The sequence below is a fragment of the Heterodontus francisci genome, chromosome 4, assembly GCF_036365525.1.
Source record: "Heterodontus francisci isolate sHetFra1 chromosome 4, sHetFra1.hap1, whole genome shotgun sequence".
Classification (NCBI taxonomy): domain Eukaryota; kingdom Metazoa; phylum Chordata; class Chondrichthyes; order Heterodontiformes; family Heterodontidae; genus Heterodontus; species Heterodontus francisci.
The window spans coordinates 12,359,329-12,431,417 of record NC_090374.1 but is presented as its reverse complement, the minus strand read 5'-3'; the positions used below and the strand labels follow the sequence as shown (position 1 = coordinate 12,431,417).

Sequence of the window (72,089 nt, the reverse complement as noted above, 5' to 3'; positions counted from 1 at the left end):
ACATTTACATATTAACAGACGGTGCTTGGAAGGACAAAGGACCATTCCCTGACACATTCAACCCACAATGGACCTTGGTCACAGGTATTGTGTGTAAGAGGAGCATTCCAGAGACTACTAAAGTGATACAATCCAAGACATGGTCAGACCAGTTAATCGCATGACTAACCTGCTTGGCAACCTGAGTTTTTCTGAATTGTACAAACAGTTTTAACTGAGAGTGTCTGTTTGCTCCTGGACTGAGAAGATCTCTCCTGTCTGCTCCCATCTCTTTCTCACAAGCCTTTGAATCCACTGAAGACACATGAACCCCAAGAGAGAAAGGTCTCCTACAGCGAACAAGGTTTAGAAGAATAAAAGCAAAATACTGCAGATGTTGGAAATCTGAAATAAAAACAAGAAATACTGGAAGGTCTGGCAGCATCTGTGGAAAGAGAAGCAGAGTTAACGTTTCGGGTCAGTGACTCTTCTTCAGATTAGAAGAATACTGGGCCCCAATGAAAAGCAAGATTTACCTACAATCAAGGACTCTACAGTGAGCATGATGAACCGTAACAACAACTCTTCAGATATTGCCTCAAATTTTTCCACTTTATTTTTCTGCTGCTCTTTTCTGTCTCTATTTGCATGTGTGTATCGAGTATGCATGCGAGCATGGGCGCATCATGTATCTGTAGGCGTCAACTGAATTAGAATTTAAGTTCAAGTTTAATAAATTTCAACTTTTCTTCTTTAAACCTAAGAAAGCCTGTTTGTGCTGGTTTATTTGCCTATAATTGGAAAGCAGTGAACAAGGATTCACCAAGGGGGAGCTAAAAACACGGTGTGTTTAAAATTAAACCCTGTTATGGTAAGACCAGGTGAGGCTGAGAGGGACCCCGAGACACCTTTCTCACCAGGTCGTAACACTAAGTTAGGGCAATGGAGAGAGGGAAACAGAAGGCCAGTGAGGAAGAAATAGAAGGCCGGAGAGGGGAAAAGAGGTCACGAAGGGGAGTAGAGTTCAGGAGGGCTTATTTACATTTACAAAGCGTCTAAAATCCAGTTCAGGTGTGGACCTTGTAAAGAATTTTTTTTTCTTCCCACTGAAAATGTACACACCCGTTCTGCCCACCGTACTGGGGGCTCAGTTAGCCAGTTGGCACCCAATCCACAAAACGACGTGGGTTGAAGTCTTCCTGTCGACCCCTCACTTCGTGTCTGAATGTGGTGCTCCCTTTGCCCCAAGTGTTCTCCCGCAGGACCGGTAAATCAGTCGTGATATGAGGTCCCATTGGTCATGGCAAATTGTAAAGTTTTCGCCAGAAATTAAAGCAACCCCTGTGTGTATATACATGCAATGAGGTTAAATGAACAATATGGTGATTGTATATTGAATTGTTACACAATGTGTGTGGTTTTGACTGTTTTGTTACTCAACTAATTCCTTGGCATACAAACCTAATAGTATAAACAGTGAAAGGGACTTTCCTAGAGGGAGGTGGTGGTGTAATGGTAATGTCACTAAGCTAATAACCAAGTTAACCGAGTTCCAAGCTAATGGTATGGAAACATGGGCTCAAATCCCACTGTTGTTGCAGCTGATGGAATTTAATTTAATTAATAAAATGTGACTCCAGACCCACAGAAATTTGGTTAACTCTGAACTGCCCTCTGAAATGGCCCAGCTAGCTACTCAGTTATCAAGGGCAATTAGGGATGGACAACAAATGCTGGCCTTGCCAGTAGCATCCACATGCAAGAATTAAATAAAAACTACAACGCCAAACAAATACAGTGCCTCAGCCATTGACCACTCTGCCCAGTATCTACACGGACCAGAAGATCCCAGGTTTGGTTTGCGGTGAGGTCGGGCAATGCTCCCGTTGACCTCAGTGCATCTCTGTCAGCCAGCTCTCGATTGCGACACATCCAGAACCCTGGTGGAAAATTACAGGTGAGGTAGGGATTGGGCTCTGCTGTGCTGCCTTCTGTGGCCGAGCAGCCTGCTGAGTGTCACAGTCCATGCTGGCAGCTAAAGAATGGCCATGTGGTGACAGTCCAGGGAAGGCTTCGTGATACCTTACGTGACGGTTAGCTATATCTGTGGGGAGAGGGAGGTCATGGGGGAAGAGATATTTAAAAGCATGAACCTCCATACAGAACACCATTAAAAATTCTTGGATTCCAGGGCACCAAGAACATTGGGAGCAGGAGGTCACTCGCACACAATCCATCCAGACCACCAACACCACCCCCCACCCCACACAAGTCACACCGATCCATTGAAACACAAACATGTAGTAAACTGCATGAAGAGACAGGCATGTGAAATGTTTGCATACTGCATGAGTAAGGGAAATCATATTGCAATGTAACAAGTATAAACTAAGGACATTCAGCCATTGCACACTGTTTTTTCTGCAGTACGGTGAGTTTTATCAAGGAGGGGGCCCCCAATACTAGCCCATGGCCTCTCAGCCCAGTGCATTAATGCCACCCTTTATCTGTCACATAGCAGATGAAATTGATTATCTGGTCATTATCACAGTGCTGTTTGTGGGAACTTGCTGCGTGCAACTCAGCTGCTCCGTTTCCTACACTGTAACAGTGCATAAGCACTTCATTGCTTGGGAGGGGCTTTGGGACAGCCTGAGGTTGTGAAAGATGCTATATAAATGCAAGTCCTTTATTCCCGTAGTTGATAAGCCAGGGGAATGATCCTGCTTCATTGAGATCACAGGGAGCTGAGGATAAAACTTCAGCCCACACCGACACAGTGACCATGAGAAAATGTGCAGATACTCTTGCCAGTTCTACCCCTGTATAGTCCCGCTAAGACCTTCATTCCTTCTTCCCTCTCGGGTAGATATAAAAGATCCCATTGCACTATATCGAAGATGAACAATGCAGGTCTCCCTGGTGACCTGGCCAATATTTATCCCTCAACCACTCAACTAAAACAGTTTATCAAGACATTATCACATGTGTTCAAAAGTAAAATGCTTTGGGGCATCTTGAGGTCAAGTATGTTGCTACAGAAATGCAAATTCATTCTTTCCATGCAGCTTTACTGAGAAAATTCGACTTGCTCCCAAGCACAGATTCTCATTGGCCAATTGCCATTACCTGAACATTCCAGTGAGTGACTGTGCCTCAAATATCAGCACTTGGTCGATTTGACCGAATTGGATGAATAACACTGAAAATAACCGAGTGCCAAGGGGCGGGCAAAGCCAGCTGTGCAAAGATTTCGAAGTAATCAAGGAGCTCGCTTCAGAATCAGCTCCTCAGTCAAATCGATCAAACTTCCCTGGAACCTTTCTGTTGAATGTGCTGTAATCTGTCCCGGTGTTAATAAATCTCTTTTCACTCTACTGTGTAACGTGAGGAAAGGGATGGAACACCTGCGAAGCGTTTGGAATGAGTCAGACAAAGGAAAGAATTCCATTAGCACAGAGAGAGAAGGTTAAGCTGTACTAAAGGCCATTGTTTACAGAGTGAGGTCAGCACGTTGTCACTCAAAATCCAAATGATTAACCAACTCCAACTCCCGACGACATACGAACATGACTGGAGCTGTCCATTCCACCTCAATCGTGACACAGCTGAAAACTAAAGTTCCTCTCCAACCTTTGCTGCTCTTCTCTGACACAGTTAACAACCTCCCACTAATCATAATCGCTGTGATTGTCTTTGAAAGAAAGAAAGGGCTCGATATTGGGCCATGTTGGGAAGCGTGTTTACGCGGGCGCGCTGTGCAAGTGCTGGAAACTTCCCAATTGGCAGATTGTGACAGAAAACAGCAGTTCCAGCTGATTTGACGCACAATTTACAAAATTGGACCACACAGGTCCACTCAACATGTTTGCTTATCACTCACCAAATAACATTCTGTACAGCTGCAAGAGGGACCCATATTTAAAGGGCCATACACCCAAGTTGCAGGTCAGGTGATGTGCGCTAACATCTTCCATTGCGCATTCTCTGGAAGGTTTTTGGAAGCGTTGTGGTGAGTTGCTAGATTTGGCAGGGAGTGTTGCTGCATCCGCACTAAGGCTGCTCACTGGTATGGGGGCTGCAGCTGCAATGTATCTGGATCTGCAGCATATCAGAGAGATGGAGCATAGGCTGCAGGGAGGGCAAGCTCGGCACAATACCCTCTGCCAACTTGGAGCCAGACTCCTCCATGCTGCTTGACAGTGAGAAGAGGATGTCTGGCAGGCCAGCCAATGCACCCAGCTTCTCGGTCTGCATATCCATCAGCGCTTTCCTGTATGCTGCCCTTTCGAGCTTCTCATAGAATCATAGAATGCTTACAGCACAGAAGGAGGTCATTCGGCCCCTCATGTCTATACTGGCTCCCTGAAGGAGCAATTCACCGAGTGCCGCTCCTCCGCCTTCTCCCCGTAACCCTGCAGATGCTTCCTTTTCAGATGATAATCCCATTTTCTCTTGAATGCATTGATTGAATCCGCCCCCACCACACTCTCAGGCAGCGCATTCCAGATTCCAACAACCCGCTGTGTGAAAAAGTTTTTCCTCATGTCACTTTTGCCAATTACCTTAAATCTGTTCCCTCTTGTTCTCGATCCTTCCACCAATTTGAACAGTTTCTCTCTATCGACTCTGTCCAGACCCCTCATGATTTTGAGTACCTCTATCAAATCTCCTCTCAGCCTTCTTTTCTCCAAAGACAGCAGTCCCAACTTCTCCAAACTCCACGAAACTGAAGTTCCTCATCCCTGGAACCATTCTCATGAATCTTTTTTGCACCCTCTGTAACGTATTCACATCCTTCCTAATATCCTAAATACGAGCCCTTATAACAGAACTCATCTGCGATCGTACCCTCCTGAGCCTGGCTGCTACCCACTGGTGCCCGTTGACTCGCCATGTGCTGAGTCTTATCTATGCTAGTTTCTAAGGTATGTGCAGTGCCAGTATCTGAGCTGGTGGCTGCGAGTGCCAGATCAAATAGCAGAGCCTCTTCATCAGTGCTGTGGAATTGCTGTCTCTCTCTCCCCCTGAGGCTGCTGTGACTGGGCATGCAGGCGTTATTGGGTGTCTGAAAGCAGAAACCAGAAGGGATAGTTTGTGGTGAAGGTCAAGGGGGTTGGGGTGGAAAGCAAGAGGTCCATGGCCACACCATCGGCAGCTTGCACATCAGGTCAGATAGCAGGATGAGGGTAAGCTGGGAATTGTGACAGGGCATAAGGCAGAGTCATGCCATCATCCTCAATGTTCTCAGTGATGCCGGAGGCCACAGGCTCTCTCACAGAGCCCGCATGGTGAAATGAGCCATCTCCTCTGTGGGGCTCAGAAGATTCAGGTGTCCTTGTCCCATACTGGCTCCGCTCTGTTCCTAGTAGTTATGTACCACCTTACCCTGCAAGACAGAGGGCAGAATGTCCGTGACTGTTGTTACACTGTGTTTGGGTGATATGACTGCCATAGTTGAATAGCTGGAGGCATGTGGAAGTAGCGGGAGCTGGGTGTGAGACTAGCATTATTGCAATGTGTGTGAGGGTGATAGCTGTGAGTCCTGAGTGCCAGGGAGTGCTGCTGAGTAAGTGATGGGGGTGTGGTGCATTGAGCACATGAGATGTTGGTGGTGCGGTGGATATGAGGTCCTTTGAAGATGGATTCACTGACGTCGGCCACTTGTGAGAGGTCATTAAACTTCTTACGGCACTGCTGTCAGGTTCTCGGGACCAGACTCTGAGTATTGACCTCCCTGGCCACCTGCTCCCATTCCTTTCTTAATGGCCTCCCGGCCCCCAGGGAATGATGCCCTCTCTCCTCCTGTCTACCTGCATGCATAAGGCCTCCAGAACCCCATCCATGAGCCTCGGAACTCTCTTTCTTCCCTGGTGCTCCATTTATGCAACTCCTACTTACAGCCAGTATCAGTATAGGCAGCTAGCAGCAGCTCCTTTCCAATGAGTGCAGCTCCCCTTTAAGAGGGGCAGCGTGTGTATCAGCACACACTGCTCAGCCCCCTGCTGAGCACTGAGGCAGCCAGCAGCATGGCCCCAGTTCAGACACTATAATTTGGTAAATGAGGAGGTAGCACCAGGTTTGCATTCCGCCTACCTCAATGACTGTGGCTCTGAGCGAGACCCGAACCACAACCAAAAAAGGGCCTTAGCAAGCTCTTAGCCCAAAAGTGTTTGTCGTTTGGTAGAGCAACAAAAGTGTAAGAAAACAGGCAAAAGGAAAGACCATTTTAGATATGAAAACTGAAGTGTACCTGGCACCTGAAGGGTGCCTGGCAGCTGCAGTGTACCTGGCAGCTGCATTGCACCTGGCACCTGAAGTGTACCTGGCACCTGCAGTGTACCTGGCAGCTGCAGTGCACCTGGCACCTGAAGTGTACCTGGCACCTGCAGTGTACCTGGCAGCTGCAGTGCACCTGGCACCTGAAGTGTACCTGGCACCTGCAGTGCACCTGGCACCTGAAGTGTACCTGGCACCTGCAGTGTACCTGGCAGCTGCAGTGCACCTGGCACCTGAAGTGTACCTGGCACCTGAAGGGTGCCTGGCAGCTGCAGTGTACCTGGCAGCTGCAGTGCACCTGGCACCTGACGTGTACCTGGCACCTGAAGTGTACCTGGCACCTGCACTGTACCTGGCAGCTGCAGTGCACCTGGCACCTGAAGTGTACCTGGCACCTGCAGTGTACCTGGCAGCTGCAGTGCACCTGGCACCTGAAGTGTACCTGGCACCTGAAGTGTACCTGGCAGCTGCAGTGTATCTGGCACCTGCAGTGTACCTGGCAGCTGCAGTGTACCTGGCACCTGATGTGTACCTGGCACCTGCAGTGTACCTGGCAGCTGCAGTGCACCTGGCACCTGAAGTGTACCTGGCACCTGAAGTGTACCTGGCACCTGCAGTGTACCTGGCAGCTGCAGTGCACCTGGCACCTGAAGTGTACCTGGCACCTGAAGTGTACCTGGCAGCTGCAGTGTACCTGGCAGCTGAAGTGTACCTGGCACCTGCAGTGTACCTGGCAGCTGCAGTGCACCTGGCACCTGGAGTGTACCTGGCACCTGAAGTGTACCTGGTACCTGCAGTGCACCTGGAACCTGAAGTGTACCTGGCACCTGAAGTGTACCTGGCACCTGCAGTGTACCTGGCAGCTGCAGTGCACCTGGAACCTGAAGTGTACCTGGCACCTGAAGTGTACCTGGCAGCTGCAGTGTACCTGGCACCTGAAGTGTACCTGGCACCTGCAGTGTACCTGGCAGCTGCAGTGTACCTGGCCCCTGAAGTGTACCTGGCTGCTGCAGTGTACCTGACCCCTGAAGTGTACTTGGCACCTGAAGTGTACCTGGCAGCTGCAGTGTACCTGGCCCCTGAAGTGTACCTGGCACCTGAAGTGTACCTGGCAGCTGCAGTGTACCTGGCCCCTGAAGTGTACCTGGAACCTGCAGTATACCTGGCCCCTGAAGTGTACCTGGCCCCTGAAGTGTACCTGGCACCTGAGGTGTACCGGGCAGCTGCAGTGTACCTGGCCCCTGAAGTGTACCTGGCACCTGAAGTGTTCCTGGAACCTGCAGTGTACCTGGCAACTGCAGTGTACCTGGCACCTGAAGTGTACCTGGCACCTGCAGTCTACTTGGCACCTGAAGTGTACCTGGCAGCTGCAGTGCACCTGGCACCTGAAGTGTACCTGGCACCTGCAGTGTACCTGGCAGCTGCAGTGCACCTGGCACCTGAAGTGTACCTGGCAGCTGCAGTGTACCTGGCACCTGAAGTGGACCAGGCAGCTGCAGTGTACCTGGCACCTGAAGTGTACCTGGCAGCTGCAATGTACCTGGCACCTGAAGTGTACCTGGCACCTGCAGTCTACTTGGCACCTGAAGTGTACCTGGCACCTGCAGTGTACCTGGCAGCTGCAGTGCACCTGGCACCTGAAGTGTACCTGGCACCTGCAGTGTACCTGGCAGCTGCAGTGCACCTGGCACCTGAAGTGTACCTGGCACCTGAAGTGTACCTGGCAGCTGCAGTGTACCTGGCAGCTGAAGTGTACCTGGCACCTGCAGTGTACCTGGCAGCTGCAGTGCACCTGGCACCTGAAGTGTACCTGGCACCTGAAATGTACCTGGCAGCTGCAGTGTAACTGGCACCTGAAGTGTACCTGGCACCTGCAGTGTACCTGGCAGCTGCAGTGCACCTGGCACCTGAAGTGTACCTGGCACCTGCAGTGTACCTGGCAGCTGCAGTGCACCTGGCACCTGAAGTGTACCTGGCACCTGCAGTGTACCTGGCAGCTGCAGTGCACCTGGCACCTGAAGTGGACCTGGCACCTGAAGTGTACCTGGCACCTGAAGTGTACCTGGCACCTGCAGTGTACCTGGCAGCTGCAGTGTACCTGGCCCCTGAAGAGTACCTGGCTGCTGCAGTGTACCTGGCACCTGAAGTGTACCTGGCACCTGCAGTGTACCTGGCAGCTGCAGTGCACCTGGCACCTGAAGTGTACCTGGCACCTGCAGTGTACCTGGCAGCTGCAGTGCACCTGGCACCTGAAGTGTACCTGGCACCTGCAGTGTCCCTGGCAGCTGCAGTGCACCTGGCACCTGAAGTGTACCTGGCACCTGAAGTGTACCTGGCAGCTGCAGTGTACCTGGCACCTGAAGTGTACCTGGCACCTGCAGTGTACCTGGCAGCTGCAGTGTACCTGGCCCCTGAAGAGTACCTGGCTGCTGAGTTGTACCTGACCCCTGAAGTGTACCTGACCCCTGAAGTGTACTTGGCACCTGAAGTGTACTTGGCAGCTGCAGTGTACCTGGCCCCTGAAGTGTACCTGGCACCTGAAGTGTACCTGGCAGCTGCAGTGTACCTGGCCCCTGAAGTGTACCTGGCACCTGCAGTATACCTGGCACCTGAAGTGTACCTGGCCCCTGAAGTGTACCTGGCACCTGAGGTGTACCGGGCAGCTGCAGTGTACCTGGCCCCTGAAGTGTACCTGGCCCCTGAAGTGTACCTGGCACCTGCAGTGTACCTGGTAGCTGAAGTGGACCTGCAACCTGCAGTGTACCTGGCACCTGCAGTGTACCTGGCAGCTGCAGTGTACCTGGCACCTGCAGTGTACCTGGCAGCTGCAGTGTACCTGGCACCTGAAGTGTACCTGTCAGCTGCAGTGTACCTGGCACCTGAAGTGGACCAGGCAGCTGCAGTGTACCTGGCACCTGAAGTGTACCTGGCAGCTGCAATGTACCTGGCCCCTGAAGTGTACCTGGCAACTGCAGTGTACCTGGCACCTGAAGTGTACCTGGCACCTGCAGTCTACTTGGCACCTGCAGTGTACCTGGCGGCTGCAGTATACCTGGCAGCTGCATTATACCTGGTGGCTGCAGTGTACCTCGCAGCTGCAGTGTACCTGGCACCTGCAGTGTACCTGGCAACTGCTGTGTACCTGGCAGTTGCAGTGTACCTGGCACCTGAAGTGTACCTGGCACCTGCAGTGTACCTGGCAGCTGCAGTGTACCTGGCACCTGAAGTGTACCTGGCAGCTGCAGTGTACCTGGCACCTGATGTGTACCTGGCCCCTGAAGTGTACCTGGCCCCTGAAGTGCACCTGGCAGCGGCAGTGTACCTGACCCCTGAAGTGTACCTGGCAGCTGCAGTGTACCTGGCACCTGAAGCGTACCTGGCACCTGCAGTGTACCTGGCGGCTACAGTATACCTGGCAGCTGCAGTGTACCTGGCAGCTGCAGTATACCTGGCACCTGAAGTGTACCTGGTACCTGCAGTGTACCTGGCCCCTGAAGTGTACCTGGCACCTGAAGTGTACCTGGCAGCTGCAGTGTACCTGGCACCTGAAGTGTACCTGGTACCTGCAGTGTACCTGGCCCCTGAAGTGTACCTGGCACCTGAAGTGTACCTGGCAGCTGCATTGTACCTGGCACCTGAAGTGTACCTGGTACCTGAAGTGTACCTGGCAGCTGCAGTGTACCTGGCACCTGAAGTGTACCTGGCAGCTACAGTGTACCTGGCACCTGAAGTGTACCTGGCACCTGAAGTGTACCTGGTACCTGCAGTGTACCTGGCCCCTGAAGTGTACCTGGCCCCTGCAGTGTACTTGGCAGCTGCATTATACCTGGTGGCTGCAGTGTACCTGGCTGCTGCAGTGTACCTGGCACCTGCAGTGTACCTGGCAGCTGCAGTGTACCTGGCACCTGAAGTGTACCTGGCACCTGAAGTGTCCCTGGCACCTGAAGTGTACCTGGCCCCTGAAGTGTACCTGGCCCCTGAAATATACCTGACCCCTGAAGTGTACTTGGCACCTGAAGTGTACGTGGCACCTGCAGTGTACCTGGCACCTGAAGTGTACCTGACTGCTGCAGTGTCCCTGGCACCTGAAGTGTACCTGGCAGCTGCAGTGTACCTGGTTCCTGAAGTGTACCTGGCACCTGCAGTGTACCTGGCACCTGAAGTGTACCTGACTGCTGCAGTGTACCTGGCACCTGAAGTGTACCTGGCAGCTGCAGTGTACCTGGCACCTGAAGTGTACCTGGCACCTGCAGTATACCTGGCACCTGAAGTTTACCTGGCCCCTGAAGTGTACCTGGCACCTGCAGTGTACCTGGTACCTGAAGTGTACCTGACTGCTGCAGTGTACCTGGCAGCTGCAGTGTACCTGGCCCCTGAAGTGTACCTGGCACCTGCAGTATACCTGGCACCTGAAGTTTACCTTGCCCCTGAAGTGTACCTGGCCCCTGATGTGTACCTGGCAGCTGCAGTGTACTTGGCAGCTGCATTATACCTGGTGGCTGCAGTGTACCTTGCAGCTGCAGTGTACCTGGCACCTGAAGTGTACCTGGCAGCTGCAGTGTACCTGGCAGCTGCAGTGTTCCTGGCCCCTGAAGTGTACCTGGCACCTGAAGTGTACCTGGCAGCTGCATTATACCTTGTGGCTGTAGTGTACCTGGCACCTGAAGTGTACCTGGCACCTGTATCTTGGGCTTCATACATAGAGGTATTGAAGCAGGAAAGTTATGCTGAACCTTTATAAAGCTCTGGTTAGACCCCAACTAGAGTAATGCATCCAGTTCTGGTGACCACACTTTCAGAAGGTGAGGGTGCAAAGGAGATTTACCGGAATGATTCCAGGGATGGGGGATTTTAGCTACAAGGTTGGGGTTGAGATTTGATAGAGGTGTACAAGATTATGGAATTCACTGCCTATGAGGGTGGTGGAAGCGGAGACGATGAATGATTTCAAAAGGAAACTGGATGGGAACTATAGGGAAATGAACTTACAGGGCTACAGGGATAGAACGGGGGAATGGGACCGATCGTTGTCCTCTGCACAGAGCTAGCATGGAGTTGATGGTCTAAATGGCCTCCTTCTGCGCCGTTATGACTGTATGGGCTGGATTTTATTCTGGTGGCGGGGAAGGTGATGGGGGGAGGGGCAACCCGTCCTCAGCTATTTTTCGAACGCCCGGCCACATTCAACAGCATGCAGGCAAATATCTGCCAATCAGAAGGCTACAATGCACGCCAACCACACACCACAAGGCAAGTGGGGTCAGGGCTCGCCAGGGCGAATCGGGGGGGGGAGGGGGTTGAGGGTGTGAGAGCGGGTTGGTGAGGGCAATGGGGGTAGGGGGGTTGGGGGTTGCACTGTGGGGGCAGCCATTGCTGCTGAGGGATCCCTCATGGCCCACAGAGTGGCTGTGTAGGAGGGCCACCCCTACCCGAGCCTGCCAGCTGATGTCTCCGATCAGTGGCATGCCACTCCTACAATTGTCTAAATGCTGGTAGAGGTGGGGAGGCAGCCCTTAAGTGAATCAACTGGCCTCCCAGAGGACTTCCCGTCCACTGCGGTGCCCGCCACGGACAAAATGGCATTGGGGCTGGGCAACATCAGGCACACCACCCGACACCATTTTGCCTGCCCACACGCCTCCCCCCACCCCAAACCCTGCCTCCTGGCCCATTACCACAGGCCCCTTCAAATTTCCCCCTGTGGCTCCCACATCTTTCATGGGTCCAGCCATCAAATAAAAATCTGCCCTCCTGAACAGATAGTTCCTCAGGAAATGCTCTCTTGTTCAGTCCTTCCAAAGTGCGGTTCGTTCACTCATATTCCACATTAGTTGCAAGTTTGAGCTGGATCCTAATTTTGAAAAATCTGATGGATAATCCAAGAATATTCCAGGCTGGAGCACGATCAAACCCATTTAAGTGCAATGAGATGCTAACCCGGCTGAGAAAAAAATTACGAAAACACAAATTAAGCGCATTCCAGGCTAAAGCTCGGTCACACAATTAAAATCCAGTGAAGCTGATACATCAGACTAAGAAATGGATAAGAAAAGGCATGTTCCAGTTTTGAAGATTGCTTAAACTATGTAACATTAAAATGAAATGACGTGTTAATCTGACTGAGAAAAGCAAAAATAAAACATATTAAGCACATCCTGGGTGCTCTTCACCCGCCATCTCCTGCTAACTCATTTTATGGCCTATTCCAGCACCAAACGGATATGGGGATAGTGTGAGAAGGTGAGGTTGAGGTAGACGATCAGCCACAATCTTGCTGAATGGTGGCGAAGACTCGAAGGGCCGACTTCTGCTCCCATTTCTTATATTCCAATTTACAAGGATGATATCAGACTGTGAGGTTATTCCTATCAAGAGCTGGGGCTCCTTTCTCCAGAGAAAGCAGTTGAGGCCAAAACATTGTATGTTTTCAAGAAGGAATTAGGTATAGCATTTTTAAAATTCATTCATGGGATGTGGGCGTCGCTGGCCAGGCCAGCATTTATTGCCCATCCCTAATTGCCCTTGAGAAGGTGGTGGTGAGCTCTTGGGTTTAAAGGGATCAAAGGGTATGGGGCGAAGGCGGGAACAGGCTACTGAGTTGGATGATCAGCCATGATCATAATGAATGGCGGAGCAGGCTCGAAGGGCCGAATGGCCTACTCCTGCTCCTATTTTCTATGTTTCTAAAAGGGAAGGCTGAAGGGTGACCTGATAGAGATCTTTAAAATTAAAGGAAGAGTTTGTTAGGGTAGATGTCGAGAAGATGTTTCCACTTGTAGGTGAGACCATAACTAGGGGCCATAAATATGAGACAGTCACTAACAAATCCAATAGGGAATTCAGGAGAAACTGCTTTACCCAGAGAGTGGTGAGAATGTGGAACTCACTACCACAGGGACTGGTTGAGGCGAATAGTATAAATGCTTTTAGAATTAGAATTAGAATTAGAACATTACAGCGCAGTACAGGCCCTTCGGCCCTCGATGTTGCGCCGACCTGTGAAACCATCTGACCTACACTATTCCATTTTCATCCATATGTCTATCCAATGACCACTTAAATGCCCTTAAAGTTGGCGAGTCTACTACTGTTGCAGGCAGGGCGTTCCACGCCCCTACTACTCTCTGAGTAAAGAGACTACCTCTGACATCTGTCCTATACCTATCACCCCTCAACTTAAAGCTATGTCCCCTCGTGTTTGCCATCACCATCCGAGGAAAAAGACTCTCACTATCCACCCTATCTAACCCTCTGATTATCTTATATGTCTCTATTAAGTCACCTCTCCTCCTCCTTCTCTCCAACGAAAACAACCTCAAGTCCCTCAGCCTTTCCTCGTAAGACCTTCCCTCCATACCAGGCAACATCCTAGTAAATCTCCTCTGCACCCTTTCCATAGCTTCCACATCCTTCCTATAATGCGGTGACCAGAACTGCACGCAATACTCCAGGTGCGGTCTCACCAGAGTTTTGTACAGCTGCAGCATGACCTCATGGCTCCGAAACTCGATCCCCCTACTAATAAAAGCTAACACACCATATGCCTTCTTAACAGCCCTATTAACCTGGGTAGCAACCTTCAGGGATTTATGCACCTGGACACCAAGATCTCTCTGTTCATCTACACTACCAAGAATCTTCCCATTAGCCCAGTACTCTGCATTCCTGTTACTCCTTCCAAAGTGAATCACCTCACACTTTTCCACATTAAACTCCATTTGCCATCTCTCAGCCCAGCTCTGCAGCCTATCTATGTCCCTCTGTACCCTACAACATCCTTCGGCACTATCCACAATTCCACCGACCTTAGTGTCATCCGCAAATTTACTAACCCACCCTTCTACACCCTCTTCCAGGTCATTTATAAAAATGACAAACAGCAGTGGCCCCAAAACAGATCCTTGCGGTACACCACTAGTAACTAAACTCCAGGATGAACATTTGCCATCAACCACCACCCTCTGTCTTCTTTCAGCTAGCCAATTTCTGATCCAAAGCTCTAAATCACCTTCAACCCCATACTTCCGTATTTTCTGCAATAGCCTACCATGGGGAACCTTATCAAATGCCTTACTGAAATCCATATACACCACATCCACTGCTTTACCCTCATCCACCTGTTTGGTCACCTTCTCGAAAAATTCAATAAGGTTTGTGAGGCACAACCTACCCGTCACAAAACCGTGCTGACTATCGCTAATGAACTTATTCTTTTCAAGATGATTATAAATCCTGTCTCTTATACCCTTTTCCAACATTTTACCCACAACCAAAGTAGGGCTGACAGGTCTATAATTACCAGGGCTGTCTCTACTCCCCTTCTTGAACAAGGGGACAACATTTGCTATCCTCCAGTCTTCCGGCACTATTCCTGTCGACAATGACGACATAAATATCAAGGACAAAGGCTCTGCAATCTCCTCCCTAGCTTCCCAGAGAATCCTAGGATAAATCCCAGGGGACTTATCTATTTTCACACTTTCCAAAATTGATAACACCTCCTCCTTGTGAACCTCAATCCCATCTAGCCCAGTAGCCTGAATCTCAGTATTCTCCTCGACAACATTTTCTTTCTCTACTGTAAATACTGACGCAAAATATTCATTTAACACTTCCCCTACCTCCTCTGATTCCACACACAACTTCTCACTACTATCCTTGATTGGCCCTAATCTAACTCGAGTCATTCTTTTATTCCTGATATACCTATCGAAAGCCTTAGGGTTTTCCCTGATCCTATCCGCCAATGACTTCTCGTGTCCTCTCCTTGCTCTTCTTATCTCTCCCTTTAGATCCTTCCTGGCTAGCTTGTAACTCTCAAGCGCCCTAACTGAGCCTTCATGTCTCATCCTAACATAAGCCTTCTTCTTTCTCTTGACAAGCGCTTCAACTTCTTTCGTAAACCACGGCTCCCTCGCTCGACAACTTCCTCCCTGCCTGACAGGTACATACTTATCAAGGACACGCAGTAGCTGCTCCTTGAATAAGCTCCACATTTCGATTGTTCCCATCCCCTGCAGTTTCCTTCCCCATCCTACGCATCCTAAATCTTGCCTAATCGCATCATAATTTCCTTTCCCCCAGCTATAATTTTTGCCCTGCGGTATATACCTGTCCCTGCCCATCGCTAAGGTAAACCTAACCGAATTGTGATCATTATCACCAAAGTGCTCACCTACATCTAAATCTAACACCTGGCCGGCTTCATTACCCAGTACCAAATCCAATGTGGCATCGCCCCTGGTTGGCCTGTCTACATACTGTGTCAGAAAACCCTCCTGCACACACTGGACAAAAACTGACCCATCTAAAGTACTCGAACTATAGTATTTCCAGTCGATATTTGGAAAGTTAAAGTCCCCCATAACAACTACCCTGTTACTCTCGCCCCTGTCGAGAATCATCTTCGCTATCCTTTCCTCTACATCTCTGGAACTATTTGGAGGTCTATAAAAGACTCCCAACAGGGTGACCTCACCTCTCCTGTTTCTAACCTCGGCCCATACTACCTCAGTAGACGAGTCCTCAAACATCCTTTCTGTCGCTGTAATACTCTCCTTGATTAACAATGCCACACCCCCCCCTCTTTTACCATCTTCTCTGTTCTTACTGAAACATCTAAATCCCGGAACCTGCAACATCCATTCCTGCCCCTGCTCTACCCATGTCTCCGAAATGGCCACTACATCGAGATCCCAGGTACCAACCCATGCTGCAAGCTCACCCACCTTATTCCGGATGCTCCTGGTGTTGAAGTAGACACACTTTAAACCAGGTTCTTGCTTGCCAGTGCCCTCTTGCGTCCTTGTAACCTTATCCCTGACCTCACTACTCTCAACATCCTGTACACTGGCACTACATTTTAGGTTCCCATTCCCCTGCTGAATTAGTTTAAACCCCCCCGAAGAGCACTAGCAAATCTCCCCCCCAAGGATATTGGTACCCCTCTGGTTCAGGTGAAGACCATCCTGTTTGTAGAGGTCCCACCTACTCCAGAAAGAGCCCCAATTATCCAGGAAACCAAAACCCTCCCTCCTGCACCATCCCTGCAGCTATCACGTGGCACGGGCAACAACCCAGAGATAACAACTCTGTTTGTTCTCGCTCTAAGCTTCCACCCTCGCTCCCTGAATTTCTGTCTTAAATCCCCATCTCTCTTCCTACCTATGTCGTTGGTGCCTATGTGGACCACGACTTGGGGCTGCTCCCCCTCCCCCTTAAGGATCCCAAAAACACGATCCGAGACATCACGAACCCTGGCACCTGGGAGGCAACACACCAACCGTGAGTCTCTCTCGTTCCCACAGAACCTCCTATCTGTTCCCCTAACTATGGAGTCCCCAATGACTAATGCTCTGCTCCTCTTCCCCCTTCCCTTCTGAGCAACAGGGACAGACTCTGCGCCAGATACCTGTACCCCATTGCTTACCCCTGGCAAGTCGTCCCCCGCAACAGTATCCAAAACGGTATACCTGTTGTTGAGGGAAACGGCCACAGGGGATCCCCTTTTAAGGGGAAGCTGGATAAACATATGAGGGAGAAAGGAACGGAAGGATATACTGATAGGGTTAGATGAAGTAGGGTGGGAGGTATTTTGTGTGGAGTGTAAGCACCAGCATGACCCAGTTGGGCCGAATGGCCTGTTCTTGTGCCATTAATTCTATGTAATTCTATGTAACTTGTAGGTTTTCCTTGGCTTACAACCGGCATGAGTTTCAAAAGGTGTACAATCACTTTTATGAGGTGCAGGAGATATGTAGGTGTGAAGCAATCCTCTCTGGCAGTGTTTAACCATTCCATCGCTGCTTCCAGCAGTGTCAGAGTGATTGCCTGTAGTTATCTTTCAAAATCACCATTAAACTGTCATTAAAAGAAAGAGAAAGCTCAGTGATCGCCCTATCTCTGTAACTTCTTCCAACCTGACAACTTTCCAAGATATCTGCTCTCTAATTCTGGCCTCTTGAGCATCCCTGAATTTAATCGCTCCATCATCGGTGGCCACGCCTTCAGCTGATGAGGCCCTAAGTTCTGGAATTCCCTCCGTACACCTCACTGTCTCTCCAACTCTCTATCTCTGCTCCATTAAAATGCTCTAGAAACCTGTGCCCTTGGCCAAGCTTTTGGTCACCTGACTTAATATCACCTTATGTAACTTAGTGTCAAAGCTTTGGTTTATAACACTTCTGTGAAGCGCCTTGGAATATTTTCCTACATTGAAGGTGCTGTTTAAGTAGAAGTTATTGTTGTTGGTACGAAGAAAAAATTGAAAGCTTATAGCGACTTAATGTGCGAACATTGTAGCTGTCCCGTATAAGGATTCCTAGACCAATCCTGATCATTAGCTGTGTGTTCGCAATGGGAATGTAGAGATTAGGAACACGGGAACATCGGAGCAGGAGTAGGCCATTCAGCCCATCGAGCCTACTCCGCCATTCAATACGATCATAGCCGATCATCCACTTCAATGCCTTTTTCCCACACTATCCTCATATCATTTTACGTCATTTGTATTGAGAAATCTGTCATACTCTAAACATACTCAATGACTGAGCTTCCACAGCCCTCTGGGGTAGAGAATTCCAAAGATTCACAACCCTCTGAGTAAAGAAATTTCTCCTCATCTCTGTCCTAATTCCCCCTTATTTTGAAATTGTGTTCCCTGGTTCTAGACTCCCCAACCAGGGGAAGCATCATACCTGCATCTACCCTGTCTATCCCTTTAAGTATTTCGTAGGTTTCAATGAGATCATCTCTCATTCTTCGAAACTCGAGAGAATACAGGCTCAGGTTCCCCAATCTCTCTTCATAGGACAGTCCCGCCATCCCAGGAACAAGTCAGGTGAACCTTCGTTGCACTCCCTCTATGGTAATAATATCCTTCCTAAGGTAAGGGGACCAAAACTGCACACAGTACTCGAAGCGCAGTCTAACTAAGGTTCTATACAATTGAAGCAAGACTTCACCACTCCTGTACTCAAATCCTCTTGTGATAAAGGCTAACATACCATTAGCCTTCTTAATTGATTGCTGCACCTGCATGTTAGCTTTCAGTGACTTTTTGACAAGGACTCCCAGGTCCCTGTGTACATCTACATTTTTTAATCTCTTGCCATTTAAGAAATACTCTGCACATTTGTTCCTCCTACTAAAATGGATAACCTCACATTTTTCCACATTATATTCCATCTGTCACATTCTTGCCCACTCACTAAGTCTGTCCAAAACGTCTTGGAGCCGCTTTGCATCTTCCTCACAACACACATTCCCACCTAGTTTTGTGTCATCTGCGAACTTGGAAATATTACATTTGGTCCCCACATCCAAATCATTGATTTATATTGTGAACAGCAGGGGCCCAAGCACTGATCCTTGCAGTACCTCACTAGTCACAGCCTGCCAACGCGAGAATGACCCGTTTATTCCTACTATCTGTTTCCTGCCTGTTAACCAATCATTAATCCATGCCAGTATATTACCTCCTATCCCATGTGCTTTAGGGGGACTTTATCAAAAGCCTTCTGTTACGAATAGGTGAGAAAGGTGTCTAGGGTTCCCTCTCAGCCTTCACTTGGTCTTACTGTAACAGGGTTTAATTTTAAACACACCATGTTTTTAGCTCCCCCTTGGTGAATCCTTGATCATCGCTTTTCAATTATAAGGCAAAAAAACCAGCACAAACAGGTTTTCTTAGGTTTAAAGAAGAAAGATTGAAATTTATTAAACTTAAACTCTAATTCAATTAATGCTTATGGATACACAATGCACCCATGCTATCATACATACGCGATACACGCATGAAAATAGAGACAGAAAAGAGCAGAAGAAAAATAAAGTGGAAAGTTTTGAGGCAATATCTGAAGAGTTGTTGTTACGGTTCTTCGAGTTCACTGTAGAGTCCTTGATTGTAGGTAGATCTTGCTTTTCACTGGGGCCCAGTATTCTTCCTAAACCTTGTTCACTGTAGGAGACTTTTCTCTCTCGGGGTTCATGTGTCTTCAGTGGATTCAGAGGCTTGTGAGAAAGAGATGGGAGCAGACAGGTGAGATCTCAGTTCAGGAGCAAACAGACTTTCTCCAGTTCAAACTGTTTGTATGATTCAGAAAAACCCAAGCAGATTAGTCACTGGTCTGATCATATCTTGGATTGTATCACTTTAGCAGTCTCTGGAATGCTCCTCTTACACACAATACCTGGTGATCAAGGTCCATTGTGGGTTGAATGCATCAGGTAATGGTCCTTTGTCCTTCCAATCACCATCTGTTAATATGCAAATGTCTTTTCCAGCCATGGCTGATTTGTTTAACAAATCCTTTCTTCACTCCAGTAGCATAGTAAACTCAATGTTCGTGACAAAATTAATGTACCTCATTCTTGGTAGGTGGGGGTCTAGCATGACAGTAGGGATTATGTATCTATCGAAGTTTTTACAGTCTGTTTTTATGTTTTTTGATCATTTCCATTCATATTCTATTTTCCCTTTCTTTATCAGTTTCTTGCTCCTCCTTTGCTCTATTCTAAAATCCTCCCAATCCTCAGGTTTCCCACTATTTCTGGCAACTTTATAGGCCTTTTCTTTTAATCTTATACAATACTTAATTTCCTTTCTTAGCCACAGTTGACTGCCTTTACTTTTGGGGTTTTTGTGCCTTGAAGGAATGTATAGTTGCTGTAAACTATGTAATAATTCTTTGAAGACTATCCATTGTCGATGTACTGTCATACCTTTTAATGTATTTTCCCAATCCACCTCAGCCAATTTGCCTCCCATACCTTTATCATTTCCTTTGTTCAAATGTATCACCCTGGCTTCTGATTGAGCTACATCACTTTCAAACAAAATGTAAAATTCTATCATATTATGGTCACTCATCCCTAAAGGTTCTTTTACAACAAGATTTTTAATTAGCCCTTTCTCATTACTCAATACTAGATCTAAAATAGCCTGTTCTCCAGTTGGTTCCTCAACATACTGCTCTAGAAAATCATCCCTAATAAACTCCAGAAACTTGTCTCCACAGCATTAGTGCTCATTAGCTTTACCCATTCTATGTGCAGATTTAAGTCACCCATAATTACTGTATTACCCATGCTACATGCTTCTCTAATCTCCTGATTAATACCATGTCCCACACTACCACTACTGTTTGGTGGCCTATAAACAACTCCTACCAATGTTTGCTGCTCCTTGCTGTTTCTTAGCTCCACCCATACAGATTCCACATTTTGTTCTTCCGGTCTGAGATCCTCCCTTACTAATGGACTGATCCCATCCATTATTATCAGCGCAACACCAACTCCTTTTCCTTTTTGCTGTTCTTCCTAAATGTTGAATATCTTTGAGTATTCAGTTCCCAGTCTTGGTCACCCTGTAGCCACGTTTCCGTTATGGCAATTAGATCATTCCCATTTATCTCTATTTGTTCCTTTAAATCATCTACCTTGTTGCAAAAGCTGCCTGCATTCAGGTAGATTGTTAGAAATGAATCAACAACATAGAACTTAAAAGACAACATAGAACTTGCTACCAGCAGGCATCTCAAAGCACTTTACAGCCAATGAATTACTTTTGAAATGTAGTGACTCTTGGAATGTAGGAAACACAGCAGCCAATTTGCGCACAGGAAGCTCCCACAAACAGATGTTGATTGAAGGATAAATATTGACCAGGACATCAGGGAGAACCCACCTGCTCTTCTTTGAAATAGTGCCCTGGGATCTTTTACATCCACCTGAGAGGACAGACGGGTCGTCAATTTAACATCTCACTCTGTTTGTGGGATCTTGCTCTGCACATACTGGCTGCCACATTTCCTACATTATAACAGGGACTACACTTTAAAAAAGTACTTCATTGGCTGTAAAGTGCTTTGAGTGGACGTGAAAGACGCTATATAAATGCAAGTCTTAGGTTTTCCCCCCTCATTCAAAAGATGGCACCTCTGACAGTGCAGCACTCCCTCAGTACTGCACTGTACTGGAGTATCAACGTAGATTGTTGCATTTTAAGTCTCTGGAGTAGGACTTGAAGCACAACCTGCAGACGCAGAGGCAGGAGTGCGACCCACTGAGCCACGGCTAACAGAAAAGCACAGAAGGAGGCCATTCAGATGGATGTAAGAGCCCCCATGGCTACTATTTTGAAGAAGAGAAAGAGTGTTCTCCTTGACGTCCTGGGGCAATATTTATCCCTCGACCAACACAACAACAAAAAATGGTTATCTGGTCATTACCACATTGCTGTTTGTGGGAGCTTGGTTTAGAAAGTTGGCCATTTCATTTCCCATGTTACAACAATGACTACACTTCAAAAAGTACTTCATTGGCTGTAAAGCACTTTCCAATGTCCTGAGGTCATGAAAGATATTATAGAAATGAAGCCTTTCTTTCTTTCTGAATAGACCCATAGTTTAATATAGCACCTTCATTGCAACTGTGTATGATTGGCCAAGTTCCACATTTCCTTTATTTCGGTGGCTGCAGGCTTTTGAAGAATATGTAAACAAGACAGAACATCAGACTGTGATGTGGGAAAGTACTGAAAACATACCAGGCATACCTTCTGTTTGCAAGAGATGGTAATCTTCCTTGATGCAAGCAGGTAATTGTGATCATATGCGTGAAATCCTCATCAAATCCAGGAATACTACTTGGTCTGGAATGTTTTGGGTAAACCTGTACTTACATCAGGGGCAAAAAATCCTTGGAAATGGAAAACTATTGCACTGATACCTGCCCTGGAAGTGTTTGATGGGAACAGTGTAGAGGAAGCTTTACTCTGTATCTAACCCCGTGCTGTACCTGTCCTGGGAATGTTTGATGGGACAGTGTAGAGGGAGCTTTACTCTGTATCTCACCCATATTTTTTTTTTTTCTTTTTTTCTTTTTTTTCCATGATAGATCGCTCTCTCCAATTCCATGATTGCAAGAGCCCATGTAAACATGTCACGCTGTGATTACACCCTGCCACCAGAGGAGGCGTTTCGCTGAGATCTTCCTATCTCATGTTCCCGTGTAAAGTGCTGGGAGTTGGGGGGGCAGACGGTCAAGATGGTTCTTGACCAGATGGTGTCTGGCCATTTTTTTGATACCGTGGAGTATGTCGCTGCCAATCACTTATTTTTCTGACTGTTGGAGATGATTGAGATGTAGTTTGTACCTAACCCCGTGCTGTACCTATCCTGGGAGTGTTTGATGGGACAGTGTAGAGGGAGCTTTACTCTGTATCTAACCCCATTTTGTTTATCCCCCCATGCTGTACCTGCCCTGGGAGTGTTTTGATGGGACAGTGTAGAAGGAGCTTTACTGTATCTAACCCATGCAGTATGAGGCATGTGTTCAAGTTCTCAAACTTTATTACACAATGTGTGGCAGAACATATACCCTGGGTTTAGAGCAGTGAGAGTGAGCAGGGAGTGATTCGGAGTTGTAGCAAGTGTGCTGCTCTGGGAGACTGTGACCATTTAACAGGGGGGACATTGTGCTTTCCTTTATCCAGAGACATCATGGAGAGCAGCCATTTATAGGCAACCAATGGGGCCAATCTCCAAACCCCAATGGGATTAAAACACAATGTCAGCTGTCGCTCGGTGGATAACACCCTCACCTCTAAGTCAGAAAGTTGTGAATTCAAACCCAGTCCAGAGACTTGAACTTTGATCGAGGGCTAATACTCCCAGTGCAGCACCAAGTGATCCCATTCTCAATCAGAGATCTACCCAACACCCTTTGAAAGAGTTTCACATTAAAAACTATCCATTCTCAGTGAAAATAAAATGTACCCTGTAGAATACTAACAGCATCAATAACTATTATCTCGGCTCATCAACTACTGAGCTCTATTTAAATCAGCATAAGGTCAGAAGTGGAGATGTTCGCTGATGATTGCACAATGTTCAGTACCATTCACAACTCCTCAGGTACTGAAGCAGTCCGTGCCCACATGCAGCAAGACCTGGACAATATTCAAGCTTGGGCTGATAAGTAACAAGTAACATTCAGGTCACACAAATTCCAGGCAATGATTATCCCCAACAAGAGAGAATCTAACCATCTCCCCTTGACATTCAACAATATTACCATCACAGAATCCCTCACCATCAACATCCTGGGGGTTACCATTGACCAGAAACTGAACTGGAGTAGCCATATAAATACCGTGGCTACAAGAGCCGAAACTTACACCACATACAGGACTGCAGTGGTTCAAGAAAGCAGCTCACCACCACCTTCTCAAGGGCAATTAGGGATGGGCAATAAATATTGGCCTGGCCAGCGACGCGCACATCCCATTGAGAAAAGGAGCAGTGCCTTTGATCCCTTTCCTCACTTGCTCACAAGCTCAGGCATGGCGATATAAACAGCGCCTCTCCCCTGCGCGCAAGGTACTTGGGACAAGAACAACGCGATTACACCTTTCGTATTGTCTTGCTTTCTGTTTTTTGGACCACACCCCATAATCTTTACACCGACAGGGCCATAGTGTTCTTACAGGTGAATGTATCTCAAAAACACAAGAACACAAGAATTAGGAACAGGAGTGGGCCACTCGGCCCCTTGAGCCTACTCCACCATTTGATAAGATCATGGCTGATCTGATTGTGGCCTCAACTCCACTTTCCTGTCTACCCCCCATAACCCTTGACTCCCTAGTCATTCAAAAATCTGTCGAACTCAGTCTTGAATAAATTCAATGACCCTGCCTCCACTGCTGTTTGGGAAAGAGAATTCCACAGACTAATGACCCTCTGAGAGAAAAAAATTCTCCTCAACTTAGTCTTAAATGGGAGACCCGTAATTTTTAAACTGTGTCCCCTAGTTCTAGATTGTCCCACAAGGAAAATATCCTCTCAGCATTCACCCTGTCAAGTCACCTCAGGATTTTATATGTTTCAATAAGATCACCTCTCATTCTTCTAAACTCCAATGGGTATAGACCCAACCAGCTCAACCTTTCCTCATAAGACATCCCCTTCATCCCAGGAATCAGCCGAGTGAACATAGATCAAAGAACAAAGAACAAAGAAAATTACAGCACAGGAACAGGCCCTTCGGCCCTCCAAGCCTGCGCCGATCCAAATCCTCTATCTAAACCTGTCGCCTATTTTCTAAGGGTCTGTATCTCTTTACTTCATGCCCATTCATGCATCTGTCTAGATACATCTTAAAAGACGCTATCGTGCCCGCGTCTACCACCTCCGCTGGCAAAGCGTTCCAGGCACCCACCACCCTCTGCGTAAAGAAATTTCCACGGATATCCCCCCTAAACTTTTCCCCTCTCACTTTGAACTCGTGTCCCCTTGTAATTGAATCCCCCACTCTGGGAAAAAGCTTCTTGCTATCCAACCTGTCTATACCTCTCATGATTTTGTACACCTCAATCAGGTCCCCCCTCAACCTCCGTCTTTCTAATGAAAATAATCCTAATCTACTCAACCTCTCTTCATAGCTAGCGCCCTCCATACCAGGCAACATCCTGGTGAATCTCCTCTGCACCCTCTCCAAAGCATCCACATCCTTTTGGTAATGTGGCGACCAGAATTGCACGCAGTATTCCAAATGTGGCCGAACCAAAGTCCTATACAACTGTAACATGACCTGCCAACTCTTGTACTCAATACCCCGTCCGATGAAGGAAAGCATGCCGTATGCCTTCTTGACCACTCTATTGACCTGCGTTGCCACCTTCAGGGAACAATGGACCTGAACACCCAAATCTCTCTGTACATCAATTTTCCCCAGGACTTTTCCATTTACTGTATAGTTCACTCTTGAGTTGGATCTTCCAAAATGCATCACCTTGCATTTGCCCTGATTGAACTCCATCTGCCATTTCTCTGCCCAACTCTCCAGTCTATCTATATTCTGCCGTATTCTCTGACAGTCCCCTTCAGTATCTGCTACTCCACCAATCTTAGTGTCGTCTGCAAACTTGCTAATCAGACCACCTATACTTTCCTCCAAATCATTTATGTATATCACAAACAACAGTGGTCCCAGCACGGATCCCTGTGGAACACCACTGGTCACACGTCTCCATTTTGAGAAACTCCCTTCCACTGCTACTCTCTGTCTCCTGTTGCCCAGCCAGTTCTTGATCCATCTAGCTAGTACACCTTGGACCCCATGCGCCTTCACTTTCTCCATCAGCCTACCATGGGGAACCTTATCAAACGCCTTACTGAAGTCCATGTATATGACATCTACAGCCCTTCCCTCATCAATCAACTTTGTCACTTCCTCAAAGAATTCTATTAAGTTGGTAAGACATGACCTTCCCTGCACAAAACCATGTTGCCTATCACTGATAAGCCCATTTTCTTCCAGATGGGAATAGATCCTATCCCTCAGTATCTTCTCCAGCAGCTTCCCTACCACTGACGTCAGGCTCACCGGTCTATAATTACCTGGATTATCCCTGCTACCCTTCTTAAACAAGGGGACAACATTAGCAATTCTCCAGTCCTCCGGGACCTCATCCGTGTTTAAGGATGTTGCGAAGATATCTGTTAAGGCCCTAACTATTTCCTCTCTCGCTTCCCACAGTAACCTGGGATAGATTCCATCCGGACCTGGGGACTTATCCACCTTAATGCCTTTTAGAATACCCAACACTTCCTCCCTCCTTATGCCGACTTGACCTAGAGTAATCAAACATCTGTCCCTAACCTCAACATCCGTCATGTCCCTCTCCTCGGTGAATACCGATGCAAAGTACTCGTTTAGAATCTCACCCATTTTCTCTGACTCCACGCGTAACTTTCCTCCTTTGTCCTTGAGTGGGTCAATCCTTTCTCTTGTTACCCTCTTGCTCCTTATATATGAATAAAAGGCTTTGGGATTTTCCTTAACCCTGTTTGCTAAAGATATTTCTTGACCCCTTTTAGCCCTCTTAATTCCTCGTTTCAGATTGTGACTACATTCCCGATATTCTTTCAAAGCTTTGTCTTTCTTCAGCTTCCTAGACCTTATGTATGCTTCCTTTTTCCTCTTAGCTAGTCTCACAATTTCACCTGTCATCCATGGTTCCCTAATCTTGCCATTTCTACCCCTCATTTTCACAGGAACATGTTTCTCCTGCACGCTAATCAACCTCTCTTTAAAAGCCTCCCACATATCAAATGTGGATTTACCTTCAAACAGCTGCTCCCAATCTACATTCCCCAGCTCCTGCCGAATTTTGGTATAGTTGGCCTTCCCCCAATTTAGCACTCTTCCTTTAGGACCACTCTCGTCTTTGTCCATGAGTATTCTAAAACTTACGGAATTGTGATCACTATTCCCAAAGTAGTCCCCTACTGAAACGTCAACTACCTGGCCCGGCTCATTTCCCAACACCAGGTCCAGTATGGCCCCTTCCCGAGTTGGACTATTTACATACTGCTCTAGAAAATCCTCCTGGATGCTCCTTACAAATTCTGCTCCATCTAGACCTCTAACACTAAGTGAATCCCAGTCAATGTTGGGAAAATTAAAATTTCCTATCACCACCACCCTGTTGCTCCTACATCTTTCCATAATCTGTTTACATATTTGTACCTCTATCTCACGCTCGCTGTTGGGAGGCCTGTAGTACAGCCCCAACATTGTTACCGCACCCTTCCTATTTCTGAGTTCTGCCCATATTGCCTCACAGCTCGAGTCCTCCATAGTGCCTTCCTTCAGCACAGCTGTGATATCCTCTTTGACCAGTAATGCAACTCCTCCACCCCTTTTACCTCCCTCTCTATCCCGCCTGAAGCATCGGTATCCTGGGATATTTAGTTGCCAATCATGCCCTTCCCTCAACCAAGTCTCAGTAATAGCAATAACATCATACTCCCAGGTACTAATCCAAGCCCTAAGTTCATCTGACTTACCTACTACACTTCTTGCATTAAAACAAATACACCTCAGACCACCAGTCCCTTTGCTTTCATCATCTGCTCCCTGCCTATTCTTTCCCTTAGTCACGCTGACTTCATTATCTAGTTCCTTACAGGCTTTAGTTACTACCTCCTTACTGTCCACTGACCTCCTCATTTGGTTCCCATCCCCCTGCCACATTAGTTTAAACCCTCCCCAACAGCGTTAGCAAAAGCACCCCCAAGGACATTGGTTCCAGTCCGGCCCAGGTGTAGACCGTCCAATTTGTAATAGTCCCACCTCCCCCAGAACCGCTCCCAATGTCCCAAAAATCTGAACCCCTCCTTCCTGCACCATCTCTCAAGCCACGCATTCATCCTGACTATTCTTTCATTTCTACTCTGACTATCACGTGGCACTGGTAGCAATCCGGAGATTACTACCTCTGAGGTCCTACTTTTTAACTTGGCTCCTAACTCCCTAAATTCTGCTTGTAGGACCTCATCCCGTTTTTTACCTATATCATTGGTGCCTATGTGCACAACGACAACTGGCTGTTCACCCTCCCCCTTCAGAATGTTCTGCAGCCGATCTGAGACATCCCTGACCCGTGCACCTGGGAGGCAACATACCATTCGGGAGTCTCGTTTTCGACCACAGAACTGCCTATCTACTCCCCTTACAATCGAATCCCCTATGACTATAGCCCTTCCACTCTTTTTCCCGCCCTTCTGAACAGCAGAGCCAGCCACGGTGCCATGAACCTGGCTACTGCTGCCTTCCCCTGGTGAGCCATCTCCCTCAACAGTATCCAAAATGGTATACCTGTTGTGGAGGGAGATGACCGCAGGGGACACCTGCGCTGCCTTCCTGCTCTTTCTCTGCCTTTTGGTCACCCATTCCCTTTCTCCCTCAGCAATCCTAATCTGCGGTGTGACCAATTCGCTAAACGTGCTATCCACGACCTCCTCAGCATCGCGGATGCTCCAAAGTGAGTCCATCCGCAGCTCCAGAGCCGTCATGCGGTCTAACAAGAGCTGCAGCTGGACACACTTCCTGCACGTGAAGGAGTCAGGGACATCAGCCACATGCTCTGAACTGCTTCTATTGCAATTATATTCTTTCGTAAGGAGACCAAAACTGTACATAGTACTCCAGACGTGATCTAACTAAGGTCCAATACAGCTGTCGCAACACTTCCTACTTTTATACTTGATTTTTTTTTATTATTCATTCTTGGATGTGGGCGTCACTGGCCAGGCCAGCATTTATTGCCCATCCCTAATTGTCCTTGAGAAGGTGGTGGTGAGCTGCCTTCTTGAACCGCTGCAGTTCTTGGGGTTTTGGTACACCAGCAATGCTGTTAGGAAGGAAGGTCGGGATCTAGACCCAGTGACAGTGAAGGAACGGCAATATAGTTCCAAGTCAGGATGGTGTGTGACTTGGAGGGGAACTTGCAGGTAGTGGTGTTCCCATGCATTTGCTGCTCTTGTCCTTCTAGGTTGTAGAGGTCACGGGTTTGGAAGGCGCTGTCTAAGGAGCCTTGGTGCATTGCTGCAGGGCATCTCGTAAATGTACACACTGCTGCCACTGTGCATCGGTGATGGAGGGAGTGAATGTTGAAGGTGGTGGATGGATTGCCAGTCAAGCGGGCTGCTTTGTCCTGAATGGTGTCGAGCTTCTTGAGCATTGTTGGAGCTGCACCCATCCAGGCAAGTGGAGAGAATTCCATCACACACCTGACTTGTGCCTTGTCGATGGTGGACAAGCTTTGGGGAGTCAGGAGGTGAGTTACTCGTTGCAGAATTTCCAGCCTCTGTCCTGCTTTTGTAGCCACAGTATTTATATGGCTGGTCCAGTTCAGTTTCTGGTCAAAGATAATTCCCAGGATGTTAATTCATCTTGCATTAAACAGCAACATTCTATTTGCCTTCCTAATCACTCGCTATACCTGCAAACTAATGTTTTGTGATTCACGTACGAGGACACCCAGATCACACTGTATCCATCTGCCAATTCTTTTCCCACTCACTTAACCGATCTATATCCCTCTGTAGACACTTTATGTCCGCTTGACAGCTTACTTTCCTACCTATTTTTGTGTCATCAGCAAATCTAGTATCAGACATTTGGTCCTTTCATCCAAGTCATTAATATAGATTGTAAATAGTTGAGGCCCCGGCACTGATCCCTGCGACACTCCACTAGTTACGCTCGCAACTGAAAATGACCCTTTTCTCCCTACGCCCTGCTTCCTGTTAGCTAATCTGCGGGAAACAGTGGCATAATGGTAATGTCACTGAACTAGTAATTTAGAGGAGCAGACTAATGCCTTGGGTACATGGGTTTAAATCCCACTATGGCAGCTGGTAGTTTTTGAATTCAATTAATTAATATATAAATTAGGAGCAGGAGTAGGCCACTCGGCCCTTCGAGCCTGCTCTGCCAGTCACCAAGGTCATGGCTGATCTGATTGTAACCTCAACTCCACATTACAGCCTACCCCTGACAACCTTTCACCCCCTTGCTTATCAAGAATCTACCTACCTCTGCCTTAAAAAATATTCAAAGACTCTGCTTCCGCCGTCTTTTAAGGAAGAGAATTCCAAAGACTCACGACCCTCTGAGAGAAAAAAATTTCTCCTCATCTCTGTCTTAAATGGGTGACCCCTTATTTTTAAACAGTGACCCCTAGTTATAGATTCTCCCACAAGGGGAAACATCCTTTCCACATCCACCCTGTCAAGACCCCTCAGGATCTTATTTGTTTCAATCAAGTCGCCTCTTACTCTTCTAAATTCCAGCGGATACAAACCGAACCTGTCCAACCTTTCCTCATAAGACAACCTGCCCATTCCAGGTGTTGGTCTATTAAACCTTCTCTGAATTGCTTCCAACGCATTTACATCCTTCCTTAAATAAGGAGACTAATACTTTACACAGTACTCCAGATGTAGTCTCACCAATGCCCTGTATAACTGAAGAATAACCTGCCTACTTTTATATTCAATTCCCCTGACGATAAACAATAACATTCTATTAGCTTTCCTAATTACGTGCTGTACCTGCATACTAACCTTTTGCGATTCATGCACTAGGACACCCAGATCCCTCTGCATCTCAGAGCTCTGCAATCTCTCACCATTTAGATAATATGCTTCTTTTTTGTTCTTCCTGCCAAAATGGACAATTTCACATTTTCTCACATTATACTCCATTTGCCAGATCTTTGTCCACTCAATTAACCTATCTATATCCCTTTGTCACCTCCTTACGCTCTCTTCACAACTTACTTTCCTACCAATCTTTGTATCATCAGCCAATTTAGCAACCATACCTTCAGTCCCTTTATCCAAGTCATTTATATAGATTGTAAAACATTGAGGCCCCAGCACTGATCCCTGTGGCACACCACTCGTTACATCTTACCAACTAGAAAATTACCCATTTTTGCCCACTCTCTGTTTCCTGTTCGCTAGCCAATCATATATCCATATCAATATGTTGCCTCCTCCACCATGAGCTTTTATTTTCCGCAATAACCTTTGATGTGGCACCTTATCAAATGTCTTCTAGAAATCTAAGTACAATACATCCACTGGTTCCCCTTTATCCACAGCATATGTTATTTCTTCAAAGAACACCAATAAATTGGTTAAATATGATTTCCCTATCACAAACCCATGTTGATTCTGCCTGATTACCTTCAATTTTTCAAAGTGCTCTGCTATGACATCTTTAATAGCTTCTAACATTTTCCCTATGACAGATGTTAAGCTAACTGGCCTGGTAGTTTCCTGCTTTCTGTCTCCCTCACTTTTTGAATAAAGGAGTTACATTTGCTATTTTCCAATCTGATGGAACCTTCCCTGAATCTAGGGAATTTTGGAAAATTAAAACCAACGCATCAACTATCTTACTAGCCACTTCTTTTCAGACCGTAGGATGAAGTCCATCAGGACCCAGAGACTTGCCAGCTCAGTACCACTTCCCTGGTAATTTGCTTGAGTCCCTCCATATCCTGATTTATAGCTATTTCTGGGATGTTACTTGTATCCTGTATGGTGAGAACCAATGCAAAATACCTGCAATTCATCTGCCTTCTCCTTATTTTCCCTTATTAATTTCCCAGATTCACTTTCGATAGGACCAATGCTCACTTTGTTAGCTTCCTGTCTTTCCTAAACATCATGTATCCTTCAATATTCAGGTCCCAGTCCATATTATCCTGCAGCCATGTCTCTGTAATGGCTATCAGATTGTACTTATTTATTTCTATTTGTGCTATCAGGTCATCTGTTTTGTTTCGAATGCTATGTGCATTCAGATACAGAGCCTTTAGTTTTGTACTTTTATTATTTTTGTAACGCATAAGCTTGACTCCTGATTTACTCTTATATTTGTACTCTCTGTCCCTTCCTGTCAGTCTGTTTATCATTTCCCATATTAATACCTTTCTCCCTTGCCTTGTCTCTAATCTTAATTTACCACATCTTCCCAAATTTGATCCCTTGCCCCCATGCTTTAGGTTAAAACCCTCTCTATCTCCCTACTTATGTGTCTCACTAGAATATTGGTCCCAGCACGGTTCAGGTGAAGACTGCCCCAACAATACAGCCCCCACTTTCCCCAGTACTGGTGCCAATGCCCCACGAACCAGAACCCACTTCTACCACACCAGTCTGTAAGCCATGCATTCATTTCTCTAATCTCATTTCCCCTATGCCAATTTGCTCGTGGCTCAGGTAATAATTCAGAGATTATTACCTTTGAGGTTCTGCTTCTTAATTTGGTGCCTAGCTCCTCATACTGACTGTATAGAACCTCTTTACTTGTCCTGCCTATGTCATTGTTCACTACATGGACCACAACAACTGGATTCTCCCCTCCCACTGTAAGTTCCTCTCCAGCCCTGAGCAGATGTAGAATTGAAAGCTAGTTAGTAATGGTGCCATGAAACCATTTTTGACTGTTGTAAAAGCCCATCTGGTTGACCAGTTATGGCATCAAGGAGCCGTAGCAGAACTGGAATCAATGGGAATCGGGGGAAAACTCTCCGCTGGTTGAAGTCATACCTACCACAAAGGAAGAAGATAACTGTTGTTGTTGGAGGCCAATCATCTCAGCTCCAGGACATCACTGCAGGAGTTCCTAAGGAACCAATGCTCACATTTTAGCTATTCTTTCCCTTTAAAATACTTGTAGAAACTCTTCCTATCTGTTTTAGTATTTCTATCCAGCTTCCTCTCATATTTTAATTTCTCCTTCCTTTGTTTTTAGTCATTCTTTGCTGGTTTCTAAAATCTGTCCAATCTTCTGACCTGCCGCTAATCTTCACAGTACTGTACACTTTTTCTTTCAATTTGATGCGATTGTTCTGACCAGGTGAGAAGGGGTCTCAGGGGTCTCAGGGTTCCCTCCCAGCAAATCCCTGTTTTAACCGTAACAGGGTTTTAGCTCCCCCTTCAGTGAATCCTTGTTCACTGCTCCAATTGTCAGGTAAAGAAATCAGACAGGTTTCCTTAGATTTAAAAAAGAAAGGTAGAAGTTTATTAATATTAAACTCTAATCCGGTTAACGACAATGAATATGCCATGCAGCCATGCTAGCATGCATACGCAATAAACACACACGCAGATAGAGACAGAAAAAGTAGAAGGAATAAAGGGGAAAAGTTTGAGGCAATATCTGGTAGTTACAGTCCTTTACATTCAATGTGTAGTCTTTGGTCTTGCAATTCATTGGAGCCCAGTTCACACTTCAACTTCTTCCGATGTAGGAGTCTTTTCTCTCTTGAGGTTTACGTCTCTGCCATGGGTCCAGTGGTTTGGGGAGAAAGCAAGAGTGAGAGAGTGAGAGAGAGAGAGAGAGAGAGAGAGGCTTCCTTGTTCCAGCCTCAGTTTCACACTGCCATCTGAATTCAAACCGTCCTGTGGCTAGTTCAAAAAACCTGGACCAGCCAGTTAGTCATGTGACCAGCTGGTTTAACAAGTCCTGGCTCTGTGGATTGTATCATCTTAGCATGGTCTGGAATGCTCTTCCTTACATCTTCAATATCTGGTGGTCAAAATCCATTTGGGTTAATTGGAGCAAGGAATAATCCTCTGCCTCCACAAACATTGTCTCTTAGTATGCAAATATCCTTCCAGCCCAGTGCCTGGTGATCTTCAAACAAGTCATTTCTTCACTCCAGCAACAGTTTAAAATCAAGGTTCATATGACAAAATTAATATGCCTCACTCTTGGCAGGTGGGGGTCTGCATGACACAATTCTTAACTTCTGATGAAAGGTCACTAACCTTAAATGTTAATTTTGCTTCTCTCTCCACAGATGCTGCCAGACCTGCTGAGTATTTTTCAGCACATTTTTGTTTTTGTTTCAGATTTCCAGCATCTGCAGTATTTTGCTTTTATTACTATCCTTAACTTCCTTAGTTAGCCACGGATGGTGCATCCTTCCCTTAGTCTTTCTTTCTCAATGGAACATATCTTTGCTGAGGGTTATGAAATATCTCTTTAAACGTCTGCCACTGCATCTCTACTGTCTTACCTTTTAATCTATTTTCCCAGTTCACTTTAGCCAACTCTGCCCTGATAACTTTGTAATTACCTTTATTTATGCCTAAGACACTAGTTTTAGACCCACACATCTCACCCTCAAACTAAATGTGAAATTCTATCATATTATTATCACTGTTGCCTAGAGGCACCTTTACTATGAGGTCATTAATTAATCCTGTCTCATTGCACATTACCAGGTTTAAAATAGCCTGCTCCCTGGTTGGCACTAGAATCTACTGCACTAAAAAATTGTCCCAAATATACTCTATGAACCCATCTTCAAGACTATTTTTGCCGATCTGATTTGTCTAATCTATATGAAGATGAAATCACTCATGATTATTGCAGAACCTTTCTTAGAAGCCCCCATTATTTCTTCCTATATAGTTTACCCTACAGTGTAGCTATTGTTAGGGGGCCTATAAATTATTTCCACAAGTGACTTCTTACATTTCCTATTTCTTATCTCTAATCAAACTGATTCTACATCTTGACTTTTTGAAATAAAGTCATCTCTCACTACTACACTAATGTCACCCTTAATTAATAGAACTACACCACCACCTTTTCCTAGCTTCCTGTCCTTCCAAAATGTCAAATACCCTTGATTATTTAGGCCCCAGCCTTGGTCACCTTGCAACCATGTCTCTGTAATGGCTATCAGGTCATACATATTTATTTCTATTTGTGATATCAGTTCATCCGTTTTGTTATGAATGCTGATTGCATTCAGATACAGAATCTTTAATTCTGTCTTTTTACCACTCTTGCAAACTCTGGCCTTAACTGTTGGTCCACTCTTTAGTTTATATGCTCTGTCTCTTCCTGACACATTCTGGTTATCGTTACCCATATCACTACCCTGCTCTATTGCTTTACCTTTTCTCTTTAATTTACCACATCTCCCCTCATGTGATCCCTCCCCCCACTGTTTAGTTTAAAGCCCTCTCTACTACCCTCATTATACAACTCGCTAGAACACTGGTCCCAGCACAGTTCAGGTGAAGACTGTCCCCAAGGGACAGCTCCCACTTTCCCCAGTACTGGTGCCAATGCCCCATGAATCGAAATCCATTTCTCCCACACAAATCTTTGAGCCACATCTGATCTTATTAACCCTACACCAATTCACTTGTGGTTCAGGCAGTAATCCAGAGATTATTATCTTTGTGGTTTTACTTTTTAATTTAGCCCCTAGCTGCTCATACTCCCTATGCAGAACCTCTTTCCTGGTCCTGTCTGTGTCATTGGTACCCACATGGACCACGACAACTGGATCCTCCCCCTCCCACTGCAAGTTCCTCTCCAGCCCTGAGCAAATATCCCAAACCCTGGCACTGGGCAGGCAACACAGCCACCTGGACTCATGATCTCAACTGCAGAGAATTGTGTCTATCTCCCTGACTATACTGTCCCCTACTACCACTACATTCCTATTCCCCCCCCCCCCAACCCACTTGAATGCACCATGGTGCCATGGTCAGTTCTCTCATCCACCCTACAGTCCTCGCTCTCGTCCATACAGGTTGCAAGAACCTCAAACCTGTTGGACAATTGCAAGGGCTGAGGCTCCTCCACTTCTACCTTCTCGAACCTCTTGCCTGCCTCACTCTCTAGTCTCTTAATGAGCCATTGCTAAAAGGAACTTAGCTACATAATCTTGCTGATACAATGCATCAAAGCGGCAAAGCTAATCGTGGTGATCTACATCCTGTCCCTCTCTTCCCACACCCCAGCACTGAGCAAGTTCTCACCTGATGCCTCACCTTTTACTGTAAGAGCCCAGCCCCTCTCCCCTCCTCCCCCTGCCTCACTTACAGTAAATACTTTGGGAAAATTTTGAGTTCATGTTTCTAGCCAAGTATTTAACAACCTGTCAATAACCTTCCTGCATGTTTACCCTCCCAGGCATTCATTCATTTGCTGACTGAATGACCTGATGATGCAATTGCATCAGGCATATTGGGCCAGATTTTGCTGGAGTGGGGCCCTGTGCCAAGTTAGCTAGATCTGCAATTGCACGTTTTGATGTTAATATTTTTTGCCTACAAATTTGATGGAAGTGTGAGTTGATAACAGTGAGGTGAGAGCATTGGTACATCTGGGACCTTGGTGAACAAAAAGACCATGAGTGCATCTCCTTAACCGATGAGATTTAACGATTGAAAAAGAAACAGAGGAAAAGCTGAGAGGAAATGTGAATTAGAGTCGAATCAGGTCAGAAAGAAAAATAAAGAAAAGGAGCAACTGATTGGATTTAGAGAGAAAGAAAAGAAACAGAACGGAAGACAAAAATTAAACTTAAACGTTGACATTTTAAAGTCTCCAGCAACAATTCACTGCCTGAAGGAATGAGACGCCGCATGTTAATTGTTCCCTTTCAGGGTCAGAGAAGTTGATTGAATGACATTAACAATTATCACATGGCGAGAAGGGTACTTACACTGTTAGTTACTAGACACTAATTTCTGTAGCGAGTTTAACGGGTAATTAATGTGCAAATGTAGCAACTTCATTAAACTCACAGGAAGTTTGAAGGCGAAATGCTGTTTTCGCAAAGTTAATGGTGAAGCAGTGCAAATCATCCAGCAACTTGTGACGATTCACAATATACGGGGTATCTCCTCCCCACTACAAGTTGTTGGATGCTTAATACCAGTGAACATGATTCACACACGGGAATAGTTTCAGCAATCCAGCCCATTGGGATCTTTGGTTTCATGCAGATCTAGATAAATCGCACATGACATTTTGATTGGGAGGCTTTAGCCCAACTGGTCTCTGAGTTAATGGGCTGTATTTTCCAGCAGGCATCGGGATCCCAATGTTGGGCCTACATGGGAGTCCCGAGCCCACCCATCTCGTCAAGGTGCCCATCAACTCAACATCCCGGGAGGTGGCCACCTAAATGGCGGCCTCTGTGTTTGCTGTCCTATTAAGGACAGTGGGTGGATTCCCGAAGATGGAGGCCCAATCAGAGGGCTGGCAGCAATATCAGACTGGCAGCCTCACCAGGCGAGGTGGGTGCTGCTGTGGAGGCACTCTCAGCGCCTGCATAGACGTAATAAATTAAAGAGGCCCGAAGCGGGTAGGGCTATTGAGTTGGAGGGAAAACCCCTCCACTAAATATTCACAGACAGGGATGTGGCCTTTCATTCACCCGTTCCTGTTATTGGGTTATGGAGTCTCCGGCTCTGAAAGCCCACTGGTCTCCCACCAGGAGGCCGCCTCAAATGAACTGGCAGCCTCTCCACTCATTGGGGGGGGTGGGTGCCACTCCTACATAGGAACATAGGAATATAGGAACAGGAGTAGGCCATTCAGCCCCTCGAGCCTGTCCCGCCATTCAATGAGATCATGGCTGATCCGCGGCCTAACTCCATATACCTGCCTTTGGCCCATATCCCTTAATATCTTTGCTTAACAAAAATCTATCTACCTCAGATTTAAAATTAACAACTGTTCTAGCTTCAACTGCTGTTTGTGGGAGAGCGTTCCAAACCTCTACCACCCTTTGCGTGAAGAAGTGCTTCCTAACATCTCTCCTGAACGGTCTGGTCCTAATTTGTAGACTATGCCCCCTAGTTTTAGAATCTTCAACCAGTGGAAATAGTTTATCTTTATCTAGCCTGTCTTTTCCTGTTAATATCTTGAAGACTTCAATCAGATCACCCCTTAACCTTCTAAATTCTAGCGAAAACAGGCCTAATTTGTGTAATCTCTCCTCGTAACTTAACCCCTGTAGTCCAGGTATCATTCTTGTAAACCTACTTTGCACTCCCTCCAAGGCCAATATATCCTTCCTAAGGTGTGGTGCTCAGAACTGCTCTCAGTACTCCAAGTGGGGTCTAACCAGGGTTTTGTACAGCTACAGCATAACCTCTGTGTCTTTATACTCCAATCCTCTGGATATAAAGGCTAGCATTCCATTAGCCTTTTTGATTATTTTCTGCACTTGCTCGTGGCATTTTAAAGATCTATGCACCTGAACCCCCAAGACTCTTTGGACATCCACTGTACTTAACCTCTTCCCACTTATAACGTACCCTGCTCTATCCTTTTTTGGTCCAAAATGGATAACTTCACACTTGCCCACATCGAAATCCATCTGCCACAGTTTTGCCCACTCATCTAGTCTGTCAATATCCCTTTGTAATTTTATGCTATCATCTAGACTGTCTACAATGCCACCTAACTTTGTGTCATCAGCAAATTTGGATATATGACTTACTATGCCATCATCCAAGTCGTTAATGAATAATTGAGGCCCCAACACCGATCCCTGCAGGACACCACTAGTCACATCCTGCCAATTGGAGTACTTATCCATTATCCCCACTCTCTGTCACATACCACTCAAACAACTTCCTAACCATGTCAATAATTTGCCCTCAACTCCATGGGCTTCTACCTTTGTTAACAGTCTCTTATGTGGGACTTTATCAGATGCCTTCTGGAAGTGCATATAAATAACATCCACAGACATTCCCCTGTCCACTACCTTAGTCACCTCTCCAAAAAATTCAATGAGATTTGTCAGGCATGACCTTCCCGTCATGAATCCGTGCTGGCTGTCCCTGATTAACTGAAATTTTTCGAGGTGTTGAGTCACCCTATCCTTGATTATAGACTCCAGCAACTTGCCCACCACAGATGTCAGGCTAACTTGGCTGTAATTTCCTTGGTTCCCCCTTTCACCCTTCTTAAAAAGTGGAGTGACATGTGCAACTTTCCAATCCAGAGGGACCACTCCTGAATCTAGGGAACTCTGAAAGACAATAGTTAGGGCGTCTACAATGTGCTCCCCTACTTCCTTTAACACCCTCGGATGGAAACCGTCAGGTCCTGGCAACATTTCACTCTTTAGTTGCATTAATTTCCTTGTTACTGATGTTTTACTTAAGTTAACTGTATTAAGTCCCTGTCCCCTATCGGCTATTAATTTTTTCGGGACTTCCGGCAAGTTATCCTCCTTTTCAACTGTAAATACTGAGGCAAAGTCATTGTTCAACATGTCTGCCATTTCCCCATTATCAATGACAATATCTACAGTTTCAGTTTTTAGTGGGCCGACATTGCTCTTGACCACCCGCTTTCCCTTTATGTAACTCTAAAATTTCTTCTTATTGATTTTGATCTCCCTTGCAAGTTTCCTTTCATAATCCCTTTTAGTAGCTCTTATAAGCTGCTTTGTGACCTTTGCTGATCTTTTTATCGATCCCATTCGGTCGGATCTGTGCTGTGTTTTGCATTTTTGTAAGCCCATTTTGTTTTATGCTACCCCTAATCTCTTTAGTTGTCCATGGCTGTTTTTTCTGTGAAGTGGAGCCTTTTCCTCTCAGGGGTATATACTCACTCTGTATTTCGTTAAATGTTTCTTTAAATATTCTCCACTGTTCTTCAGTCGTTTGACCCATTAACAGATCTACCCAGTTTACCGTGGACAGTCTCTGTCTCATCCCGGTAAAGTCAGCCTTACCCAAGTCTAAAATTGTAGCAGCTGATTCGTACTTTTCACTTTCAAACGCTGCCTTGAATTCGATCATGTTGTGATCACTATTTGAGAAATGTTCACACACGGTTTGGCTACTAATTAAATTTAGCTCATTACCCATAACTAAATCTAATATTGCCTGTCCCCTTGTTACATCTAGGACATATTGCTGTAGGAAACTATCCTGGACACATTACAGAAATTCACTACCTTTCAGACAGGTGCTAGTCTGCCTTTCCCAATCTATGTGTAAGTTAAAAACCCCCATTAATATTACTTTGCCTTTGTTACACACTTGCCTAATTTGTGCAATTATACAATCTAACACCTCAGAACTGCTACCAGGGGGTCTCTCCACAATACCTATTACAATTTTAGATCCTTTTCTGTTCCTCAATTCCATCCATAAGGTCTCCACTGGATGCTTTCCCTTCATTATATCCTCCCTCACCAATGAGGTGATATTGTTTCTAATCAGTAAGGCTACTCCACCCCCTCTGCCATTTTCCCTGTCCCTCCTGTAAACTTTGTAACCAGGTATATTGAGTTCCCAGTCCCGACCATCCTGCAGCCACGTCTCCGCAATGGCCACCACATCATAATCTTCCATTTGAATTTGCGCCTGCAGCTCATTTAGTTTATTCCTTACACACCGTGCATCTATATATAGAACTCTTATTTGGGCTATACCCCTAACCTGTCCCTCAGCACTGTTGCTTTATTTGCCTGTTTATTATTTCTCTCTTCCGGTTTAACCAGTATACTTCTTGTAGTTTTGCCATTACCTGCAGTTCCTGAAGTTGGGTTCCTGACTGTTTCTTTACTCTCTGTCCTGTTACTTGTTTTTGAAACTGTATTGACTTCCCCTGAGGCCTCCCCCTCCCCCCCCATTTACTAGTTTACAGTCCTTGTGACCACCCTATTTATCCTTTCCGCTAGGACACTGGTCCCAGATCGGTTCAGGTGGAGCCCGTCCCAACGGTACAGTTCCCTCCTGTCCCAATACTGATGCCAGTGCCCCATGAAATGGAACCCCTCTTTCCCACACCACTCCTTTAGCCACGTGTTTACTTCCCTAATTTTCTTATCCCTATGCCAATTTGCACGTGGTTTGGGTAATAATCCAGAGATTAAAACCCTTGAGGACCTGTTTTTTAATTTTGTTCCTAGTTCCTGATAATCCCCAAACAGGTCCTCTTGCCTAGTCTTGCCTATGTTGTTTGTGCCAACGTGGACCACAACAACTGGATCCTCCTCCTCCCTCTCCAGTATCCTTTCAAACCGGTTAGAGATGTCCCTCACCCTGGCACCGGGGAGGCAACATACCATGCGGGACTCTCGGTCCTGTGTACAAAGGATGCTATCAGTATCCCTAATTATGGAATCCCCTACCACTGCCACTTTTCTTTTTGCTCCCTCCACTTGAATGGTCTCCTGTACCACGGTGCAGTGGTCAGTTTGCTCATCCTCCCTACAGTCCTTTTCCTCATCCACTCAGGGAGCAAGTACCTCGTACCTGTTAGACAAGGTCAAGAGCTGAGGCTCCTCCATTGCTGAATTCAGGATCCCTCTACCTGCCTCACTTGCAGTCACCCCCCTCCTGTCCCTGACCACTGGCCGAATTTGAGATGCTTAATCTGCATGCCTTAAGCACAGTGTCCAGGAGCCTCTCCCCCTCCATGATGTGCTGCAGTGTCTGAAGCTCTGACTCTAGCCTGTCAACTCTGAGCCAAAGTTCTTCGAGCTGCAAGCACTTGCTGCAGATGTGGTCACTGTGGCTCGCAATGGGATTTAACAGCTCCTATGTCATGCAGCTATGGCACATCGCCTGCCCTGCCGTCTCTACTTTACTTTAGTTAATTAACTTTTCAAATTAGTTTTTCAAATTTAGTGCAGATTCCCGACCAGTTTTCCTGTGACGTCACCTTTTTCAGATTTTTCTCAGTTTCAGTTGGAACACTGAAGCAGCGAAAGCAGCTCCGCCCCTCCAGGTCCACTCTACCTCCGCTCCCCGGTGACTAGGTCGCGAAATCCCCAAGGTAAGTTATTTATAGTCACAGGTCCGATGCTCCGCCCCTCCGGGTCCGCTCCAGCTCCGCTCCCCGGTGACTAGGCCGCGAAATCCCCAAGGTAAGTTATTTATACTCACAGCTCCGATGCTCCGCCCCTCCAGGTCCACTCTACCTCCGCTCCCCGGTGACTAGGCCGCGAAATCCCCAAGGTAAGTTATTTATACTCACAGCTCCGATGCTCCGCCCCTCCAGGTCCACTCTACCTCCGCTCCCCGGTGACTAGGCCGCGAAATCCCCAAGGTAAGTTATTTATAGTCACAGCTCTGATGCTCCGCCCCTCCGGGTCCACTCTACCTCCGCTCCCCGGTGACTAGGCCGCGAAATCCCCAAGGTAAGTTATTTATAGTCACAGCTCCGATGCTCCGCCCCTCCGGGTCCGTTCTACCTCCGTTCCCTGGTGCGATGCCTTGTGCATTACAATATAGACACTTCCCACCCAACCCAAGACCATGCGATCTCCTGGGAGAGGCGAAAAACCAGATTAAAAACCCAGGCCAATTTAGGAAAAAAAATCTGGGAAATTCCTCTCCGATCCCCTTAGGTGATCAAAAACTAGTCCAGGAGATCAGCCTGGTCCCAATAAGTCAATGCTTTACCAGACAATTGCTTTTACGCTTCTATTTAGCTGACACCATCTGAACTACAGGCATAAAATAACAGCGCCAGCGCAAAATGCCTCCTAAGTGAGGCCTAAATGGATCTAATTGGCTTCCCTCCTCTGCAGAGCAGGCAGCAGACCCAGTTCCCAGTCCATCCCTGGAAAAGACCTCCCCGCCCCTCCCCCCAACACCTCCAATCCCATTTCCACAGGGCCAGGAAAATTCAGTCCAATATCTCCCAGTGTTCTTGGGGACTGTTTTCTCTCTCTTTCTCTCTCTCTCTCTCCCTCTTTCTTATCAGTTTGGCTCATTCATTAACGTTTTCACCTCTGTGTCAATGAGCTGTGGGTTCAAGCGTGCATTTTGACTCAAGTCATTGCTCAGACCCTTTATTCAGGATCCTTGCAAGAGGCAGCTTCAACAGCAGGTCCAGATCTGCAAAGAAAGGTTTGCAATAATATAGAACCTTTCATGATCTTAGTCTCTCCCAAAGTGCTTTATAGCCAATGTTGTACCTTTGAGGTTTGTCACTGTTGTAATGTAGGAAAGGCAGCAGCCAATTGGCGCATAGCAAGATCCCACAAACAGCAATGTGATTAACAACCAGATAATCTGTTTTTGTCATTGAGTCATAGAGTTATACGGCACAGAAACAGGCCCTTCGGCCCATCATGTCTGTGCTGGCCATCAAGCCCCATTTTCCAGCACTTGGCCCGTAGCCTTGTATGCCATGACGTTTCAAGTGCTCATCAAAATACTTCTTAAATGGTGTGAGGGTTCCTGCCTCTACCACCTCATCAGGCAGCGTGTTCCAGATTCCAACCACCCTCCGGGTGAAAAAGTTTTACCTCAAATCCCCTCTAAACCCCCTGCCCCTTACCTTAAATCTATGCCCCCTGGTTATTGACCCCTCCACTAAGGGAAATAGTGTCTTCCTATCTAATCTATCAATACCCCTCATAATTTCATAATTTTGTATACCTCAATCATGTCCCTCCTCAGTCTTCTCTGCTCCAAGGAAAACAACCCTCGCCTTTTCAGTCTCTCTTCATAGCTGAAATGCTCCAGCCCAGGTATCATCCTGGTGAATCTCCTCTGCACCCTCTCCAGTGCAATCACATTCTTCCTATAGTGTGGTGACCAGAACTGTACACAGCACTCCAGCTGTGGCCTAACTAGTGTTTTATACAGCTCCGTCATAACCTCCCTGCTCTTATATTCTATGCCTCGGCTGATAAAGGCAAATATTCCATATGCCTTCCTAACCACCTTATCTACCTGTGCTGCTGCCTTCAGTGATCAATGGACAAGTATACCTCTGACCCTCTGCACTTCCTAGGGTCCTACCATCCATTGTATATTCCCTTGCCTTGTTAGACCTCCCAAAATGCATCACCTCACACAAATGGATTAAATTCCATTTGCCACTGCCCCGCCCATCTTACCAGCCCATCTATATTGTCCTGTAATCTAAGGCTTTCCTCCTCACCATTTACAACATCACCAATTTTCGTGTCACCTGCAAACTTACTGATCATACCTCCTCTGTGTTGTTGGTTGAGGGATAAATATTGTCCAGGACACCAGGGAGAACTCCCTGCTCTTCTTCAAAATAGTGGCCATGGGATAATTTGCATCCATCTTAAAGAGTAGACAGGAGCCTTGGTTTAACATATCATCCGACAGTGCAGCACTCCCTCAGTACTGACCCTCCAACAGTGCAGCACTCCCTCAGTACTGACCCTCCGACAGTGCAGCACTCCCTCAGTACTGACCCCCCCCTCAGTACTGACCCTCCAACAGTGCAGCACTCCCTCAATACTGACCCTCCAACAGTGCAGCACTCCCTCAGGACTGACCGACAGTGCAGCACTCCCTCAGTACTGACCCTCCGACAGTGCGGCACTCCCTCAGTACTGACCTTCCGACGGTGCAGCACTCCCTCAGTACTGACCCTCCGACAGTGCAGCACTCCCTCAGTACTGACCCTCCAACAGTGCAGCACTCCCTCAGTACTGACCCTCCGACAGTGCAGCACTCCCTCAGTACTGACCCTCCAACAGTGCAGCACTCCCTCAGTACTGACCCTCCGACAGTGCAGCACTCCCTCAGTACTGACCCTCCAACAGTGCAGCACTCCCTCAGTACTGACCCTCCGACAGTGCAGCACTCCCTCAGTACTGACCCTCCAACAGTGCAGCACTCCCTCAGTACTGACCCTCCAACAGTGCAGCACTCCCTCAGTACTGACCCTCCAACAGTGCAACATTCCCTCAACGGAACTTTGCTACATAGTCTTGCCAACACAATGCATCAAAGGGCAAAGCTAATCGAGGTTATCTGCAACCCCTCCCCCTCCTCGTCCTACATTGGACCATTCCTCCATCAACCCCAACACCTCATCCTTTTCCCACAGCACCTTCCCCTGCAATCGCAGGAGGTGTAATACCTGCCGTTTTACCTCCTCTCTCCTCACTATCCAAGGCCCCAAACATTCCTTTCAGGTGAAGCAGCAATTTGCTTGTCCTTCTTTCAATGCAGTATACTGTATTCGCTGCTCACATTGCAGTCACCTCCACATTGGGGAGACCAAACGCAGATCGGGTGACCGCTTTGTGGCAAACCTTCGCTCAGTCTGAAAGCAGGACCCCGAGTTCCGGTCGTCTGTCATTTTAAATCACCATCCTGCTCTCATGTCCACATTTCTGTCCTTGGCCTTCGACAATGAAGTTCAACCTAAACTCGAGGAACAGCACCTCATCTTGCGATTCGGCACTCTACAGCCTTCTGGACTCAATATTGAGTTCAACAACTTCAAACCATTTTGATTGAGTTTTTTGCCATGTACCAGTCTTAAACTGTTTTGTCATGTTTTTGCTTATGGACAGAGTTATTCATCATTCTGCCATTAACACACTCTCTGGACAAATGCTTTGTCTTTTACTACGGCTGTTACAACTCCCTTTCCTTTTAGTTACATGACATCTTTGTCATTTAATCTCTCCTGCCTCCATCCTATCACAGACCCTTTTGTTCTTCTTCCTCCCTCCCCCCTTTCACTTGCTCAAGTTACATTTCTGTGACATTTCTAACCTTTGCCAGTTCTGGTGAAGGGTCACTGACCTGAAACGTTAACTCTGCTTCTCTCTCCACAGATGCTGCCAGACCTGCTGAGAATTTCCAGCACTTTCTGTTTTTATTTCAGATTTCCAGCATCCGCAGTATTTTGCTTTTATTTTATTTCACTCTCACAGACACTTATATCCTGTTTTCTGTGACCAAGGTGGACCTGCGAGGAGACAGGCACCGGCCAGCAGGAGTTCCAGCAGCTTAATCGAGTCTGTGAGAGGCCAGGGAAAGAGTGAGACCAAGGTGGACCTGCCCGGGGACAGGCACGGGCAAGCGGGAGTTCCAGCAATTTAAAAGAGGCTGCGAGAGGCCAGAGACAGAGCGAGACCAAGCGGACCTGCGAGGAGACAGGCACGGGCAAGAGGGAGTTCCAGCAGTCTAAAAGAGGCATACTCTCACACACTCTCACAGAGACAGCGAGAGAGTTTCAGGACTGACATCACAGTTCAGAAAGTGACGCGTTGCAAGAGGAGGCAGCTGATTGGTATTTAGGAACAGGTGGGTATTTCTACCCATTTTTATTACTTTCAATAGCAGAAGTAAAAGTAAAGGTAGGGAATTTAGATTGTGGTAGGTAGTGTTTGGAGTAAAATAAGGTCCCTAGCGTAATTAGTATTCTAAATTAAAGGGAGTAATTAAGGAGCTTAATCTAAGGCTAAGTCATGGCAGGAGAGCTCAGCCCCATGGCATGTTCCTCCTGTGCCATGTGGGAAATCAGGGGCACTTCCAGCGCCATCGAAGCCGGAGACTCCGTCTCACAAAGAGGGGGCCGCCGACAGTAAAGGCCACACCCGCTGCCCAAACAGTGCTGTCAGAGGGGATTCCCCTCCAATCGGAGGGGACCGCTGCCTTCCCTCCATTAAATTATTTATTTTTTAGTCTCCTAGGTTGCCTTCATTTGGAGGTGACTTTGCGTTCTCCAAGCTGTCTCAGCAACATCCACCTCTCTCCAGCAGCCTTGGGGGTCCACCCGCCGTCCTTAATTGGGCGGTGAGCTTGGAGGTGGCCAATTAGGAGACTGCACCCGCGAATATCCCTGTGTCGAATTCGCTCCAGACAAATGCGGACTCGAGACCCCCATTTTGTCCCAACAGCGGGGTCCCAAAGTTCACGGGAAAATCAGCCCAATATTTCAGGTCAATGACCTTTCATCGGAATTTCAGTTGCTGAATAACCTCCGCTATTTCGAGTTATATTACATAGAATCATTTTGCAACATCAGATCAATAGGAGGCCATTTAACCCATCAAGCCTGTTCCAATATTTAATTAGATCATGGCTGCTCAGCAACTTAACTCCACATACCCACATCTCTTAATACCTATGGATAACTAAAATCTATCAATCACGGATTTAAATTAATAATTAATCTAGCATCAATTGCCATTTGTGTGTAGAAGTGTTTCCTAATTTCACTGTTGAAAGGTTTGGACCATCTTGTAAATCAGGGTTGTCCAACATATGGCCTGTGGGCCAGAATCCGGCTCAACAAATGTTTCCATCCGGCCCACCAAAGGTGAGAAATTCCCACTGGAAATCTGTCATTGGCTTCTTCCGACCCGTCAAATCTTTTAGTGACTGACAACGGCAGCAGCTCCTTTACTGACAGGGAGGAGACGCCTCATTGTGCATGTCCTCCTTTACCAAGATGGCAGACACTCTTCAGAACCTGATGTTCTACTCCTAGCGTCTCCTGGGCTGAGCTGCACATTGGCCAGCGCTTCCCACCCAAACTCCATTCCTAGTGCGGCCTTCCCAGCCTTGAGCTCAGGTGCCAGGCCCAGCTCTGGCTCTGCCTGCTTACAGACGAGGCCTGGACCTCAGGCCCCAGGCTCTTCATCTCTGCCACCATCACCGAGGAGGAGCCACCTGAGTAGGCGACAGGGCCCAGGCCTGGGACCTAGGGGCAGGGTACCGGGTTAACCAGGCCCTGGGAACAGGGTGCCAGGGTAACCAAGAGTAGGGTGCGAGGGTAATGGAGAGTAGGGTGCTGGGGTAACCAGGCCCTGCAAACAGGGTGGTTAGACACAGAGGGATGGGGGAGAGATAAGCACACAAAGAGACAGAGTGAGAGAAGCACAGAGACAGGCAGGAACAAAGGCATACAGAGACAGAGAGAGACAGAAAAATAGAGACAGAGAGAGAGAGACACACACACAGAGAAACAGAGAGACACAGAGAGGAAATGAGAGCGATCAAGATCACTCCTGACAGATGGATAACTTTCCAGAATATTCCACATCACTGCATCAAGTAGACAATTTTTGTCTACTTCTGCAAGCAAAAACAATGCCAGATATCTCACTAAATCAGTGTTCAACATAGTGACGAGAAAGTAAATTTAAAAATTATTCTTCTCATTTAAAGCTTGTTCACAAAAGTGAATATTTTTTGTTGTTTTAATTAATAGCAAAATAAATTTCCAATATCTTTATCTTTCTGAAATTTGCTCACCGGCCCCCTACGCAGGACTAAAATTATAATGTGGCCCCTCAAGTGAAAAGGTTGGACACCCCTGTTATAGATGGTACACACTGCTGCTACTGTGCGTCGGTGGTGGAGGGAGTGAATGTTTGTAGATGGGGTGCCTATCAAGTGGGCTGCTTTGTCCTGGATGGTGTTGAGCTTCTTGAGTGTTGTTGGAGCTGCACCCATCCAGGCAAGTGGAGAGTATTCCAGTACACTCCTGACTTGTGCCTTGGGCAGGCTTTGGGGAGTCAGGAGGTGAGAATTCAGCATAGAATTCCAAGCCTCTGACCTGCTCTTGTAGCCACAGTATTTATGTGATTGATCCAGTTAAATTTCTGGTGAATGGTGACACTCCCTTGTGACCTTATGATGGAGGGAAGGTCATTAATGAACATGCCTCGGTTCTGTAATGCTTAATACTCTCACCTCACAAAAATCTGTCATTCTCAGATCTGTGATTCTCAATTGACCCTCCACCCCCTCTCCCATTCCCCCCTCCCTCTCCCCCACCAGCATCAACAGCTTTTTGGGGAAAGAGTTCCAGATTTTCATTACCCTCTATGTGAGGAAGTGCTTCTTGATATCACCTCTGAATAGCCTGGCTCCAATTTTAAGGTTGTGCCCCCTTGTTCTCTTCCCTAGCTTTTAGTGATTTCTGTATTTAGACCCCTAAATCTCTGCTCCTGCACAGTTCCTCACTTCTCACCATTTAAAAAGTCCATCTTTCTTGGATCAGAAGTGTATGACACTTTCCCACATTAAATCCTTGGCATCCAACACAGAAGTCCTCGAGGTGTCCAACATCCCCAGCTTATACACACTACTGAGCCAGCGGCGCTTGAGATGGCTTGGCCATGTGAGCCACATGGAAGATGGCAGGATCCCCAAGGACACATTGTACAGCGAGCTCGTCACTGGTATCAGACCCACCGGCCGTCCATGTCTCCGCTTTAAAGACGTCTGCAAATGCGACAGGTCGTGGGAGTCAGTTGCCAGTGATTGCCAGAGCTGGCGGGCAGCCATAAAGGCGGGGCTAAAGTGTGGCGAGTCGAAGAGACTTACCAGTTGGCAGGAAAAAAGACAGAATTGCAAGGGGAGAGCCAACTGTGTAACAGCCCCGACAACCAATTTTATCTGCAGCACCTGTGGAAGAGTCTGTCACTCTAGAATTGGCCTTTATAGCCATTCCAGGCGCTGCTCCACAAACCACTGACCACCTCCAGGCGCTTACCCATTGTCTCCCGAGACAAGGAGGCCAAAGAGAGAGAGAAAACAGAAACACCCCTTTATATTCCAGCCCTCTTGATACCATTAGCCTTTTACATTGATTTTTGTACCTCTTCCCTAGCTTTTAGTGATTTCTGTATTTAGACCCCTAAATCTCTGCTCCTGCACAGTTCCTCACTTCTCACCATTTGGAAAGTCCATCTTTCTTGGATCAGAAGTGTATGACACTTTCCCACATTAAACCCCATCTGCCACAGTTTTTTCCCACTCGCCTAATCTCTCAATGTTCCTTGGCAAATTTCTGTTCCCATCTACACTATATACTATTTGTCATCAGTAAACACATACTGTGTTCTATTCCTTCATCCAAGTAATTTATAATGATAGTGAAAAGCTGTGCAGGCAGTACAGATTCCAGAGGGCACTGCTAGTCACATCCTGACAATTTGGGTATATATCCATTATCCCTACTCTGTCTCCTGTCTCCTAACCAATTTTCCTAGCCAAGCCAGTAGCTTACCTCCAGTTACATGCACTCTCATCATTGTTAACAGGCTCTAATGTGAAACCTTGTCCAATACCTCCTGGAAGTTCATATAAATAACACTCATAATCACACCCTTATCCTCAAAAAATTCAAAATTCAAAGCATTTCTGCCACATAACCTACTCTTTACAAATCCATGCTCTCTCTGGTCAGTTCATATTTCACCAAATTCTCAGTCGGACTCATAATACATTCTAGTGGCATTCTCACAGCTGACATTAGACGAATAGGCTTATAATTTCCTAATTTATCTGTTACCCTTCTTAAGTTGTGGAGTGGCATTAGCAGTTTTACAATCCAAGGGGGCAATTCCTAAATTGTGAGAGTTGCGTAACATTTACAGCACAGAAACAGGCCATTTGGCCCATCTCCTCCACCATAGTTCATCTAAGCCTATCCCCATTTCCTTCTATTACTCCCTCCCCATGTATCTATCTACTGTATCTTGCTTAAAATAACTGTAACAAAACCACCTTACTAGTGCAAAAATGACACTAACAGTGGAGCCACTTACCTGAGGTGGTGATAGAGTGTGTCCGACCCGGCCCGACCCGAGCCGAGCCTGAATGATGGACCTGGAAGTGCGACCCGACCCAACCCAAACCCGAGACACGTCGTTGTGTCCCGTCTGGTTCGGGTCAGCTAGTTGACCTTTAATTCACCTCAATTATTCCTGTGATTGCAAGTTCCACGCTCAAACCATTCTTTGGGTGAAGAAGTTTCTCCTGAACCACAGCCAGTTCAGTCTTTCTGGAAAGTTGTTTATAATCAGGTCCAATTGTTTGGCATAATGCCAAGTGACTAATTATCAAACCGCAACACAGAGGAAGGCCATTTAGCCCATTGTGTCGGTGCCAGCTCTTTGAAAGAGCGATCCAATTAGTCCCACTTCTTCCACTCATTCCCAAAACATTGCTAATTTTTTTGCCCGTCAAGTATTTATCAAGACCACAGGTTTGGAGATTTGTCCTGATAATGTCTGCCTTAACTTCTGAGGCGGACAGCCTGGTCTTGGCATTTGCCAGTCAGTTGGGACAAGGCTGAGAGAGCATCGGCCAAATCTTCTGATGTGGCCCTTCATCTGGCACCTTCACACTCTCACTCTCGCTGTTCCCAGTCACTTATTATGAGCCCGGAATCCAGGCTGACACTTCCAGTGCAGTACTGAGGGAGAGCTGCACTGCCAGAGGTGCAGCCTTTTGAATGAGAGATTAAACCGAAGGCCTGCCTCAGTTGCAAAAGATCCCATGGCCACTATTTCAAAGGAGAATTCTTCCCGGTGTCCTGACCAATATTTATCCCTCAACCAACATCACGAAAACGGATTATCTGGTTATTATCACATTGCTGTTTGTGGGATCTTGCTGTGTGTAAATTGGCTGCTGTGTTTCTTACATTACAACAGTGACTACACTTCAAAAGTACTTCATTGGCTGTGTAGTGTTTTGGGACGTCATGAGGTCGGGAAAGATGCTAAAGAAATGTAAGTTCTTTCTTTTTTCAATTTTCCACCCCTTAGCCCACAGCGGATGCAATGGTCTTTTGCTTTTTCGCGATTTTGTTCGAAATGTCTGCTGCATTTACCTGCATCAGTCACTGCCCACCCGAATCGCCCATTGCAAAGTACTTGGAGAAGATGGTGATAAACATTATAAAGCCGCTATGCAAATACAATCCTTTCTTTCACCGGCAGTTGTGTTAAGGTGGAGGGTTTAGGAGGGAGTGCAGTGCAAAGCCATACAGACACACTCTGCTCCTGCAGGCTGAGCCCCAACACAAAGGCAATACAAATCAGCAGTAAAACATTAACCGGGGGGATTGTACGCTCTGACTGAAGCTGGCAGTGTGCCCATATTCTGGATGAGGAGAGGGTGAATGGAGGGAAAGAGTCATCCCGAGATCAGGAAGTCTGAATGCCTGAACATCATGGCGAAACCAATGCAGAAATAATGCAAAATTGGAACATTTTCACACATTGTCCCCACAGTTATCGAATTTGCAAGCACTCAGTTTTTAATTCCCAGTCAATAGATTCTGAAGAGTGAGGGGGGTAGGGTGGGGGGTGGGGGGGGGTGGGGTTGAGATGTGAGAAGAGTTGCAACAGAATCCAAGAAGTAAAGAATGGATGGCTGATTGACAAGAAGTTGCATCAAGCATTGAACCGATGCCAAGATAAATAGTTGAGAGCTTGTCAAAGGTTGGCAGATAATTCTGTGGTTAGATGAAAGTGGTGACTCAAAGTGAAACTCCAGCCATTTGAGAGTATAAATAGCAGGGGCTGAAGAGAGTAGAGCAGCTCAGAGCAGCTGGAACTCAAGAGAGAGAGAAAGAGCTGAAGCTAAACCTGCCCAAAGAGCTTCTGTCCACATCTCATTATGAGGAGGTCGACTTTCTCCAATGCTGCTCTCCTGTTTATCATCTCCGCCGCTCTCTGGAGCATTTCACAAGGTCAGTAGCACTCTCTGAGGTAAGGAGTAACTTAGGCTGTATCAAGGCAGTTTGATAGAATAACCAGGGAGAAAAACTGTTTCCAGTGGCAGGAGTGTCAATAAGCAGAGAGCACAGATTTAAAATAATCAGCAAGAAAACCAGGGGGGAGATGCCGATATTTTTTACTTTTCATGTGAGGATCTGGAACGTGTTGCCTGAAAGTGCAGTGGAAGCAGGTTCCCAACAGTCACTTTCAAAAGGCAACAGGATAAGAACTTGAAGGGGGAACGTTTTGCAGAGTCGGCACAGATATGATGGGCCGAATGGCCTCCTTCTGAGCTATCATTCTATGCTTTCACCATAGATTTGGTTGCTTCTCTTATCTATTTAATTTTTTATTGGCTTTTGAAGTGTGCAAAGGTCCCTAATAACGGTACGAAGCCTCTAGGCATTGCAAACCTGATTGAAAAAAAAATCAGAAATGCACAGCAAGGCAGTCAGCAACTAAGGAGAGAAAAGGCTACGGATGCAGTTGGGAGTCCTCAGCGGAATTCCCACTGCATGTTAAATATGCTGCATGACGTCGTCAATTCCAGCTAACGCACCTTGTCTTTCTCCCTCCAATTCCACTCCTGCCCTTTCTCCAACAGGCTGGGGTACGTGTTCCAGCATCATTATCATGGCACTACCACACTCTGCAGTAGGACTGGTAAAGATGGATAGGGTTTGACAATGTAGCTCATGTACGATGAGAAACACTCCATTGATTAATGAATGAATCTGAACTCTCTGTTTATTCTTCCTCACAGCCAGTGAAAATAGCAAGAGTTTGGAGGATTGCTGCCTCGCCACAGGTTCAAAGGAAATCCCATCAAGAATTGTGAGGAGCTACGCAATACAGTTACCCGGCAAGGGCTGCAAAATCCACGCTGTCATGTGAGTACTGAGTCAGGGTTTTCCATCACACCTTCTCCCACCTTTGGGTGCGCTTTCCACCTCTTCTCTTTGTTCTGCTGCCTGGCCCTAACTGGGACTGGTTCTCACCCAAGGGGGCAGGGTTCAGGCGTAGGCCCACATACTGGATGTGGGAGGCCATGGAGGGCAATATAGCCACAGCCAGTCCTGAGCTTACCAGACTTACGCATGCACATACACACACATACACACACACACGCACACACATACACGCACACACATACACGCACACACATACACGAACACACATAGACGCACACATACACGCACACACATACACGTACACATACACGCACACACATACACACACACACATACACGAACACACATACACGCACACACATACACGCACACACATACACACACACATACACGCACACACATACACGCACACACATACACGAACACACGCATGCCCACACACATATACAAACACACGCATACACACACGCACACACATACATGCACACATGCCCACACATAGACGAACACACACACACTTTAGAACAAGTGTTAATTTTACACTTCTCCATCTCAGGGTAATTGAAAACAAAAAAAGTGGCCCAAACCAATGTTAAAAGAGCCAGAGGGGTGCCAGAGGGGTGCCAGAGGGGTGCCAGAGGGGTGCTGTGACCTGGAACACACTGTCTGAAATTGCGGTGGAAGCAGATTCAATAGTAACATTCAAAAGGGAATTGGTTAATACGTGGAAAGGAAAAATTTGCAGGACTATGGGGAAAGAGTAGGGGATAATTGGATAGTCCTGTCAAAGAGCTGGCACAGGCACAATGGGCTGAGTGGCCTCCTTCTGTGCTGTAGGATTCTAAACATCGCTAGATTAGGGATGGACCCTGATTGATCAGCTCAAGGAGACTTTTAGTCTTCTGCCACATCGAAATGCAACCATTTGGCTGAAGCCACTGGAGGGATAAGGGGCAAAGGGAACAGAGGAGGGGATCAGGAGGTGGGATGTGGGCTTGAGTTCGAAGCCTTGCTTTGATACTTAAGAAAATTCATTGAAAGCCTCAGTAGCGAGTGGTCCAAATCAGGAGACTCAGAAGTGCTTGTGGAGGGAAAAACAGGAAATGGAAAAACTGCTGATAACTCTTTCTTCATCTGGAGCTTAGAACATGTGACTAACCTTGCACCTTCCCAACAGGTTCCTGACTAAGTCTAAGGTACGCATTTGTGCCCCTCCAATGGAAAAATGGGTGAAAAACTTGATGAACAAAGTCAACAAGAAGAAGAAATGGAGATCAGCTCAGAAAAAGAAGCAACAGAAGTCCCAGAATAAAAGGTGAGAATTTTGTTCTTTTCAATTAGTTCACAGCTTTATTTCCCGACTCTCTCCTCTGCTCACCCCTTCCCAAACCCCCTTCCCCTCTCTGCTTCCCAAACCCCCTCCCCCTCACCCCTTCCCAAATACTCTCCCCCTCTCTGCTTCCCAAACCCCCTGCCCCTCTCTGCTTCCCCAATACTCTTCCCCTCCCCCTCTCTGCTTCCCAAACCCCCTCCCCCTCACCCCTTCCCAAACCCCCTCCCCCTCTCTGCTTCCCAAACCCCCTCCCCCTCACCCCTTCCCAAATACTCTCCCCCTCTCTGCTTCCCAAACCCCCTGCCCCTCTCTGCTTCCCCAATACTCTTCCCCTCCCCCTCTCTGCTTCCCAAACCCCCTCCCCCTCACCCCTTCCCAAACCCCCTCCCCCTCTCTGCTTCCCAAACCCCCTCCCCCTCACCCCTTCCCAAATACTCTCCCCCTCTCTGCTTCCCAAACCCCCTGCCCCTCTCTGCTTCCCCAATACTCTTCCCCTCCCCCTCTCTGCTTCCCAAACCCCCTCCCCCTCACCCCTTCCCAAGCCCCCTCCCCCTCTCTGCTTCCCAAACCCCCTCCCCCTCACCCCTTCCCAAATACTCTCCCCCTCTCTGCTTCCCAAACCCCCTGCCCCTCTCTGCTTCCCGAATACTCTCCCCCTCCCCCTCTCTGCTTCCCAAACCCCCTGCCCCTCTCTGCTTCCCGAATACTCTCCCCCTCCCCCTCACCCCTTCCCAAACACTCTCCCCCTCTCTGCTTCCCGAATACTCTCCCCCTCCCCCTCACCCCTTCCCAAACACTCTCCCCCTCTCTGCTTCCCAAACACTCTCCCCCTCCCCCTCACCCCTTCCCAAACACTCTCCCCCTCTCTGCTTCCCAAACACTCTCCCCCTCCCCCTCACCCCTTCCCAAACACTCTCCCCCTCTCTGCTTCCCAAACACTCTCCCCCTCCCCCTCACCCCTTCCCAAACCCCCTCCCCCTCTCTGCTTCCCAAACCCCCTCCCCTCTCTGCTTCCCAAATACTCTCCCCCTCCACCTTACCCCTTCCCAAACCCCGTCCCCCTCTCTGCTTCCCAAACCCCCTCACCTCTCTGCTTCCCAAATACTCTCCCCCTCCCCCTCACCCCTTCCCAAACCCCCTCCCCCTCTCTGCTTCCCAAACACTCTCCCCCTCCCCCTCTCTGCTTCCCAAACTCCCTCCCCCTCTCTGCTTCCCGAATACTCTCCCCCTCCCCCTCTCTGCTTCCCAAACCCCCTCCCCCTCTCTGCTTCCCAAATACTCTCCCCCTCCCCCTTCCCAAATCCCCTCCCCCCTCCTGTTCCCAAGACCCCTTCCCAATACCCTCACCCTTTCCTTACCAAAACCCCTCCCATCCCCCTACTACCATTCCCCCATTCCCCTTCCCAGCACCCCTCTCCCTCATCCCTTCCCAAACCCCTCCCCTTCCCAAATCCACTCTCCTTCCCCTCACCCCTTCCCAAATTCCCTCCTCCCACCCCTTCCCGTGTGTCCCACCGTACCCACCCACCACCACCCCTCCCCCCCTCCCAGAGGACCCTTTGGGCTGACTTCTCAGTTACCATCACTGCAGAGTCTTTATCTGGTCTATTCACAGGCATCGATGCAATGAGATTCCAATACTGAAAGATAAATAAGTAGGGAAAAGCAAAGGCCATTCAGCCCATCTAAGCTGCTCCATCCACAGCCCATGTACACCCTATCCTATCATGGACTCTACCCACCCATTTAATCCCCTCCCCCAGCCAATCAGCCACCATTGCTCACTGGACAATCGGTGAAGGGACAGGTGGAGGTTGGCCGAGTCCATGAGTTTGATTCTGATCCCACTTGTGTCTGTTTGCTGTTTCATTCGAAGTTTCAACTTGCATAATGGATATTAATTCCTCTCTTTGCAGGAAGCGACAGGCCTGAGGAGAGACGATGGTCGACGAACGTCCGGTCCCTTTCCGTCTACATTGATAGGAAAAAATGAACAAAAACCAAAGTTGATGACATTACTTGAGGTCAGAGTGAAGGATGTATCCGTTAACAAAGTCCAACGCTGACCAACTGCCTTTCAAAGTCTCCTGTCTCTCCTGCCTGCAGTGGTGCAATATGACCTGAGAATGAATAGCCTCAAATGCAATCTCAAGGGAAGCTGCCCACAGCACAAAACCAGCACTAGTTCGTACTAAATTGGACATCATACTCAGAGAGTCAGGGTGCTTAATGTGGAAAACAGAATGCCTTAGATGTATCCTTCAGAGATTCAATAGTGTAGAGGGAACTTTACTCTGTATCTAACCCATTTTTTTTATTGAGGTAGATTTACTCTGTACTTAACCTTTTTTTAAACCTTTTTTTATCTAACCCCTTTTTTAACCCCTTTTTTATTTTAAGGTGGCCTTTATACTCCAGGCCCCTTTTGTTTATTTTTGTCGAGGGTGCCTTTACACCCCAGACCCCCCTGTATCTAACCCCGTTTTTTTTCCTTTTTGAGGGAACTTTACTCTGTATCTAACCTACGCTGTACCTGCCCTGGGAGTGTTTGATGGGACAGTGTAGAGGGAGCTTTACTCTGTATCTAACCTACGCTGTACCTGCCCTGGGAGTGTTTGATGGGACAGTGTAGAGGGAGCTTTACTCTGTATCTAACCCCGTGCTGTACCTGCCCTGGGAGTGTTTGATGTGGACAGTGTAGAGGGAGCTTTACTCTGTATCTAACCCTGTGCTGTACCTGTCCTGGGAGTGTTTGATGGGGACAGTGTAGAGGGAGCTTTACTCTGTATCTAACCTACGCTGTACCTGCCCTGGGAGTGTTTGATGTGGACAGTGTAGAGGGAGCTTTACTCTGTATCTAACCTACGCTGTACCTGCCCTGGGAGTGTTTGATGGGACAGTGTAGAGGGAGCTTTACTCTGTATCTAACCCCCGTGCTGTACCTGCCCTGAGAGTGTTTGATGGGACAGTGTAGAGGGAGCTTTACTCTGTATCTAACCTACGCTGTACCTGCCCTGGGAGTGTTTGATGGGACAGTGTAGAGGGAGCTTTACTCTGTATCTAACCCCCGTGCTGTACCTGCCCTGGGAGTGTTTGATGTGGACAGTGTAGAGGGAGCTTTACTCTGTATCTAACCCCGTGCTGTACCTGCCCTGGGAGTGTTTGATGTGGACAGTGTAGAGGGAGCTTTACTCTGTATCTAACCCATGCTGTACCTGCCCTGAGACTTGTAGCATCTCCCAATCTCGGGGGTTTAGTAACTCTGCATTAATTTTGCATTGTTTTGATATGCAGTGATTGACGGGGACTGTGGGAGGGACCCTCTCCATTCCCCACCAATCCTGTGCTTGAAATCATCCTGTAGAATGTGAATAAGCCATATTTGTATCTGTCAGTGTTGGCAGGGTGATGGTGCCAATGACTGGAATGGGAACTCTTCCGTTTCTTTGGCAACAGCATCCCTGCCCTCAATCGGCAGGTTACTAAGGTGGAGCCAAATAAAATGAAACAATGTGACTGTAAGAGAGAGAGAGAGAGAGACAGAGAGAGACAGAGAGAAAGCTTGATCCCAGTATAATGTGAATACTGAATGTGAATGTTCAATTAAAGCTTTGTTTCCGTCATGGGGATGGAGCAGTTTCTGCTCAGTGCGTACTACCCGCTCTCCTGAGGCAGCTATTCACCAGTTTACATTCTATTAAATGTCAGAGCGCATGCTTTAAGTGTTCCTCCCCACACGTGGGAACAGTCTCTGGTGAATCTGATCCCCCACCCCCCTTATTGTAGTCTCACGCTTTTTTGGAGGCTGGTTGTGGGATCTTTCTCTGTATGATGGCATCTGCCTTTATAAATATCATGTTTCCATGCCACAATAAGCTGTTTGATTGATTTGTGTCCTTTATTAAAGCTGAACACTTGTATCTTTTTTTTTAGTTTTCAATCTTCAATTCTGTGACATTTTATAGTATTGAAAAAATTAATAAAGATCATTTGAAATGAAAGACTCGTCTCTCTGAGCATTTTTCCTTCGCTCTCCTAAGGTAGCCAGGGTGAATGACAACTGCTTTCTTCCCAAGGCACAGTCTCCAGCCACCTGACTCAAATGCACAAGACCAAGAGGAGGCCATTCAGCCCCTCAACCCTGTTCCACCATTCAATCAGATCATGACTGATCTGTAGCTCAGCTCTATTCACCTGCCTTGTTTCCATCACCCTTAGTACTCTGGTCCAACCAAAATCTAGCAATTGCTGTTCTTTGATTGGAATCTATGCTGAGTATAAGGGCTGGTCGTTCAACCAAGAAAGGCATCACAGTGGAGTTTGTTATTACCAACAGGTACCCAAATGGGGGAAGGACGCAAAGGATTGGGACCTGCTGTGGGAACCCCAGGCCGATCTCAAACCCTCTGCCTTGACCAGGGGTGCCCCAGTGCCCCTCCCCCCTTCCCGCCCTCCTTCCGTCCACCTGGCTGAAATCAGCTGACTTGGCACCCTGTGTCCCTCCTTCAGCCATGTGAGTGGGTGGGCACTGCTGCTTGCGGGATCTTGCCATGCGCAAAATGGCTGCCGTGCCTAACCACATAACCATGGAGGCTGTGCTCAGCACAGAGTACATTGGAGCATCTCTACTAGAGATTCCAAGATATTTATATAATTATGTGTTCTGAGTCCAGAGATTAGGGTTCAAGACCCACTCCAGAGACTTGAGCACATGATGGAAGCTGAGAGACTGCTGCACTGTCGCAGGGATCGCCTTAAAGCGAAGCCCTTTCAGGTGGATTTTTAAAAAAATCCCACAACCACTATTTCATAGAAGAGAATCACAAAAACAGAGTATCTGGACATTACCACATTACTGTATGTGGGCTCTTGCTGTGCACAAATTGGCTGCTGTGTTTCCTACAATACAACAGTGACTGCACTTCAAAAAGTATTTCATTGGCTGTGAAGCATTTTGTGACATACTCAGTGAGAAAAAGGTGCCAATAAAATGTAAGTTTTTTTCTCTCTCTCTCTCCGGGTCCTCACTGCTCAATGTTGAAATAGCAAGACAGACATTGAGCCCAATGACTATTATTTTCATGGTTTAGCTTTCTAAACGCCTGCTTTTCCCAGGTGCGCAATAACCAGCTTGCCAACAGCTTGGCGCTGCGCCATCTCTCGCTGATGCCAAAGAGCCATCACCCGTGTAAATGTCAAGAATAAAAACAATCGGCCGTCATCTCAAATTACCAGACAAAGTGCAGGAAGAGTCAGATGGGAGAGAGACAAAACACGTAAAGAGTGTGACAAGACAGGAATGGCGGAATATAGCCTCTGGTATCTTTATAAATATATAACCCGCGGGGAGAAGGGAATTTCAACATGGCAGCTGGCACAATGACTAAATCTCTCCACCATGTCTGTGAGCCCAGAGAAGGTTCAGTGTCTACCCCTGCCGGTCAAACTCAAATCACACCAGGATTCAGGGAAACAATCGGAATAGAATCACAAGATTTCTGTACATACAGAAAACCTTACATTTCTATAGCGCCTTGCACACATCAGGGTGTTCTGAAGCGCTTTACAGCCAATGAAGTACTTTGGAAGTGTAGCCACTGTCCTAATGTATGAAACACGGCAGCCAATTTGTGCACAGCAAGATCCCACAGACAGCAATGTGATAATGACCCGAATATCTGTTTTAGTGATGTTTATTGAGAGATATATTGACAAGGACACTGGGGAGAACTCCCCTGCTCTTTTTCAAAATAGTAGCCATGGAATTTTTTACATTCACCCGAGAGGCCTGACGGGGCCTCAGCTGAAATACAGCACCTCCGGCAGTGCAGCAGTCCCGCAGTACTGCACTGGAGTGTCAGCCTTAATTTTGTGCTCAAGCTTCTGGAGTGGAACTTTTAAACTTTTTAAAAATTTGTTCCTGGGATGTGGGCGTCACTGGCTAGGTCAGCATTTGTTGCCCATCCCTAATTGCCCTTGAGAAGGTGGTGGTGAGCTGCCTTCTTGAACCACTGCAGTCCTTGTGGGGTAGGTACACCCACAGTGCTGGAAGGAAGGGAGTTCCAGGATTTTGACCCAGTGACAGTGAAGGAACGGCGATATAGTTCCAAGTTAGGATGGTGTGTGACTTGGAGGGGAACTTGCAGGTGGTGGTGTTCCCATGCATTTGCTGCCCTTGTCCTTCTCGTTGGTAGAGGTCGTGGGTTTGGAAGATACTGTCGAAGGAGCCTTGGTGCATTGCCGCAGTGCATCTTGTAGATGGTACACACTGCTGCCACTGTGCGTCAGTGGTGGAGGGAGTGAATGTTTGTCGATGGGGTGCCAATCAAGCGGGCTGCTTTGTCCTGGATGGTGTCGAGCTTCTTGAGTGTTGTTGGAGCTGCAACCATCCAGGTAAGTGGAGAGTATTCCATCACACTCCTGACTTGTGCCTTGTAGATGGTGGACAGGCTTTGGGGAGTCAGGTGGTGAGTTACAGTGCAGGATTCCTAGCCTCTGATCTGCTCTTGTAGTCACAGTATTTATATGGCTACTCCAGTTCAGTTTCTGGTCAATGGTAATCTGTGAAATGCCTTGTTAAAGGTGCTATATAAATGCAGGTTGTTGTCATGGCTTCTATCTAATAATAACAAATACCACTGAGCTGCTTGTCATATATTCCAATCCCACTGACATTCTCCTAGTTCATTGGTGCCCCATCCACCCCCTTCAACCTTCCCTTCAACTACAGACCTCTCCAGACCCTCCCCTGTGTGACCTAACGACAACCGATTGCATTGAAATAGCACCTTTAACATAGTAAACCTTCCAACAAGCTACACAGAGCAGGTATGGAACGCCAAACAAGGGGGAATTAACGGAAGCAGCTGAAAGTGTGTTCAGAAAGAGAAGTGTTGTGGGATTTTTAAAGTGGGAGAGGGGCACAAATGTAAGATAGGCACTGACAGATTCATGTTAGAATTTAGGAGGAATTTCTTCATAAACTCAGAGTGGTGAGATTGTAGAACTCATTACCCAGTCAACCAGATTACATTGACCCATTGAAGGGGAGACTTGATGCTTCTACATGAGGGAGAAGAGAACGGAGCGAGATGGGGCAGGAGGAGAAGAGGTAATTAGAGTGGGGAGAGGCTCATGTGGGGCATAAACACCAGCATAGACCAACCAGGCAAGTTGTAGCAAAAGAGTAGATCCAAGGACTTCATTTCTGGCACTCCAAAAGTGGGGAATAGGAACAGGAGTAGACCATTCAGCCCCTCCAGCCTGTTCCACTAGTCAGTGAGATCATGGTTGATCTACGACCCAACTCCATAGCCCTGGTGTTGCCCTGTACCCCTTAATACCTTTGATTAAAAAAAATCTGTCAATCTCTGATTTGAAATTAACAATTGATCCAGCATCAATTGCCATTTGTGGACAAGAGTTCCAAACTTCTACCACCCTTTGTGTGTGGAAGTGTTTCCTAATTTCACTCCTGAAAGGTCTGGTTCTAATTGTTAGACTATGTCCCTTAGTCCTAGACTCCCCAACCAATGGAAATAGTTTTCTCTCCATCTATTCCCCTAATATTTTGAGAACGTCAATCAAATCACCCCTTAACCTTCTGAATTCTAGGGAATACAACACTTGTTTGTGTAATCCACCTCAATTTGACCCTGGGAGCCCAGGTATCATTCAGGTAAATCGACACTGCTCTCCATCCAAGGCCAATATATTCTTCCGAAGGTGTGGTGCCCAGAACTGCTCACAGTATCTCCAAGTGGGGTCTAACCAGGGATTGTTTGGCAGTAGCACAACTTTTACCCCCTTGGATAGTAACATTCGTGAGCTAGCTGAGGCTCAGTGGGCAGTTCCTTACCTTAAAGTTGGATGATTTTGAACCTGAAGCATAATATCAAGACTTGATTCCCCAATGTAGTACCAATGTAGAGGGAGTGTTGGAGGTGCTGTCTTTTGGAAAGGATGTTAAACTAAGGCGCCGTCTGCCCTCTCAAGTAGATGTAAAAGATCTCCGGGCATTATTTTGAAGATCCGGGGTTTCCAATTTGTCCCGGCTAGTAATTATCCCTCAATTAACCTCCACCTAGAAATTGATTACTTGGTCATTATCACATTGCTGTTCTTGGGATCTTGCTGTGCATAAAATTGGCTGCCACGTTTCCTACATTATATAAGCGACTACATTGAAAAAGTACCTCATTGGCTGTGAAGAGACGTCCTGAGGTGGTGAAACACACTACATAAGTGCCATATTTTTCTTTCACTGCAAAAAGCCTAAAGACTTGCAAAACATTTTTCCTCAAATCCCCTCTAAACCTCCTGTCCCTTACCTTAAATCTATGCCGCCTGATAATTGACACCTCTGCTAAGGGAAATAGTTTCTTCCTATTTAACCTATCATGCCCCTCATAATTTCGTATACCTCAATCAGGTCCCCCCTCAGCCTTCTCTACTCTAAGGAAAACAACCCTAGCCTATCCAGTCTCTCTTCATAGCTGAAATGCTCCAGCCCAGGCAACATCCTGGTGAATCTGCTCTGCACCCTCTCCAGTGCAATCACATCCTTCCTATAGTGTGGCGACCAGAACTGTACACAGTATTCCAGCTGTGGCCTAACTAGCATTTTATACAGCTCCATCATAACCTCGCAGCTCTTATATTCTATGCCTCGGCTAATAAAGGCAAGTATCCCATATGCCTTCCTAACCACCTTATCTACCTGGTGTTTGTGTGAGAGTATGTGTGTGTGAGAGCCTGTGTATGTGTGTGTGTGAGTGTGCGTGAGAGTGTGTGAGTGTGCATGAGGTGCATGAGTGTGAGTGCGTATGAGTAAGTGTGAGTGTGTGAGTGCGTGAATGGGTGTGAGTGTGTGTGCATCTGCGTCTGTGTGAGTTTATGTGTGAGTCTGTGCCTATGTGTGAACGTAAGTGTGAGCATGTGTGTGTTTGTGTGAGTGAATGAACGTGAGTGAGTGTGTGTATGAGTGTATGTGTGTGAGTGTGTGCAAGCATATGAGTGTGTTAGCGTCTGAGAATGTGAGTGTATGTGTGTGTCTGTGAGAGAGTTTGTTTGTGCGTGAGCGTGTGAGAGTGTGTGTGAGTGTTCGAGAGTGTGTGTGAGTCTGTGAGAGTGTGTATGTTTGTGTGAGTGTGTGAGTGTGAATGTGACAGTGTGTGAGTGAGATTTTTTTTATTCATTCAGGGATGTGGGTGTCGCTGGCTAGGCCAGCATTTATTGCCCATTCCTAATTGCCCTTGAGAAGGTGGTGGTGAGCTGCCTTCTTGAACCGCTGCAGTCCATTTGGGGTAGGAAAACCCACAGTGCTGTTAGGAAGGGAGTTCCAGGATTTTCACCCAGTGACAGTGAAGGAACTGCGATATAGTTCCAAGTCAGGATGGTGTGTGACTTGGAGGGGAACTTGCAGGTGGTGGTGTTCCCATGCATTTGCTGCCCTTGTCCTTCTAGTTGGTAGAGGTCGCGGGTTTGGAAGGTGCTGTCTAAGGTGCCTTGGTGCATTGCTGCAGTGCATCTTGTAGATGGTACACACTGCTGCCACTGTGCATCGGTAATGGAGGGAGTGAATGTTTGTAGATGGGGTGCCAATTAAGGGGGCTGCTTTGTCCTGGATGGTATCGAGCTTCTTGAGTGTTGTTGGAGCTGCACCCATCCAGGCAAGTGGAGAGTATTCCATCACATTCCTGACTTGTGCCTTGTCGATGGTGGACGGGCTTTGGGGAGTCAGGAGGTGAGTTACTCATCTCAGGATTCCTAGCCTCTGACCTGCTCTTGTAGCCATGGTATTTATATGGCTACTCCAGTTCAGTTTCTGGTCAATGGTAGCCCCTGGGATGTTAATAGTGGGGGGTTCAGCGATGGTAATGCCATTGAATGGCAAGGGGAGATGGTTAGATTCTCTCTTGTTGGAGATGGTCATTGCCTGGCACTTGTGTGGCACGAATGTTACTTGCCACTTAGCAGCCCAAGCCTGGATATTGTCCAGGTCTTGCTGCATTTCTACAGGGACTGCTTCAGTGTCTGAGGAGTCACAAATGGTACTGAACATTGTGCAATCATCAGCGAACATCCCCACTTCTGACCTTATGATTGAAGGAAGGTCATTGATGAAGCAGCTGAAGATGGTTGGGCCTAGGACACTACCCTGAGGAACTCCTGCAGTGATGTCCTGGAGCTCAGATGATTGACCTCCAACAACCACAACCATCTTCCTTTGCGCTCGGTATGACTCCAGCCAGCGGAGAGTTTTCCCCCGATTCCCATTGACCTCAGTTTTGCTGGGGCTCCTTGATGCCATACTCGGTCAAATGCTGCCTTGATGTCAAGGGCAGTCACTCTCACCTCACCTCTTGAGTTCAGCTCTTTTGTCCATGTTTGAACCAAGGCTGTAATGGCGGAACCCAAACTGAGCATCACTGAGCAGGTTACTGCTTAGCAAGTGCCGATTGATGGCACTGTTGATGACCCTTCCCCCAGCTCTCTGACCACGCACCGCACTCTGTCCTGACAAACCCTCCACACCACCCCCCACCCCACCCCCAACCCCCTCCCTCAGGTCTCTGTGCAGACCCCACTCCGCTCTCCATTCAGGTGCAGACTCAGGCAAGCAAAAGGCTCGTATTTAATCATTTAAGCAAGGGTAGAAATTGCGGAGATACTGACAACAATTTTTGAATTCTCCTTCGATACAGGACTGTTGCCAAATGAGTGGAGCATTGCAAATGTGAACAATTGTTTGTTGAAAAAAAGAGAGAAGGATAAACCCAGCAACAACAGGCCAGTCAGTTTAACATCAGTGGTGGGGAAGCTTCTAGAAAGAAATGCCAGGAGAAAATTAACAGCCATTTGGAAAAGTGTGGACTAATAAATGAGAGCCGGGACGGATTGATGAGGGCAAATTGTGTTTGACTAACTTGATTGAGTTTTTTGATGAGGTAACAGAGAGGGCGGATAAGGGCGCTGATATTAAACTTTCAAAAGGCTTTTGATAAACTGCAATATATTAAGCTCAAGGGCAACTTTCAGTTACCAGGAAAAGAAGCTCGATAATTTCCATCTTTACTGTCTACGACACATTCTGGCGATATCCTGTGTTATGGCCAGTGAACGATGGCGTGGCTGAATTCCACTGTTCAGGCATTAAATGCTGTCCTAACCAGCGATGCCCACATTCTATGAATGAATTAGTGTTTCACACCCTGTGTTCTGTTGGCCAAATAAACAGACAGTGACAGGTTTTCACATAGGTTTAAAAACAGAAGATTAAATATTTATTCAACAATATTCATCACCTGATATGTTTGCAATATTACCCATGCACGCATTCATTCCCAAAGACACACACAAAAGAAGATACATAGAAGGGAACGGGCAAGAGATGTTAAGAGTTCAAGGTGTAAAAGTCTGTTATTTCAGGTAAATCACAAATGCGGCAATCGTCTCAAAGGCAGAGGTCCCACATTAGTCAAACAGAGGCGGCTTCGGTGGATTGGGCACGTCTGCAAGATGGAAGATGGTCGCGTACCCAAGGATATTCTGTATGGTGCGGTAGACGGGGCCAAGCAACCAATGGGGGCGCCCTAAGTTCCAATTCAGGGGTGCTTGCAAGTGTGACATGAAGGCCCTAAATGTTGACTATGGCACCTGGGAGTCACTAGCTGGCGAAAGAGGGAAATGGCGACACATCCTGTGTCCAGTTGCTACAGCAGTTTGGCAACAGGCATCATCGGCTGAAACAACAACTCACAGCCTCACCTGGCAGCTTCACCTGCAGCACTTGTGGCAGAACCTACCTCTCAATGATTGGCCTTCACAGCCATCAGCAAATGTGCACCAAGAGAAAACACCCCAGCTAAATGGATTGTTTGCTGAATGTCCATCATCTTTCATAGAAGGAAAGATTACCAACCAACCATTAACCTCATTAGCAAACTTGAAGCCCGTGTGATAAGAGGGGCAGCAGCATGGATACAAAATTGTCTAAGGGATAGAAAACAAAGACAAAAGCAAAATACAGTGGCTGCTGGAAATCTGAAACAAAAACAGAAAGTGCTGGAAATACTCAGCAGGTCAGACAGCCTCTGTGGAAAGAGAAACAGAGTTAACGTTTCAGGTCTATGTGACCTTTCATCAGAAAACAGAGTTGTGGTGAACGGCTGTTTTTCAGACTGGAGGGAGGTTTACAGTGGAATTTCCCGAGATTCAGTACTAGGACCACTGCCATTTTTGATTTACATTAATGAGCTGGCCTTAGGGGTAAAGAGCATAACTTCAAAATTTGCAGATGAAATGAAAATTGGAAGTGCAGCGAACAGTGAGGAAGATAGAAATAGGCTTCACAAAGACATAGACAGACTGGTGAAATGGGCAGACGCATAGCAGATAAAATTTAAAGCAGAAAAGTGTGAGATAATACATTATGGTCGGAAAAAGGAGAGATAACACGTTAAATGGAATGTACAAGTCGACAAGGCGACAGGACAAATTAACAAAGCAGTTAATAAAACATATAGGATCCTAGACTTTATAAATAAAGGCAGAGGTGAGATTTTAACTCACTTAAAACCCACTTGTACAGAGTTAAAATCTGTCCCATAGTGTACAAAGAAAGGAAGTTCTACCGAACTTTTATGAAACATTAGCTTGGCACCAATTGGAACATTGAGTACAATTTTGAGCCGCACACTTTAGGAAAAAGGTGAAGCCTTTGGAGGGGGTACAGAAGAGATTTACTAGAATGGTTCCAGGGATGAGGAGGTTACAGTTATCTGAATAAATTGGAGAAGTTGGGGTTGTTCTTCTTAGAGAAGTGAAGGCTAAGAAGAGATTTAATAGAGGTGTTTAAGATCACAAATGGTTTAGATCATGTAAACAAAGAGAAATTGGTCCTGATGACTGAAAGATTGATAACCAGAAGGCACAGATTGAAAGTGATTGTCAAAGGGACAAAAGGCAACATGAGGAAAACATTTTCCTCAAAATGTTTGTTGTGATCTGGAATGTGCTGCCTGAAAGGGCAGTGGAAACAGATTCAATAGTAACTTTCAAAAGGGAGTTGGCTAAATACTTGAAAAGGAAAAATTTGCAGGGCTCTGGGGAAAGAGCGGGGGGAAGTGGGACTAATTGGATAGGTCTTTCAAAGAGCCAGTACAAGCATGATGGGCTGAATGGGCTCCAGTAGTACTGTATCATTCTACAATTGATTGAGGAACACAAAATGACAAATTGACAAATTTAGGGCTGAATATTCTTCCCAATAAAAGTGATTGACAGCCTTCGAGTGTCCCAAAGCACTTTACAGCTAATAAGGTACTTTTGAAGTCTAGGCACTTCTGTCAATTTACACACAGCAAGATCTCAAAAACAGCAAAGTAATAACGACTGCATGTTCTTTCTTTTTTATGTAGATTGAGGGGGAAACATTGACCAGGACACCAAGAAGAACATCTCTTCTTCAAAATAGTGGCTTGGGATTTTTTTATGACAACTTGAGAGAGCAGACAGGGCTTCAGTTTAACATCTCATCTGAGAGACAGCATCTTCAACAGTGCAGCACTCCCTCAGTACTGTGCTGGAGTGTCAGTTGGATTTTGTGGGACTTGAACCCACAAACTTCTCTCACAGAGGCACAGTTGACTGGTGATTTAGGTGCCAGCCATGGCTCAGTGAAAAATACTTTTGTCTTTGATTAGTCTCATTCCAGAGACTTGAGCACAAAAACCAGGCTGACGCTCCAGTGCAGTACTGAGGGAGCACTACACTGTCAGAGGTACTGTCTTTTGAATGAGATGTTAAACCGAGGTTCTGTCTGCCCTCTCAGCTGGACGCACAAAGGATTCCACAGTCACTATTTCATAGAAGGGTGTGGGAGTCCTGACCAATATTTATCCCTCAACCAACATCACAAAAACATTGGACATTTAGATTAGATTAGAACATTACAGCGCAGTACAGGCCCTTCGGCCCTCGATGTTGCGCCGACCTGTGAAACCATCTGACCTACACTATTCCATTTTCATCCATATGTCTATCCAATGACCACTTAAATGCCCTTAAAGTTGGTGAGTCTACTACTGTTGCAGGCAGGGCGTTCCACGCCCCTACTACTCTCTGAGTAAAGAAACTACCTCTAACATCTGTCCTATATCTATCACCCCTCAACTTAAAGCTATGTCCCCTCGTGTTTGCCATCACCATCCGAGGAAAAAGACTCTCACTATCCACCCTATCTAACCCTCTGATTATCTTATATGTCTCTATTAAGTCACCTCTCCTCCTCCTTCTCTCCACTGAAAACAACCTCAAGTCCCTCAGCCTTTCCTCGTAAGACCTTCCCTCCATACCAGGCAACATCCTAGTAAATCTCCTCTGCACCCTTTCCATAGCTTCCACATCCTTCCTATAATGCGGTGACCAGAACTGCACGCAATACTCCAGGTGCGGCCTCACCAGAGTTTTGTACAGCTGCAGCATGACCTCGTGGCTCCGAAACTCGATCCCCCTACTAATAAAAGCTAACACACCATATGCCTTCTTAACAGCCCTATTAACCTGGGTAGCAACTTTCAGGGATTTATGTACCTGGACACCAAGATCTCTCTGCTCATCTACACTACCAAGAATCTTCCCATTAGCCCAGTACTCTGCATTCCTGTTACTCCTTCCAAAGTGAATCACCTCACACTTTTCCGCATTAAACTCCATTTGCCATCTCTCAGCCCAGCTCTGCAGCCTATCTATGTCCCTCTGTACCCTACAACATCCTTCGACACTATCCACAACTCCACCGACCTTCGTGTCGTCCGCAAATTTACTAACCCACCCTTCTACACCCTCATCCAGGTCATTTATAAAAATGACAAACAGCAGTGGCCCCAAAACAGATCCTTGCGGTACACCACTAGTAACTAAACTCCAGGATGAACATTTGCCATCAACCACCACCCTCTGTCTTCTTTCAGCTAGCCAATTTCTGATCCAAAGCTCTAAATCACCTTCAACCCCATACTTCCGTATTTTCTGCAATAGCCTACCGTGGGGAACCTTATCAAACGCCTTACTGAAATCCATATACACCACATCCACTGCTTTACCCTCATCCACCTGTTTGGTCACCTTCTCGAAAAACTCAATAAGGTTTGTGAGGCACGACCTACCCTTCACAAAACCGTGCTGACTATCGCTAATGAACTTATTCTTTTCAAGATGATTATAAATCCTGTCTCTTATAACCTTTTCCAACATTTTACCCACAACCGAAGTAAGGCTCACAGGTCTATAATTACCAGGGCTGTCTCTACTCCCCTTCTTGAACAAGGGGACAACATTTGCTATCCTCCAGTCTTCCAGCACTATTCCTGTCGACAATGACGACATAAAGATCAAGGACAAAGGCTCTGCAATCTCCTCCCTGGCTTCCCAGAGAATCCTAGGATAAATCCCATCTGGCCCAGGGGACATATCTATTTTCACATTTTCCAAAATTGATAACACCTCCTCCTTGTGAACCTCAATCCCATCTAGCCTAGTAGGTTAAATCTCAGTATTCTACTCGACAACATTTTCTTTCTCTACTGTAAGTACTGACGAAAAATATTCATTTAACGCTTCCCCTATCTCCTCTGATTCCACACACAACTTCCCACTACTATCCTTGATTGGCCCTAATCTAACTCTAGTCATTCTTTTATTCCTGATATACCTATAGAAAGCCTTAGGGTTTTCTTTGATCCTATCCGCCAATGACTTCTCGTGTCCTCTCCTTGCTCTTCTTAGCTCTCCCTTTAGATCCTTCCTGGCTAGCTTGTAACTCTCAAGCGCCCTAACTGAGCCTTCACGTCTCATCCTAACATTATCACATTGCTGTTTGTGGGATCTTGCTGTGTGCAAATTGGCTGCAGCATTTCCTACATTACAACAGTGGCAATAAATGCTGGCCTAGCCAGCGATGCCCACATCCCTGAATGAATAATAAAAAACTTTAAAAGTATTTCATTGGCTATAGAGAGCTTGGGGATTTCCTGAGGTTGTCAAAGGTGCTATATAAATGTATGTCTTGATTTCTTTCCATGTTATTCAACTGAAAATGTACAAAACCAGCCTCTCTATCACATCCCATAATATGCAAAGTCAACACGTTTCAACCCGTTCCAATCCCCCAGCTGTTTGGCCAACAATACACACAGACACACAGAAACACAGAAACACACGCATACACACATAAACACACATACACACGCACACATAAACACACACATAAACACACGCATAAACACACACATACACACACACTCACACACACACACAGGCACACAGACACACACATACACACAGAAACACACATACACATAAACACACGCATACACACACACTCACACACACACACAGGCACACAGACACACACATACACACAGAAACACAGAAACACACACGCATACACACACACTCACACACAGGCACACAGAAACACACATACACACACACTCACACACAGGCACACAGAAACACACATACACACACACACATAAAAACATGCATACACACACGCACAAAGGCACATACATACACTCACACACACAGGCACACAGAAACACACATACACACACACATAAACACACGCATACACACACACTCACACACAGGCACACACATACACTCACACACATAAAAACATGCATACACACACATGCACAAAGGCACACACATACACTCACACACACACACACAGGCACACAGAAACACACATACATACACTCACACACACACACACACACAGGCACACAGAAACACACATACATACACTCACACACACACACAGGCACACAGAAACACACATACACACACTCACACAGGCACACACATACGCAGGCACACAGACACACATACGCAGGCACACAGACGCACACAGACACATAAACACACGCATACACACACACGCACACAGGCAAACACATACACACACACACACAGGCACACAGAAACACACATACACGTACACACAGGCACACAGAAACACACATACACACACATACACACAGGCACATAAACACACACACACACACACAGGCACATACATACATGCAGACACCTGAAGACACATATATACACACAGACACACACACAGACACACACACACACACACATAAACACACACAGATGCACACAGACACGTAAACACACATACAGGCACACACATATACACACACACATAAACACACATATACACACACATACACACGGACACACACACAGACGGTCACACACACACACACACCCTGCAGACAGTTGCTGGTGTAATGAGTGTTGGGGCCCTGGCAGTGGGTTTACTCATAACAGAAGATCCCCTCCTCAGTGAGTCTCTTTCTCCGATAGTGAGGCTGTGATTGGGTTTAGTTTCGTTTCTGCAGTGCTGACCGGGAGGGAATGAAGGATTTTCAATTCCACTGTTGTCAGAAAGTCCCTATTTCACAATCACTGGCATTCAATCACAAACACTCAGCAAAGGTGGAGCAATCACAATACAGGTTAGAAAATGTGTTTGGGAAATAGAAGAGCAACAAGTGGTTAGGCTCTGGGATGCCCTACCTGGTAGGATGGTGGAGGCAGGTTCAATCGCAACCTTCAAAAGGGAATTAGATAAATATTTGACCAAGAAACAAATTGCAGGGATATGGGGAAAGAGCCTGGGAGTGGGACTAACAGGATTGATCTTTGAAAGAGCCGGCACAGACTGAATGGGCCAAACAGCCTCCTTTAGTGCTGTATTATTTTGTAATTCTATAGGTTAAAAATTGGATAAGACACATGTCATGCAGACCCCCACCTGACAAGAAAGAGGCATATTAATTTTGCCATATGAACATTGATTTTAAATTGTTGCTGGATTGAAGAAAGGACTTATTAAAAAAAATCAACAGACACTTGGCTGGAAAAATATCTGCATACTAACAGACAGTGCTTGGAGAGACAAAGGATTATTCCCTAGTTCACTTAACCCAAAATGGACTGTGATCACCAGACATTGAAGGTAGGAAGCTCACATTCCAGGATGACTGCTCAGGTGGCAGAATCCACAAATAGAAGCAGTCAAGCCAAGAAGCCACATGACTAAGCTGCTGGGCATCCTGTTTTTTTTTTAATTGTGCCACAGAGAAAGAGG

At 46.7% G+C, this 72,089-nt stretch overlaps 1 protein-coding gene across 1 annotated transcript; it reads left to right on the top strand.

Moving 5' to 3' along the window:
* Positions 1-51,478: 51,478 nt before the first annotated feature.
* On the top strand, positions 51,479-57,918 carry LOC137368896 (C-C motif chemokine 19-like). The gene is made up of 4 exons (XM_068029145.1): positions 51,479-51,645; positions 52,437-52,563; positions 53,762-53,899; positions 55,834-57,918. Exons 1-4 carry the CDS (start codon positions 51,573-51,575, stop codon positions 55,847-55,849), a joined length of 354 nt encoding a protein of 117 aa, XP_067885246.1. The 5' UTR covers positions 51,479-51,572; the 3' UTR covers positions 55,850-57,918.
* The last annotated feature ends 14,171 nt before the right edge of the window (positions 57,919-72,089 follow it).

Excerpts from the sequence above, each read along its gene's own strand:
- LOC137368896 (XM_068029145.1), top strand. The coding sequence starts at position 51,573 with ATGAGGAGGTCGACTTTCTCCAATGCTGCTCTCCTGTTTATCATCTCC. Across the intron at positions 51,646-52,436 it reads TCTCTGGAGCATTTCACAAG|CCAGTGAAAATAGCAAGAGT; the intron begins GTCAGTAGCACT and ends TCTTCCTCACAG. Across the intron at positions 52,564-53,761 it reads TGCAAAATCCACGCTGTCAT|GTTCCTGACTAAGTCTAAGG; the intron begins GTGAGTACTGAG and ends CCTTCCCAACAG.